This window comes from Elaeis guineensis, chromosome 2, assembly GCF_000442705.2.
Source record: "Elaeis guineensis isolate ETL-2024a chromosome 2, EG11, whole genome shotgun sequence".
NCBI classification, from domain to species: domain Eukaryota; kingdom Viridiplantae; phylum Streptophyta; class Magnoliopsida; order Arecales; family Arecaceae; genus Elaeis; species Elaeis guineensis.
The window spans coordinates 52,721,687-52,793,775 of record NC_025994.2 but is presented as its reverse complement, the minus strand read 5'-3'; the positions used below and the strand labels follow the sequence as shown (position 1 = coordinate 52,793,775).

General features: G+C 41.3%; 1 non-coding gene across 1 annotated transcript; it reads right to left on the bottom strand.

Annotated features, from left to right (window-relative positions):
• Positions 1–29,301: 29,301 nt before the first annotated feature.
• Positions 29,302–29,407, bottom strand: LOC140855970 (small nucleolar RNA R71). The gene has a single exon (XR_012139411.1). It is a non-coding gene; the product is annotated as a small nucleolar RNA R71 (small nucleolar RNA).
• Between the last annotated feature and the right edge of the window lie 42,682 nt (positions 29,408–72,089).

Here is a 72,089-nt window from a genome sequence, read left to right as displayed (position 1 = left end):
CACGACCCAAAGGTATTTCTCTCTGATTTTTGGATGGCACAAAGGTCTCTCAAATCTCTAACTTATCCTCTAATTTTATGAAGAAACTCATCTTATATAGAGAGATATGATAGAGTCCTTGTCTAGGTCAAACACCTAGTCAAGGCTTATCCAAACATGGCAAGTTAAGGGATGCCCAACTCTTGAGCACCTCCTCCATATTTTCATGCATGGATCACAAGAAAAGGGTGCATAATATATACCCTAAAAGCCACGAAAATTCCAAAAAAAATTGGATAAATTTGGTGCAAAATTGAAAGAGTTTTGGATTTCTAAAATTCTATCTCATAGAATTCGAAATCCAAACTTATTCCTTTTAGATTTGATCCAAACCACTTTCCATGTAAGAAAGAAGAGAGGAGACCTTTTGTGAATGTGGGAGAGATCTGAGAGAGGGCTTTTGTCACATAAAATAAGTGGAGATTGGCATTGAATAAGAGAGAGGGCATGGAGAAGGTTTATGTGGCGCAAGGTGGAATCCTAGTCCTACTAGGATTCTGTCTCATAACTTGTTTTAATTTGGTTTTCCAAACCAAATCAAATCAAAATTAGATCAACCCAATTAAAATAGATCTTAACCCAATTAAGAACCTAATTTAATCAGATTAAATTATATTCAAATCTGATTTAATTTTCTAATCAAATTAGAAATTAGATTGACCCAAGTCCTAGTTGAACTAGGACTAGATTTTCCTTGCACTTGGCTTATCCAATAAACCAATTGGACTTGATCCAATCAAGCCCAAAATAAATCTAATTAAATCATATTTAATTAGACTTAATCTCAGCCCATTGGCTTAATCAAATTAAGCCAATTAGCAATCGAATTGCTAATCGATCCTCCTGCAACACTTGCACTGGGTTAAATATCAATCGTATTGATCATCTAACCCTAGAACGATTCTTAATCGTTGATCAACCATCCGATCGGATCATGAACTCTAATGTGTGTGACCTCATAGGTCCGAACTTAAGCCGGTAGCATAGGAACAAATTTCTATACCAATCAAAGTGACCATCTAGCAATGGTACCCGACGATCGGATAGGTCGAATGTGTAGAACAACATCCTTAGAACCCATGCGGATATAGTTTTCATATAATTCATCTCCTTGACCAAAATGATCATAGGACATCCCAGAGTTTAACTGTCAACTCTGATCAGGTTGTCCACATTGTATTTCAAAATATCAAATCCATCTGATGGATTACCCTGGCCAAGGTTTTGCTAAATTGAAATACAGCGACTCATTCTTCTCCAACTCTTGGAGTGGTCAATCCCATCTCGATCACACTCTGACTTCGCAAGTACTTGACTGTGCCCAGAAGCCTTCCGTCTCTGAATTAGAAATTCAGTTAGTCCAGTACCAAAGCACAGTGAGTTGCTTGCAAGTCACTAAGGTGATCTCAAGTCTAAGGGACACTTATACCTATATCCCATCAGAGACATTCTCGACAGCAGAATGCTCTGGAGTTGGTCACATTCAATGATGATGTACTCTTACATCTCACCTGTATGCCATACCAGTGTCTCCACACTCTTTGGTTAAGAGGACAACCAACCCATATGGCCTACAGCGACCTATGCTCGATAGAAGCTATCGTCCTTATTAACAGCCTATCATTTGGTCGTGAACAGTTTTAAGGACTAATCGATAAATCCTCTCTTTATCGAACCTAAATGTCCTAAGGACTTCATCATAACAATGGAGTTCATTAGAAGATGAAAGCTTATGATGAAAATGCCAAATATATTTTATTTATTAACAAATCAATTACAATACTTGGTTGCTCAACCGTCAACAGCTTGACGATTGACTTTTTGGGACACATTTCCCAACAGGGTAGTCTTTGTGAGGAGTCACAGGACTGTTTGAGTTGAGCACGATTCAGATGATCTAATCAGGATTGACAGTTTAACCCTGAGTCGTCCTAAACACAGAGGTCAAAAAGATGAATTATACAGTAACCATATTCACGTAGGTTCTGAGTGTTGTGATTGTGACTATTCGACCTATCCGATCATCAGGTATCATTGCTAGATGGTCACTTCGATTAGTACAGAAATTGGTTCCTGTGCTACCGGCTTAGGTTTGAACCTGTGGGGTCACACACATTAGAGGTTCCTATCTGATCTGATGGCTGATGAAGAGTCCTAATACTCATAGACTATGAGTCCTACGTGTCTGAGACTCTGTGATCAAGAATTAGGATTCTCTGATCATGAGTCCCACACATTTTGGGTATCGAGGTCAAGAGTCCCACTGGTTTGGGACTCTTCAATCAAGGTTACATATCGATGAATTCTGATGCCCGATTATCCATCGAATTTAGACTCAATATTTATGAGAGATTTATTTAGTGATTTGATCACTAATTAACTTAATTTGATTAAGTAATTATTTTTGGATCAAGTCCAATTGAATTGGATTCAGTTGGGTTTGACCTGATTAGGTTAAGAGTTGACCTAAGCGTCGAGATGGTTTGGTCCCTGATTTGATTAGGGGTTGGGCTTAATCAATTCCTGATTTGATTAGGATTTTATTGAGCCTAATTAAGCCTAATTAAGTTGGGTTTAAATTAGTCTAATTGGGCCTAACTTATTTGGTTCAATTAGGTTGGTTTAAATAATGAAACCACCTTGACCCATTCTCCCTGTGCCACCTCACTTCCACTGCGCCCATTTGAATTCACGAGAAGAAAGTTCTCATGAATTTTTCTTCACGCAAAGCCCTCCTCATGCCCTACTTTAATGTGCCAAATGAGTGGATAAGGATGATTGGTTGGTCATTCAAATTCAAAACAAAGTTTGAATTTGAATGAGCAATCAATCTTAGCGCATTGACCTTATCCTCTTTTAGCACCCCATTTATTATATGAGAAAATGTTTCTCATGAAATCACTCACACACAAATTAAGCCATGCCCTCCTCTTCTCATGCCCTTAGTGGATAGGGATAAATTAATTTTCATTTGAATTCAAAATTTGATTTGAATTCAAATGTGTAATTACTCATCTTTATCCTCTCACGTGGATAAGACATTTGACATTGTTTTAAAAGGAGGAGAAGAGTGGGGCATGTAAAATAAAAATTTTGGAGAGAAAGTCTAGGCATGAGGAATCCTTGTGTGCAAGGTGAATGTCTATATCCTTTTAAGAGAAAAAGAAAGAAAAAGTGTGCGCAGGGTTTCAGTGAGTTCTTCAGGGTTTCAGCCTGGAGTTTGGGAAGTGAGAAGGTGAGCTACGAGTGTCGTGAACCCACCAAATTTTAGGGATATCTTCAACATCCTCTCAAGCATGTCTGCTGATGATCCAGAGTATCCAAAGAATCAGTAGATATCGATCGAAGGAGTTCGATCAGCATCGACCATCGAAAGGGCTCTACAATGAGCTAGCACTCATGAGGAGTCGATCAGATCGGGAGCTTCATGTGGATAATCTGCAGAGGTCAGACACACTGTGTGGCTGCATCATGATGATCAGACTCTTTCGACGGTGATCAGATTACGACGATCTACTACCCGCACAAAGGTATTGTGTTCTGAACACATTATAGTAAAGTGTTTACTATTCAAATTCGAATTTCAAATTTAGATGTATGCATGCTATATATCATATTTAGATCCTAGTGTAGGATAAATTATTATTAATTAATTAAATTAATTAATAATTTTTACTGTAAAATAGTAATTTTGAAAAAGTTTTAAAATTACCATTTTACCCCTGCACTAAATTTTCCCCACAAATGGTATCAGAGCGGGTTCTTAGATATGATATATATATTTGCATGCGTAGATTAAGTTATAATCTAAAAGTTTTAAATTTGAAATTTAAAATTCAAAATTTGAGATTTAAATTTTTTTTTTTGAATTTTGAATTTCAAACAACTTTCAAAATTCAAATTTTAAATTTTGAATTTTAAATTTGAAATTTCAACCAAATTTCAAATTTTGAATTTTAAATTTCAAATTTTTGAATTTTGAATTTTGAATTTCAAATTTCAAATTTTTCAAAATTCAAAATTCAAAAATTTGAAATTCAAAAATTTAAAATTTGAAATTTAAAATTTGGTTGAAATTTTAAATTTGAAATTCAAAATTTAAAATTCAAAATTTGAAATTCAAAATTTAAAATTAAAAAATTTGAAATTTAAAATTTATTTAAAATTTAAAATTTAAAATTTAAATTTTGAAATTTAAATTTTGAAATTGGTATATTTAGATATACTTGATCCAAGTAGTAAGTAATCGAATTGGGTTGGTTGCCATGACCATCCGGTCATAAGAGAAAAGTAGGGCTTAAAGGCCCTCTCTTCCCATTCGATGGGGTCTCCTATGGTGGTAGGGGTGCCGATGCAATTATATCCCATGCAGATGATGTAGCGAAAGGAATATTCATGATTTATTTTGATTGAGTTATTTTTTATTATGTAATTAGCAATAGGATTGCTATTTATGAAATGTGCTGATCTATTTATGTAATGAGTCAACATATTTGGTGAACAGAAAATAAAACCTTTCAAATTTAAAAATTATTTTCAAAATACCAAACCCTGACCCATCAGTCCAAATACTTAATTAAAAGAATTAAGTGTTGTCTAGTAGGTCTAGAATTATGAATTAAGACCTAAGATAATTGCATAAACTTGTGGGTCAATGGGTTAGATGGATTAGGTCCATAATTGGGTTAGACCTAAGGTTAGCTTAAAGAAATGGACTAAATTAGAGTAATTGATCAAACCTAATCAAAAGTTGAATTAGATTAGGTCAAGGATACTCTAGACTCAACTCCAATAGTTGTAGTTGAATGGGTCCATGTCTTTAACTAGACCAAGATGGACTTAATTCATGGCTATGCGGTGGAACTCTATTTACTAAGTTGATCAAATTAAAACAAATGAACTGGTTGGTGTCTAAAGTAAGTTTGGCAGTTTGACCAGTGGTTTTTAAGCGGGAGCTACTCGCAGTGATTTGATCTCTGATGAGTTAATGACTTATCCCCACCACTGATCTCACTTACCTGGCCAACCTGGTGAATTAGGTTTTGATTAGATCACTTGGTGATTAGGGCTCACCCATGTCATTAGGTAAATCAGTTTGACTGATTTAGGTGCTCCTAATGCTAGCTTTAAGTAAATCCTTTTTAATCTGACTTGGTGAAGTCAGTGGGAGGATTGAAATTGACTGAATATTTTCTTCTCTTCGATTCTTTAATAAAATCCTCAAAAATTATTAGGTCCTAAAAATAATTAAGTTATATTGATAACTAAGTCATAGCCTCCCATTAAGTGAGTGATAATGAGTCCATTAGTTTAATAATCATTGGAGGCCCAAAGGCCTGATGCTTATTGACTAATGGAATTATCATTCATAGTATGATAATTTGGTTTGAGTCTTTCTGATGGTGGTTAGGTTGGCCGACCAAAGTCGGACTTGATCATCTATTGATTCGATTCATCAAATCAAATCATGTTAATGGTTGGACCTAACCAGATTTTTTCAGTGGAGGCCAAAGCCTACTGATTAGGTTCTGGGGCAAAATTAATTACTAGAAGTTGTTTAGAGAAATAACTGGTTATGAACCTACCCATAGATGCACATAGGTTGACCAACCAAAGTTGGGCTCGTGTGTAGTCTGTGTGGATTCTAGTACCCACTAAGGAATTAAAGTAATTTCTCGAATTGGAGGTTGAGGCTATCAATTCATAAAAATACTGGGAGAAACTTTAGACTAAAGTCCAAGTCTTTAGTATTAATAATTTATGTACTAATATAGGTCTGGTTTTTCTTTATGAAGCTATGGCCACTACCCTGTCGCTCCGGTCATTATTAGATAATGACAAGCTCATGGGACCTAATTTTGATAGCTGGTATCGAAAATTAAAAATCGTCCTTGAGCATGAGCAGATCCTTTATGTAGTAACGGATCCGGCACCTGAGGAGCTAGCCCTGAATGCTAGAGGGACAGTCCGAGACACTTACCAGAAGTGGCTCAACGACCGCACCAACGTCCGATGCATAATGCTGGCAGCAATGAATGATGAGTTCAGTCGCAGGTTCGAGAATGCCCAGCCACAGGAGATGCTTCAAATGTTGAACGACTCTTTTGGCACACCTGACGACGTTGAAAGGCACAAAACTAGTTGTGCCATTTTCAATGCTCGGATGAGGGATGGAGCCTCAGTCACTGATCATGTACTATACATGATCGAAATGATTGAGTGCCTAAGTAAACTGGGTTTTCTTTTGCACGAGCAACTTGATAAGGATGCGATCGTTAATTCTCTGCCCAAGTCCTTCCTTCCCTTCCTTACTCATTTTCGAATGACAAAGCCTGCAGTGAACTACCACGGCTTGTTGGGGTTGCTACAGAACTTTGAGAAGGATCACCTGCTCCATAAGGAGTCGGTGAATGTTGTGGGAGGATCTTCTTCTGATCGTCGACCCTTTAAGAAAGAAAAGAAGAACAAGAAAAAGAAGAATAAGAAGGTACAGCTGCATGCTGGGACGTCTGCATAGGGTCAGACCAAGAAGCGTGAGCCCGACCAGAGCCAGATGAAGTACTTCTTTTGCAAGAAGCAGGGGCACTGGAAGAGGAACTGTCCTCTATACATTGCCTCACTGGATCCGAATAGGCCAAAGAAGAAGCAAGGTACTTATATGATAACACCTTGCAACTTTTCCATTGTGATACTATTGCCTGGGTATTGGATACTGGAAGTCCTTATCATATTTGCAATTCGATGCAGGGTCTACAGGTCATTAGGAGATTTGATGAAGGCGAGAGGTTCCTGAACGTTAGAGATGGAAGCAAAGTTCCAGTTCTAGCATTAGAAATCATGAACCTTGTAATCAATTCTCAAAATATAATTCTGAGTGAATGTCACTATTGTCCAAGCTTTTTATTAAATATTATTTCTGTAGGCCTTTTGGCCATGAACGGTTATCAATTTTTAATAAAAAGAAATGTTTGCAATATCATTTTGAATGGTGTTACAATATTTATTGGATAACTTTATAACGGAATTTACTTTCTATCACAACCTGTTAATATAGTTCAAACTTCCGGTAAATACCCTAGAATAGATAATATGTCAGAAGTCTACCTTTGGCACTGTAGGCTAGGTCATATCAATAAGAACAAGATAAATAGGTTGGCTCAAGAAGGAATTCTAGAAGTAGGTGATTGTGAATCATTTCCAACCTGTGAGTCCTGTCTTCTTGGTAAAATGATCAAGTCATCTTTTACTGAAAAAGGTGAGCGAGCCAGTGAACTTTTGGGTCTGGTACATTCTGATGTATGTGGACCCATGAGCTCAAGTGCAAGAGATGGATATTTCTACTTCATAACCTTCACAGACGACCTATCGAGATATGGGTATGTCTATTTAATGAAGCATAAGTCAGAGTCATTTGAAATGTTCAAACTATTCCGAAATGAGGTAGAAAAATAAACTGGGAAGTGTATTAAAACTCTTCGATCTGATCGAGGAGGTGAATACTTTTTCAATGAGTTTCTGACATATCTTGAAGAATATGGGATTCTCTCTCAATGGACTCCTCCTGGAACACCACAGCATAATGGTGTATCTGAAAGGAGGAATCGGACCTTATTGGACATGGTTCGATCCATGATGGGATTTGCTGGTCTGTCGATCTCCTTTTGGGGATATGCGCTCGAATCGACTTGTTACCTTCTAAATAGAGTTTTGAGTAAGTCTGTAACCAAAACACCATATGAGATATAGATAGGACGTAAGCCAGTACTCTCGTACCTTAAGGTTTGGGGGTGTCCGGCTTATGTTAAACGTTTAATTACGGACAAGCTAGGATCTAGGTCTGACAAGTGTAATTTTATAGGATACCCAAAAGAGATCAAAAAGTATTATTTCTACCTAGCTGATGAGCAAAAGATGTTTGTCAGACTTAAGGCAATCTTTTTGAAAAAAGAGTTCCTTGATGAAGGGACTGTTGCCTTTAAGGTCGAACTTGATGAAGTTCGACAGGTGGAAAAACTGACACAAGTTGCTGAACCTGAACCGGATTTGATTAGATCAGATCCGGAGCCCATTGTTCAAGCATCTTTAAGGCGATCTGGTAGAGTACCACGTCAATCGGACAGATACTATGGTTTCTTGGTCCGGGATGATGATCCTATCAAACTTGATGAAAATGATGAGGATCTGATCACCCACATGGATGCAATGCAGAGATCCAACTCTGAGAAATGGCTAGAGGCCATGAAATCTGAAATAGAGTCCATGAAGGTCAACGATGTGTGGACATTGGTTGACCCACCCGAAGGAGTAAAACCCATAGGGTGTAAGTGGGTCTTCAAGAGGAAGAGGGGTGCAGACGGAAAGGTGAAAACCTATAAAGCCCATCTGGTTGCCAAGGGATATCGTCAACGTTATAGTATAGACTATGACGAGACGTTTTTTTCTGTGGCAATGCTCAAATCTATTCGGATTATGCTTACGATAGCTGCCCATCTGGACTATGAAATCTGACAGATGGATGTGACAGCTTTCCTAAATGGAGAGCTGGATGAAGAGGTGTATATGATACAACCTGAAGGATTCACATCCACTGATGAGTTTAAGGTGTGCAGACTACAGAGGTCCATTTATGGACTTAAGCAGGCATCCCGGAGTTGGAACATACGTTTTGATAGGACGATCAAGACGTATGGCTTCGTTAAGAACGAAAAAGATCCCTGCATTTATAAGTGGGCTAATGGTCCAGTAGTGGTATTTCTTGTATTGTATGTGGATGATATTCTCTTAATCGGGAATGATGTCCCTGCATTACAGGGAATAAAGATTTGGCTGTCGTCACAGTTCTCCATGAAGGATTTGGGAGAAGCTTCCTACATCCTAGGGATGAGGATCTATAGGGATAGATCTAAAAGGTTGCTTGGTTTATCCCAGTCTACGTACATAGATACTATGCTGAGGAGGTTCAGCATGGAGAATTTCAAGAAAGGCTATCTACCGATAGGCCATAGAATTTCTCTCTCGAAGAGGGATTGTCCGACAACACCTCAAGAGAGAGAGCGTATAGGTAGGATTCCATATGCTTCGACAGTGGGATCTATCATGTACGCCATGACATGTACACGATCAGATGTGGCATACTCACTAGGGGTAGTGAGTAGATACCAATCTGATCCAGGGGAGAATCACTAGAAGATCGTTAAAATCATCCTAAAGTATTTAAGAAATACTAAGGACCAGTGGCTTGTTTATGGTGAATCAGACTTGAGACTTATAGGGTTTACAGACTCTAGTTTTCAATCTGATCACGATGATAGCAAAAGTATGTCGGGATTTACTTTTACCCTTAATGGTGGGGCTATCTGCTGGAAGAGTTCCAAGCAACACACAGTGGCTGATTCAGTTTGTGAGGTGGAGTATGTCGCTGCATCAGATGCTGCCAAAGAAGCAGTGTGGCTGAGAAAATTCATCATCGAGCTCGGAGTAGCACCCTCCCTTGTTGGTCCAGTTCTGCTCTACTGTGACAGCTCTGGAGCCATTGCTCAGGCAAAGGAACCCAAGGCACACCAGCAGACGAAGCATATTCTGTGTTGCTACCATCTCATCCGAAAAATTATGGATCGAGGTGACGTCGACCTTCAGAAGATCGACAGAAAGGAGAACCTGACTGACCCATTCACTAAAGCCATTATGATGAAGGAGTTCAACGACTACAAGTCGAAGATGGGTATTAGATACTGCACCGATTGGCTTTAGACCAAGTGGAAGATTATTGGGAATAGTGTCCCAAAGCCAATCATCAGCCTGTTGACGGTTGTGCTCATTTTTATATATGTACATGAATTATAAATTAATAAAAATTATTTTGATATTTTTCATCACAAAATGTTTCATCTTCTAATGAACTCTTATGTTGTGGTGAAGTCCTTAGGACTATTTAGACTCGACAAAGGAGGATTTGTCATTTAGTCCTTAAATCTGTTCGCGACCAAATGATATATTGTTACCAAGGACGACAATGTTTATCAAGCATAGGTCATTATGTGCCATATAGGTTGGTTGTCCTCTTAACCAATGAGTGTGGAGACACTGGTATGGCATACAAGTGAGATATAAGGGTACATCTGCACTGAATGTGACCGACTCCAGAGCTGTTTCTACTATCAAGATTTGCTCCGATGGAATATGGGTATAAATGTCCCTCCGACCTGAGACCGCCACGGTGACTTGCAAGCAACTCACTGCACTTAGGCACTGGACTACCTGAATTTCTAATTCAGTGACGGAAGGCTGCTGGGTGTAGTCAAGTACTTGACTTGTCGGTGCGTGTGTCAAGATGAGATTGACCACTCTAGTTTAAGAGCTGTGTACAGTCATATTTTAATTTAACAAAATCTTAGCCAGGGTAGTCTTTGTGAGGAGTCACAGGACTGTTTGAATTGAGCATGATTCAGATGATCTAATCAGGGTTGACAGTTTAACCCTGAGTCATCCTAAACACAGAGGTCAAAAGCATGAATTACACAGCAACCATATTCACGTAGGTTCTGAGTATTGTGATTGTGACTATTTGACCTATCCGATCATCAGGTACCATTGCTAGTTGGTCACTTCGATTAGTATAGGAATTGGTTCCTGTGCTACCGACTTAGGTTCGAACCTGCGGGGTCACACACATTAGAGGTTCCTATCTGATCTGATGGCTGATGAAGAGTCCTAATGCTTGTGGACTATGAGTCCTACATGTCTGAGACTCTGTGATCGAGAATCAGGATTCTCTGATCACGAGTCCCACACATTTTGGGTACCGAGGTCAAGAGTCCCACTGGTTTGGGACTCTTCGATCAAGGTTACATATCGATGAATTCTGATGCCCGATTACCCATCGAATTTGGACTCAATATTTATGAGAGATTTAATTAGTGATTTGATTGCTAATTAATCTAATTTGATTGAGTAATTATTTTTAGATCAATTCCAATTGAATTGGATTCAGTTGGGTTTGACCCGATTAGGTTAAGAGTTGACCTAATCGTCGAGATGGTTTGGTCCCTGATTTGATCAGGAGTTGGGCTTAATCAATTTCTGATTTGATTAGGATTTTATTGAGCCTAATTAAGCCTAATTAAGTTGGATTTAAATTAGTCTAATTGGGCCTAACTTATTTGGTTCAATTAGGTTAGTTTAAATAATGAAACCACCTTGACCCATTCTCCCTGCGCCACCTCACTTCCACTGTGCCCATTTGAATTCATGAGAAGGAAGATCTCATGAATTTTTCTTTATGCAAAGCCCTCCTCACGCCCTACTTTAATGCACCAAATGAGTGGATAAGGATGATTGGTTGGCCATTCAAATTCAAAACAAAGTTTGAATTTGAATGAGCAACCAATCTTAGCGCCTTGACCTTATCCTATTTTAGCGCCCCATTTATTACATGAGAAAATATTTCTCATAAAATCACTCATGCACAAATTAAGCCATGCCCTCCTCTTCTCACGCCCTTAGTGGATAGGGATAAATTGATTTCCATTTGAATTCAAAATTTGATTTGAATTCAAATGTGCAATTACTCATCTTTATCCTCTCACGTGGATAAGACATTTGACATTGTTTTAAAAGGAGGAGAAGAGTGGGGCGTGTAAAAGAAAAATTTTGGAGAGAAAATCTGGGCGTGAGGAATCCTTGTGTGCAAGGTGAAGGTCTATATCCTTCCGAGAGAAAAAAAAAAAGAAAGAAAAAATTGTGCGCAGGGTTTCAATGAGTTCTTCAGGGTTTCAGCCTGGAGTTTGGAAAGTGAGAAGGTGAGCTACGAGTGTCGTGAGCCCACTAAATTTTAGGAAGATCTTCATCATCCTCTCAAGCATGTCTGCTGATGATCCAAAGCATCCAAAGAATCGACAGACATCGATTGAAGGAGTTCGATCAGCATCGGCTGTCAAAAGGGCTCTACAATGAGCTAGCACTCGTGAGGAGTCGATCAGATTGGGAGCTTTGTGTGGATGATGCACAGAGACCAGATACACTGTATGGCTGCATCGTGATGATTAGACTCTTTCGACGGTGATCAGATTGCGGCGATCTACTACCCACACAAAGATATTGTGTTTTGAACACATTATAGTAAATTGTTTACTATTTAAATTCGAATTTTAAATTTAAATGCATGCATGCTATATATCATATTTAGATCCTAAGATAAATTTTTATTAATTAATTAGATTAATTAATAATTTTTACTGTAAAATAATGATTTTGAAAAAATTTTAAAATTACCATTTTACCCCTGCACTGAATTTTCTCCATAGTGCACAAATGAGCACTAGAACCAAAGTCAAGTACCCAACTGGATGTAGAGGAAACCGTAAGATTAGATTCTATAATGAGCATTCCTCCAGAAGGACCATCCTTCTTATTCTTCAGGGTGGCTAGATACTGAGGACAGTTCCACTTCCAATGGCCATCTGAATTGTAGTGGAAATATTTTTCTTTTTCAGCAGCCTTCTTCTTCGGTTCTGTCTTTTTCTTCTTCCCATCCACCTTCTACTTCTTCATAGATTTTTTCTTCTTTTCAAAAGACTTTCTCTTGGAAGAAGTCCGCTCCACAGTAAAGACTGAGCCTTTTGAACCCTTCAAAGAAAGCTCAGCCATAACCAACATGTTCATTAACTCAGCCAAGGTACACTGCATCTTATGTATATGGAAGTTCATGATGAACTGACCATATGCATCAGACAAGGATTGAAGGATCACATCAATCTGAAAATTTCTGTCTAAGATGACACCGAGCTTCTCAAGCTCCTCAAGGTCTTTGATCATTGACAAATAATGATCTTGGACTGACTGCCCATCATGTATTTTAGCCTTAAAAAGTCTTTGGCAGACTTGATACTTGACTGTGCGACTTTGTTCACCAAACAACTCTTGTAGGTGAGCCAACATTTGGTGGATAGTCATAATGTTCTCATGCTGGCATTGCAAGTCATCAGACATGGCACCCAACATGTAGTATCCGGCTTTGTTATCATCATCCATCCACTTTTTCAGAGACGCTCTCTATTCAGCAGTCAGACGTGCTGGTATGGCAGGTGGGTCCTGGAACAAGACATGAGTAAGTTTCTCGAAATCCAGAATAATTATGTAGTTTCTCAACCAGTCCTTGAAATTAAGTCTAGTCAATCTGTGGGTGTCTAGTATTTTGGTCAGGGGGTTGGACGCAGACATGTTTCCTGTAGAGAGTCAAAAGTTTCTAATTAGATTTTATAATCAGACTTAACTAATTTATTTAGGAATTTTATTTTTAAATAAATTAGGCTCCCGTTATTTTCTCAGATCTCTACACTCCCTAGGTAGAGATGTAAAAATCTTCATGATTAGTGATTCCTAGTGGGTGGTGCGGTCTCACTGACTGGTTCACCACCTCACCTAACAGTTATTGATGATGGATCAACCGATGAGTGGACAACTCTTGTCCAATAATTCTCTAATCATGGTGCACCCAAAATTTGATCTCTAATTCATGAAGCTCACCGTGCCTGAAATATTACTCCAATCCTTAGTTAAGCCAGACCTACTATTTGCATGAATTAGATTCCTGATTGGGTCCCTCACCGTATCTAGAATATTGAGCACAATCCATCCTCTAATCCATAGCATCCAATGCCTAATAGACATGATTGCATCTTTTTGGTACAACTGAGCCACTGTAACCAACCGAGAACAATCAACCCCGGGAAGGGCCCGCACATCCACAATGGTGGAAGATCTTAGACTTAATATTTTTTTAGGGAGATTTGATTTAGGTCTCATTAGACTTAACTTGACATAGTCATAACAATTATGACTAACCTAGTTGTTGGGAAATGTGTCCCAAAAAGCCAATCGTCAAGCTGTTGACGGTTGAGCAACCAAGTATTGTAATTGATTTATTAATAAATAAAATATATTTGGCATCTTCATCATAAGCTTTCATCTTCTAATGAACTCCGTTGTTATGATAAAGTCCTTAGAACTATTTAGATTCGATAAAGAGATTATCGATTAGTCCTTAAAACTGTTCACGACCAAATGATAGGCTGTTAATAAGGACGACAGCTTCTATCGAGCATAGGTCGCTGTAGGCCATATGGGTTGGTTGTCCTCTTAACCAAAGAGTGTGGAGACACTGGTATGGCATAAAGGTGAGATGTAAGGGTACATCATCATTGAACGTGACCAACTCCAGAGCATTCTGCTATCGAAAATGTCTCTGATGGGATATAGGTATAAGTGTCCCTTAGACTTGAGATCGCCTCAGTGACTTGCAAGCAACTCACTGTGCTTTGGTACTGGACTAACTGAATTTCTAATTCAGGGATGGAAGGCTTCTGGGCACAGTCAAGTACTTACGAAGTCAGAGTGTGATCGAGATGGGATTGACCACTCCAAGAGTTGGAGAAGAATGAGTCGCTGTATTTCAATTTAGCAAAACCTTGGCCAGGGTAATCCATCAGATGGATTTGATATTTTGAAATACAATGTGGGCAACCTGATCAGAGTTGACAGTTAAACTCTGGGGTATCCTATGATCATTTTGGTCAAGGGGATGAATTATATGAAAACTATATCCGCATGGGTTCTAAGGATGTTGTTCTACACATTCGACCTATCCGGTCGTCGGGTATCATTGCTAGATGGTCACTTCGATTGGTATAAGAATTTGTTCCTATGCTACCGACTTAGGTTCGGACCTATGAGGTCACACACATTAGAGTTCATGATCCGATTAGATGGTTGATCAACGATTAAGAATCGTTCTAGGGTTAAATGATCAATACGATTGACATTTAACCCAGTGCAAGTGTTGCAGGAGGATCGAATAGCAATTTGATTGCTAATTGGATTAATTTGATTAAGCCAATGAGCTAAGATTAAGTCTAATTAAATATGATTTAATTAGATTTAGTTTGGGCTTGATTGGATCAAGTCCAATTGATTTATTGGATAAGCCAAGTGCAAGGAAAGACTAGTCCTAGTTCAACTAGGACTTGGGTCAATCTAATTTCTAATTTGATTAGAAAATTAAATCAAATTTAAATCTAATTTAATCTGATTAAATTAGGTTCTTAATTGGGTTAAGACCTATTTTAATTGGGTTGATCTAATTTTGATTTGATTTGATTTGAGAAACCAAACTAAAACAAGTCATAAGACAGAATCCTAGTAAGACTAGGATTCCACCTTGCGCCACATAATCCTTCTCCACGCCCTCTCTCTTATTCAACGCCAATCTCCACTTATTTTGTGCGACAAAAGCCCTCTCCCAGATTTCTCCCACGTTCACAAAAGGTCTCTTCTCTTCTTTCTTACATGGAAGGTGGTTTGGATCAAATCTAAAAGGAATAAGTTTGGATTTTGAATTCTATGAGATAGAGTTTTAGAAATCCAAAACTCTTTCAATTTTGCACCGAATTTATCCAAATTTTTTTTGGAATTTTCATGGCCTTTAGGGTTTACATTGTGAACCCTTTTTTGGTGATCCATTTATGAAAATATGGAGGAGATGCTCAAGAGTTGGGCGTCCCTTAACTTGCCATGTTTGGATAAGCCTTGACTAGGTGTTTGACCTAGATAAGGACTCTATCATATCTCTCTATATATGACAAGTTTCTTCGTGAAATTTTAAGGGGAGATAGATATTTGAGAGGCCTTTCTTCCATCCAAAAAATAGAGAGAAATACCTTTGGGTCGTGGAGATATAAAAGATGCAAGTTTGGGTGTCTAGAGAGAAAAATGTGAAGAAGAAGAGGGTCTTCTTCTACAGTTTTTGTTTTCATATCTTTCCTCCCTCCATCTTGAGTTTCCTGAGAGTGTCTCAGATCTAAAACTCCTCCTTCTACTTTTCATCTTTGGAAGAGTCCAAATCAAGAAGAAGGAGGCACCTGATCAACCATCAAAGAAGGATCAGCGCAGTACTAGCATACTGTGCTGATTTCCTGAAGCAGGACTTCTGATCGAGATTCGTGGGCTCGTGTGGACGACTCCTAGAGGCCGGATGTATGTGCGGCTTGCAACATCATCCTTAAGCCCGGATCAGTGAGGTTAGAGCATCTAACTTGCAAGGTAATAGATCGATCTATTATTTAATACATACATTAGATGTAGCTAGTATAGAAACATGTTGATATGATCAACATGTAGTTCATACTATATTCATATATATTTTAATTTTTGATTTAATGCTATATAATAATCATGTAATAGGATCTTAGATCTAGGGATTTTCTGATCTTAGAAAATAAATTTTGATTTATTTTAGTCTTCCGCTGTATGATCTTGAAAAAGTTTCAAGATCTAACCCTGAAACCCTAGATCTGGTTCCTTCAATTGGTATCAGAGCATAGGTTCTTTATTACATGATTATTTATACATTCTTAGATTATTTCTTAGATTAGATCTAATTTATAATCTGATTATTAAATCTAAAATTAAAATTTTAGATCAATCACAAACTGCAAGGTTGTCCTGCTGTAAGGTTTACCCCTTACAGTGCAAAGGTTGTCCTAGTTTGTGTAGATCTATCTTTAATCATAAATTTATTAGATATGATCTAGATTAAATTTATGATTTATTAGATTTAAAAGATGTTTAAATCTGAAATAAAATCTCTTTGTTAATAATTTTTATGCAAAGAAATTATTTAAAGTTGAAATTGTTTCAATTACATGAACCTGTTTAGATTAGATCTAAAGTAGTTTCATGTTTATTTCACTTGTATCTTGATTATAAATCAAACATGCAATATGATTGGTAGAATCATATTGTCAAATTATTTTACAAATATGAAAATTATATTTTGAAAAGCCAAACCCAACCCTCAGCCCAAAACTTAATTAAGAATTAAGAAGTTGTTTGATTAGGTTCTAGGATTGTGAATTGAAGAACCTAAGACACAAATCATAACACATTGGGTTAATGGGTTAGTGGGAATTAGGTCCATTAATTGGGTTAGACCTATGGTTAGATTAAAGATGGACTTAATTAGAGAATTGACTAAATCTAATCAATTATTGTCTTAGATTAGGTCAAGGATTCTCTAGATCAATTACAATAGTTGTAGTTGGTCAAGTCCATGTCTTTAACGAGAACCAAATGGACTTGATTTTTGGCTAAGCGGTCTAGCACGAACTGTTAGGTTGATCTAATCGAAACTAATTAAACCAGTTGGTGTCTAAGGTAAACCAGACCGGTGGTTTTTAATTGGGAGCCCGCTTACCTGGCCATTTCTGATGGTGTCTAAGGCAAGCTTTGGCAGACCCTCCCACTGATCGAACTTACTTGGCCTCTTGGTGAAATTATGTTTTGATCGGATCACTTGACTATTCGAGCTGACCCATGTCAGCTAGGTAAATCAGTGTGACTGATTTAGGTGCTCCTAGACCAGCCCTTTTAATGGTCTCCCTTAAGCTGACTTGGTGAAGCCAGTGGGAGGATCATGATAAGCTAGTTCATCTGACTTCATCCTCTATATTATTTAAATCCTCTAAAAATATTAGGTCCTTAAAATGATAAAGTTATGGAGATAACTGAGTCATAGCCTCCCATTAAGGTGTTTGATAATGAGTCCATGAACTCAATAATCATTGCAGACCCAAAGGCCTGGTGCTTGTTGACTAATGGAATTATCACTCATCATATGACAACTTGGAAGTATCTCTCTAATGGTGGTTAGGTGAGCCAACCAAAGTTGGGCTTAATCATTCGTTGGTTAGATACACCAAGTATGATCATGTTAATGGTTGGACCTAACCGGATCCTTACAGTGGAGGCCAAAGCCTACTGATTAGGTTTCTGGGGCAAAATTAAAATTACTAGAAATTGTTTAGAGAAACAATTGGTTATGAACCTACCCTTAGATGTACATGGGTTGACCAACCAAAGTTGGGCTTGTGTGCAGTCTAAGTGGATTCTAGTACCTGCTAAGGAATTAGGGTAATTCCTCAAGTTGGAGGTAGAGGCTACCAATTCGAATAAAATAGTGGGAGAAATCTTTTGATTAAAGTCCAAATCTTTAGGTTTAATGAATCAATTACTAATTAGGTTATGGTTCTCCTTTGTGCAAATATGGCCACTTCCCTATCGCTCCGATCATTGTTGGACAATGATAAGTTGGTGGGACCCAACTTCGGTAGCTGGTACCGAAAGTTGAAGATAGTCCTGGAGTATGAACGGATCCTATATGTGATAATGGATCCTGCACCTGAGGAGCCAACTGTCAATGCACGTGGAACAGTCAGAGACACTTACCAGAAGTGGCTCAGTGATCGGACCACAGTGCGCTGTATCATGCTGGCTGTCATGAGCGATGAGTTCAGTTGCAGATTCGAGATGGCTCAGCCAAAGGACATGCTTCAAGTGTTGGAGGATGCCTTTGGCACACCCGATGACGTGGAGAGGCACAAGACTAGTTGTGCCATCTTCAACGCCAAAATACGGGATGGTGCCTCTATCACTGATCATGTATTGTACATGATTGAGCTGATGGAATGATTGAGCAAGCTCGACTTTCTCTTGCACGAGCAGCTTGGGAAAGATACAATACTGAACTCGCTGCTCAAGTCTTATCTTCCATTCCTCACTCATTATAGAATAACAAAGTCTGAAGTAAACTACCACGGGTTACTGGGGTTGCTTCAGAACTTTGAGAAGGATCACCAACTCCTCAAGGAGTCGGTGAACTTAGTGGGAGGTTCGTCTTCTGGTTCTCGACCCTTTGAGAAAGGGAAGAAGAACAAGAAGAAGAAAGTGAAGAAGGTGCAAGTTCAGGCTGGGACATCAGTGCAGAGCCAGACCAAAAAGATCAAGCCTGATAAGAGTCTATTCTACTGGCAAGCACCCTAGATTAGATAGTGTGTCAGATATCTACTTATGGCACTGTAGGCTAGGTCATATAAACAAGAACAGAATAAACAGGTAGACTCAAGAGGAAATCCTCGAAGTCAGTGATTGTGAATCACTTCCAACCTATGAGTCCTGTCTTCTTGGTAAAATGACCAAGTCACCTTTTACTGAAAAAGGTGAGAGAGCTACTGAGCTCTTGAGCCTAGTACATACTGATGTATGTGGGCCCATGAGCACCAGTGCTAGAGGTGGATATTTCTACTTCATAACTTTCACGGATGACCTATCCCGATATGGATATGTCTATCTGATGAAACATAAGTCGGATTCATTTGAAATGTTCAAACGATTCTGAAGTGAAGTAGAAAAATAAACTGGGAAGAGTATTAAAACTCTTCGATTTGATCGAGGAGGAGAATATCTTTCTAGTGAGTTTCTCACATATCTAGGAGAGAATGTGATTCTCTCCCAATGGACTCCTCCAGGAACACCGCAGCATAATGGTGTGTTTGAAAGGAGGAATCGGACTTTGTTAGACATGGTCCGATCCATGATGAGTTTTTGCTAGCTTGCCGATATCCTTCTGGGGATATGCACTCAAATCGGCCTGTTATCTATTAAATAGGATTTCAAGTAAGTCTGTAATTAAGACTCCATATGAGATATGGACGGGACGTAAGCCAGCACTTTCACACCTTAGGGTCTGGGGGTGCCCGGCCTATGTCAAACGATTAGTCACAGACAAACTTGGACCTAGGTCTGACAAATGCTCATTCATAGGGTACCCCAAAGAGATAAAAGGATATTTTTTCTACCATGCTGATGAACAAAAGGTGTTCGTCAGCCTTAAGGCAATCTTTTTAGAAAAGGAGTTCCTTGGTGAAGGAATCGTTGCCTCTAAGATTGAACTTGATGAAGTTCAATAGGTAGAAGGACCGACACCAATAGCTGAACCTGAGTCTGATATGATTAGATCATATTCGGAGCCCAATGTACCTGCACCATTAAGGCGATCTGGTAGAGTACCGCGTCAACCGGACAGATACTACGGTTTCTTGGTCCGGGACGGTGATCCCATCGAACTTGATGAGAATAATGAGGATCCGATCACCTATATGGATGCAATGCAGAGACCTGATTCCGAAAAATGGCTTGAAGCCATGAAATCCGAAATGGAGTCCATGAAGGTCAACGATGTATGGACATTGGTTGACCCGCCTGAAGGGGTTAAACCCATTAGGTGTAAATTTATCTTCAAAAGGAAGAGGGGCGCAGATGGAAAGGTGGAGACCTATAAAGCCCATCTGGTTGCCAAGGGGTATCGTCAACGTTATGGTATTGACTATGATGAGATATTTTTCCTTGTGGCAATGCTCAAATCTATTCGGATAATGCTTGCAATAGCTGCCCATCTGGATTATGAGATCTGGCAGATGGATGTAAAGACAGCTTTCCTGAATGGAGAGCTGACTGAAGAGGTGTATATGATACAACCTGAAGGGTTTACATCCACAGATGAGTCCAAGGTGTGCAAGCTTCAGAGATCCATTTATGGATTGAAGCAAGCTTCTCGGAGTTGGAACATGCGTTTTGATAAGGTGATCAAAACGTATGGCTTCATTAAGAATGGAGAAGAGCTCTGCATCTATAAATGGGCAAATGGTCCAGTTGTGGTATTCCTTGTCTTGTACGTGGATGACATTCTCTTAATCGGGAATGACATCCCCGCACTATAGGGAATAAAAGTTTGGTTGTCATCATAGTTCTCCATGAAAGACTTGGGTAAAGCATCCTACATCCTAGGGATGAAGATCTATAGGGATAGATCTAAAAGGATGCTTGGGTTATCCCAGTCCATGTACATAAACACTGTGCTGAAGAGGTTCAGCATGAAGAATTCCAAGAAGGGCTATCTACCGATAGGCCATGGAATTTCTCTCTCTAAGAAGGATTGTCCGACAACTTCTGAAGAGAGAGAGCGTATGAGTAGAGTCCCATATGCTTCAGCCGTGGGATCTATCATGTACGCCATGACATGTACAAGACCAGATGTGGCATACTCACTAGGAGTAGTGAGTAGATACCAATCTGATCCTGGAGAGAATCACTGGAAAGTGTTTAAAGCCATCCTTAAGTATTTGAGAAATACTAAGGACCAATGGTTGGTTTATGGCAAGTCAGATCTGAAACTTGTGGGGTTCACAGACTCCAGCTTCCAATCTGACCATGATGACAGCAGGAGCGTGTCGGGTTATATCTTTACACTGAATGGTGGAGCCATCTGCTGGAAGAGTTCCAAGCAGCATACTGTGGCAGACTCTGTTTGTGAAGCGGAGTATATCGCAGCATCAGATCCGCGAAGGAAGCTGTGTGGCTGAGGAAATTCATCAACGAGCTCGGAGTAGCACCCTCCCTCGATGGTCCAGTCCTGCTCTACTGTGACAGCACTGGTGCCATAGCTCAGGTGAAGGAACCCAAAGCACATCAGCGGACGAAGCACATCTTGTGCCGTTTCCACCTGATCTGAGAGATCGTGGATCAAGGTAACGTCGACCTTCAGAAGATCGACAGAAAAGAGAACCTAGCCGACCCCTTCACTAAAGCCCTGGCAATAAAAGAGTTAGACAACCACAAGTCAAAGATGGGTATTAGATACTGTGCCGAGTGGCTTTAGGACAAGTGGGAGTTGTTGGGAAATGTGTCCCAAAAAGCCAATCGTCAAACTGTTGACGGTTGAGCAACCAAGTATTGTAATTGATTTATTAATAAATAAAATATATTTGGCATCTTCATCATAAGCTTTCATCTTCTAATGAACTCCGTTGTTATGATAAAGTCCTTAGGACTATTTAGATTCGATAAAGAGAAGATTTATCGATTAGTCCTTAAAACTGTTCACGACCAAATGATAGGCTGTTAATAAGGACGACAGCTTCTATCGAGCATAGGTCGCTGTAGGCCATATGGGTTGGTTGTCCTCTTAACCAAAGAGTGTGGAGACACTGGTATGGCATACAGGTGAGATGTAAGGGTACATCATCATTGAACGTGACCAACTCCAGAGCATTTCGCTGTCGAGAATGTCTCTGATGGGATATAGGTATAAGTGTCTCTTAGACTTGAGATCGCCTCAGTGACTTGCAAGCAACTCACTGTGCTTTGGTACTGGACTAACTGAATTTCTAATTCAGGGACGGAAGGCTTCTGGGCACAGTCAGTACTTGCGAAGTCAGAGTGTGATCGAGATGGGATTGACCACTCCAAGAGTTGGAGAAGAATGAGTCGCTGTATTTCAATTTAGCAAAACCTTGGCCAGGGTAATCCATCAGATGGATTTGATATTTTGAAATACAATGTGGACAACCTGATCAGAGTTGACAGTTAAACTCTGGGGTGTCCTGTGATCATTTTGGTCAAGGTGATGAATTATATGAAAACTATGTCCAAATGGGTTCTAAGGATGTTGTTCTACACATTCGACCTATCCGGTCGTCGGGTACCATTGCTAGATGGTCACTTCGATTGGTATAGGAATTTGTTCCTATGCTACCGACTTAGGTTCGGACCTATGAGGTCACACACATTAGAGTTCATGATCTGATCAGATGGTTGATCAACGATTAAGAATCGTTCTAGGGTTAAATGATCAATACGATTGACATTTAACCCAGTGCAAGTGTTGCAGGAGGATCGATTAGCAATTTGATTGCTAATTGGCTTAATTTGATTAAGCCAATAGGCTGAGATTAAGTCTAATTAAATATAATTTAATTAGATTTAGTTTGGGCTTGATTGGATCAAGTTCAATTGGTTTATTGGATAAGCCAAGTGCAAGGAAAGACTAGTCCTAGTTCAACTAGGACTTGGGTCAATCTAATTTCTAATTTGATTAGAAAATTAAATCAGATTTAAATCTAATTTAATTTGATTAAATTAGGTTCTTAATTGGGTTAAGATCTATTTTAATTGGGTTGATCTAATTTTGATTTGATTTGGTTTGGGAAACCAAACTAAAACAAGTCATAAGACAGAATCCTAGTAAGACTAGGATTCCACCTTGCGCCACATAATCCTTCTCCACGCCCTCTCTCTTATTCAACGCCAATCTCCACTTATTTTGTGCGACAAAAGCCCTCTCCCAGATTTCTCCCACGTTCACAAAAGGTCTCTTCTCTTCTTTCTTACATGGAAGGTGGTTTGGATCAAATCTAAAAAGAATAAGTTTGGATTTTGAATTCTATGAGATAGAGTTTTAGAAATCCAAAACTCTTTCAATTTTGCACCGAATTTATCCAAATTTTTTTTGGAATTTTCATGGCCTTTAGGGTTTACATTGTGAACCCTTTTCTGGTGATCCATTCATGAAAATATGGAGGAGATGCTCAAGAGTTGGGCATCCCTTAACTTGCCATGTTTGGATAAGCCTTGACTAGGTGTTTGACCTAGATAAGGACTCTATCATATCTCTTTATATAAGATAAGTTTCTTCATGAAATTTTAAAGGGAGATAGATATTTGAGATACCTTTCTACCATCCAAAAATCAGAGAGAAATACCTTTGGGTCATGGAGATATAAAAGATGTAAGTTTGGGTGTCTAGAGAGAAAAACGTGAAGAAGAAGAGGGTCTTCTTCTAGGGTTTTTGTTTTCATATCTTTCCTCCCTCCATCTTGAGTTTCCTGAGAGTGTCTCAGATTTGAAACTCCTCCTTCTACTTTTCATCTTTGGAAGAGTCCAAATCAAGAAGAAGGAGGCACCTGATCAACCATCAAAGAAGGATCAGCGCAGTACTAGCATACTGTGCTGATTTCCTGAAGCAGGACTTCTGATCGAGATTCGTGGGCTCGTGTGGATGACTCCTAGAGGCCGGACGTGTGTGCGGCTTGCAACATCATTCTTAAGCCCGGATCAGCGAGGTTAGAGCATCTAACTTGCAAGGTAATAGATCTGATCTATTATTTAATACATACATTAGATGTAGCTAGTATAGAAACATGTTGATATGATCAACATGTAGTTCATACTATATTCATATATATTTTAATTTTTGATTTAATGCTATGTAATAATCATGTAATAGGATCTTAGATCTAGGGATTTTCTAATCTTAAAAAATAAATTTTGATTTATTTTAGTCTTCCGCTGTATGATCTTGAAAAAGTTTCAAGATCTAACCCTGAAACCCTAGATCTGGTTCCTTCACTAGTGACATGGGCTAGCTCAAATTGTTAGCCACCTCAAATCAGAACTGGGTCGACACATATGGCCAGGTAAGTGAGATCGGTGGAAGGGATATGCCATTAACTTGATAAGAACGCATTCGAGCCGAGTAGCTCCCAATTAAAAATCAGTCAGTCGCATCTGCCCAACTTACCTTAGACATCAAATGTCGAACCAGAACCAATTGGGTTAGTCTACAATCCAGGCTCTAACCACTGAGCCAAATTAGGTCTTAACTTGATCGAGTCACATCTAAATATGATTCAACTTTGATCTAGACTTAATCCCATTAGGTTGGTCAATTATTAGCTTTCATGATCCCACCTAACCAACTTTTGATTCGGTTTGATCAACCGCTAGACCTAATTGAGCTACCCAAGCCCGAACCCAATTTTATGAAAATGGCTTAGATCTGAAATTCTTAATTTTAGATCTAATTTGATTTCATAAGCTTAATTCATTAATTAAGTCTTGGGTTCATAAACAAAACATGTAAAATAAATCCTAGGGTTTTAGGATCTAGGATTTTGCAGAAAAGTAAATTTTGATTTTTGATTAAGGATGAACATGCAGCACCCCTACACGCCATAAGAACACTCCATTGAATGAGAGAAGAGGGTCTTAAACCCTATTTTGTTCTTATGATCGGACAGCGATGAGGAACACCTTAATCAGAAATATTAATTTAACTACAAAACTAGTTAGATCTAAGTTACATATCACATATATAATTTTAGATCTAACATATACATGCTTTGCATACATCTCATGTATTAAAATCTGATCTAATTAGCATGCTTTCAGACCTGATACATCACATATAATATCTAAAAAATAAGATTTAAATTAAACTATTCAATATAAAATCTATTCTAGACAGTTACTAGAATAATTCTACAACTAGTCTAGGCATGCAACAGATCAATCTTATGTATTAATTAAAATTTTATTTTTTATTTTTTGATCTAAATATAATATTTATAACATCAAAAAAATAAAGAATAATATAGATCTAATTTATACTTTAATCACATTAAAATATAAAACTATAAGACTATTCATAGATCAAACTACTCCTAGTCTAGTCATGCATCTCATACCTGTTAGATCTACTTAAATTTAATTTTAATTTTTTTTTAATTTTATATCCTATCACATCTAATGTGACATCTAAAATCCATTAATATCAGATAAATAAAAATAAAAATTATATCTAAATTAGATCTGAAATAGAGCCATCAACCTGGCTCTGATACCAGTTGAAGGAAAAACTGACTTTTTCCTTATAGGATCTTCCAGATCTAAGAGATCTGGGGCAGAATATTTCAAAAATTATCCTACAATATTTTAGATATAATATCTATTAGATCTAGTTCCTATTATCTGATATTAAATCTAAAATTAAATCTAAAAATATGAGAAATAGAGAAATACCTCTAGGGTAACTAGATTACCCTGTAGATGATCGCAGCAATGCCCGAGGTTCTAAAATAGCCACGCAGTTGCTTGACCTCTGCTGATATCTACTTAAGCAAGATCTGGATCATCTTCTTCTCACAAATCTTTTCTCCAAAAATTAGATCTAGATCTGATCTGAAAGATCTTCAAAAGATCTTCTGAAGCTGGAGCAGCAGCTTCTCGACAAATCTCTGTAGCTTTCTAATTAGGAAGCCACCACGCCTTGGACAAGCACCAGATGAATGCCCAACCTCTTGAACATGAAGAGGGGAGAGAAAGGAGTAGAGAAAGTACAGAGAAGTGGAGAGGATTTAAGCTTTTTCTGGTTATTGAGCAGAGTCTCTAAACCCTAGGCGCAGATAGGGCTTAAATAGACCCTGCTGCGCCATGCAGTGCCACATCATTCGACCAATCAAAAGATTTCAATTAATTTTGAAAAAATTTTGATTGATGGAGTGATATCATTTGATCATATCAGATAAGAATCTCCACAATCTCTCTTACTATTGGTGCCAACACTGGATAAGCACAGTGAGATTTGTGCCCCATAGTCCAAGTTGATCAAGGGATCAGAGTCCTCATCTCATGGGACTATCCTTATCCACTTGGGGCGCATGCCCAATCTAAATATGGCACCCACTTTGAGGTCCAATTTAGTAGGTAGACACTCCACAAAAACTCTCCAATGACCTCTTGCCAAGTGGCTTTCAGTCCAAGGTCCATGGGTCAACGTTTGACCAATGTCCTCAAATGGAAATGGCAAGTGATAGGAATTGGCAGGTGTTGTCTTAAATTCATCTCATGAATTAAGATAAAACTTTTTTGAGCTGGACTGGCTCCAGTCAGACTGAGAGAAACTTTCTTAAGATTCTCTAGGTGAGTCAAATCATATTTGGCTCAGTCGAGATAGAAAAGATTACACGAGGAGAAAGTTAGGCTCAATCGTGTGCTAGCACGATTTCTTTGAATCTAATTGGATCTAATCCAAATCAATCGAACTGGGCTAGCTCAATTGATGACATCCAGACTCAAACTCTTGTTTGTGTGATCCAGTTAGGTTTATTTTTGTATGGTAATGAGACATGTCGTGATCTCATCATCGACATCATCGAAACTCCTTTCGATGGACCCGAACTCTTCTGATTTAGACAATTAGAATGATCGATCATCAAGATCATTCTAATTGCTTCCTGATAAACACTTAATTTAAGTCATTTAAAGTAAAAAATTATATTTAATTTATTTTATTTATTAAGAATTTGATGCTTCTTTTTATGTTTTACAGGAAAGGTAATCGTCGATACAAAGAGTCCGATTCGTAGATCAAAAAGAGTCAAGTTTGAAGAAAATTAGACTTAAAATAAAATTTAAATAAAGGAAGGATGCATACAGTATTATAGAAAATGAAGATACTATGCAAGAAACCCAAAAAGGATATAGACATCATTGTAAAGAAACAAAAGTTTCTTTTTGTAATCAAAAATCAGGCGCGCGGCATCGGGCGCGTGGCACAGCGGGTACATGCGGCATCGGGCACGCGGCACAGCGGGTTCGCACGACATGGTGGGTTTGCACGGCATTGCGGACATGCGGACACAATGGCGAATAGATAGCAGATGGATCTGAAAATTAAAGAAAAAAAATAATACTTGAAAATACTTCAAGAGGAAGAATTTGTATTTTCTTTATCTGCTTGTGATCTTTCCATCTCATCCATCCATCTTTTAATCCTTAGTATTTTCTTTAGTCCCACATCTGAAAACCATGTAAAACTCCTCCCTCCTAACACCTATAAAAAGGCTTTTGTACTCCCATTTGAAGGGAGAGCCCAGAAATTCTTCTAGAGCCTTGCATAGAGGAAGAGAAAGGGATTACTCCATGAGCAGCTGACTAGCAGTCTCAGGAGTGGAGAAGAAATTTTGTAACGACACAGAGTGGGTTTATTGTTCTAAATTTTTTTGTATTTTTTATATGCAATAAAGATTATGCTTTTTATTTAAATCATCATGAGTTCTTTATTTGCTCTCTTTCATATGCTTTTATTTATGTTTTTCTGTTAGATTAATATTAGGAACAACTTTTACTTTCTGGAGACGCACCGTGATCTACGGGTACAAGGTGTGCCGAGGAAAGAAGAGTTGTTTACCTAGTACTTTCTAGAGATGCGTCATGATCTATGGGTATGGGATGTACCAAGAAAAGATAGGTATTTTTTTTAAGATTAATCGCATCTATTTAAATAATAAAAAAAGAGATACTACTCTACTAGTACAAAATTAATTCAAAACTCCTGAGCTCTTTATTTTCTAATTACATCAATTTTAAGATAATTTATTTTCTAAATCAAAACAACGCTTCTTTCTTTTATTTTGCAATCTCAACTTAGCCCAAGGTCCCTAAGGATACGATCTCGACTCATCCTACCTACGTAGTGAGTAGAGTTATTTTTGGTGCTATCAACGACTGTGCATCAAATTTTGGCACCGTTGCCGAGGATCTTGGCACAGTTGAATTAAAAAAAAAAAGTCACTGACATTTCATAACACTTAAATAAAATAGTGTAACCTCAAATATAAAAATTTCTAACTTGATTGGACACCTTGTTTCTTTGCATTGCATCTTCATAATTAACTTTAAGGGCACAACACATTAACTAAGATAAGGTGGAGATTTGATCACCCTTTCTTAGCCCACAAATCACTCCCTTGCATTTGCATAACCTAGACCTTAATCTAAAATTAATTAGATGTTGACCCCTAAAGATTTCGAGCTCATTAGGACAAGTGACCCTGAGAGTTAAACCAGGTTAGACTTGGTCAGCTAGCTGGTGTCTAGGAAAGTGGTTTGCAGGACGACTGGGCCTGAAGGAAGGTGGTTTTTAATTGGTTCTGTTCGCTAACCTGGCCAATTTAATTGGTGTCTAAGGAAAGCAACGGGGGGACTCCCACCGACCTTACACTTATCTGGCCAGTTGGTTGGTCAAGCTCCGACTTGGAGGGCTTGAAGGCTAACTACAGTTAGGAGCTATCTAGAACTAGGATAACTTTAGGATAGAGAGTCCACTGTGTGCTAACTTGATTATAATTAAAATCTAACCACAATTAATTCTTCTATTAGTTTTAGGACTTCTTAGGATCTCTTCTTTAGAACTCTTTTCTCTCTTCTTAAAATAAAATAAAATAAAATAAAATAATTCTTAACAGACTAGGATAGTCCTACATAGACCTTTTAGTTGCATGTTAGGTCGACGATCACTAAAACCCGACTTGCAACCATTAGACGAAGAATTAGAAAAGACTCTTAGGACTATCCAAGTTAGAAACATGGCTGCACCTGGTGAGGCTAATCCTCCACGCCCATTGAGAGAATATTTCACTCCATCCTCGTATACCTACTCTCCAAGCATTCAAGCACCTCCAGTAGAAGCTATCCAATATGAGATTAAGTCTAGCATTATTCAAATGTTGTCATCATTCTATGGACTTAGTAATGAGGACCCATACAAACACTTAGATGAATTTTTTGAAATCTGTTCCACAGTAAAAATCCAAAACTTCTCCGATGATGCCCTTAGGTTGAAACTATTTCCTTTCTCACTTAAGGACAAAGCCAAGCATTGGTTAAACTCCTTAGACTCTATAACCATTTCAACTTGGGATCATCTTCAGAAAGAATTTCTCAAGAAATACTTTCCAATTGGAAAAATAAATCAAATTAAAAAAACTATCACTAGTTTTTCCCAATTGGAGGGTGAACTTTTTCATAAGACATGAGAAAGGTTAAGGGACCTCATTCGTAAATGTCCACACCATGCTGTCCCTAAATGGCAACTTTGTCAGTATTTTTATGATGGTCTATCAGAGAAACACCGACAAATGGTTGATGCATCATGTGGTGGGACATTCATGCTAAAGAGTGAGGATGAAGCCTGGCAGCTCTTTGAAGCACTTAGTGAGAATTTCCTACATCATATATCTGCCACCTCTAGAGAACAACCCATGCTTCAACAAAAAAGAAGTGGAATTTATCAGATTGGAAATGTCATGGATATCCATAGTAAGGTAGATGAACTGTCCCAAAAATTAGACCATCTTCTAAATACTGGACAATCCCCGATTCCACCTAACCCAATCCAAGAAGTTTGTGCATTATGTGCAAGTCCGAACCATTTTGTTAGTGAATGCCCAGCCACACCTCAATTTCCTGAGTTTATGCACGAGCAGGTTCAGCAAGCTCAAGTCCAACAAGCTCGCAGACCAGGAAACAATCCATATTCGAACACTTATAACCCCGGCTAGAGAAACCATCCAAATTTTTTCTGAAGACCACAACCAGTAGTTGGCCCTGCCGCACCTCGACCTCAATATCAGGACCCAACATATAGGCATGGACCATACCATCAATTTCAAAATGCTCCTCAACCATCTACTACTGGTCACAGCTCAGCTTTTGAGAAAAAAAGTTCTGAAAGTACTAGAATGATTAGAAGTCAACACTCAGACCCTTAACTCCCACACACAATCTATTGCTAAGCTAGAGACCCAAATAGGTCAACTAGCGACTGCATTCAGTAGGAGGGAAGGAGGAAAATTACCTAGCCAACCCGAGAGCAACCCAAGAGGACAATTTGTGATTGAGAGCTCTAATACTCCAGAAGCTTTTTCTGAATATGCCAAATCAATCATGACTCTGAGAAGTGGGAAGGTCATTGAACACACTAGTAAAATCAATGAGACCAACCCTAAACCTCTAACCGAAGCCAAATCACCCAAGAACAAGGAGGACCTTAAAATAGAAAATGAACCAACTACACCGAAATCATCTTACTTGCCTAAAGCCCCATTTTCAGATGCCCTGAAAGTCCCTATTCCTGCAGATAAGAAGAGAGAAAGACTTGACGAGATGTTGGAATTGTTTAAGCAAGTCCAAATTAATCTTCCCCTTCTAGACGTAATCAAATAGGTCCCTGCTTATGCCAAATTTTTGAAGGATTTGTGCATCCAAAAACGTAAATCTAGATCACAAATTTCAAAGAAAGTATGCCTCACTGAACAGGCTAGCTCTGTCTTCCAGTATGCCACTCCTCCAAAGCTTAAGGACCCAGGAGCCCCCATCATTTCCTGTGTTATAGGAGATTATCACATTGGAAAAGATCTTCTGGACTTAGGGATAAGTGTGAATCTTTTACCTAGTTCGGTGTATGAACTTTTTGGATTCGAAGAACTAAAACCCACATCAGTCACACTGCAGTTAGCTGACAGATCAATTAAGGAACCACGTGGAATGCTTGAGGATGTCTTGGTCAAGGTAGATGAGTTTTACTTTCCAGTTGATTTTCTGGTTCTCGACATGGAACTAAGTGGTAACCCAAGATAAATTCTCATTATCTTAGGATGACCCTTCCTAGCTACGGCAAATGCATGCATTAATTGTAGGACAGGAGTCATGGACGTATCATTTGGGAATAAGAAACTGAGACTGAATTTGTTTGGTGCTTCCCAAGGACCATCAATGGATAGTTACTTCGAAGTAGATACACTAGAAGACATTATAGAAGATGCAACACCCATAATTCTAGCACCAGACCCCTTAGATACTTATTTAGCTCACTTTGGAGTGTATGACTTTAAGGGATATATGAAAGAAGTTAACACCTTGTTGGATACACCACACGATAAAACCACTGCTCCATGGACAATCAAGTATGAGCCATTGCCCACATTAGCCAGTACACCAATAGTCCATCTTTAGAATCACCACCTACGTTAGAATTGAAACCCCTTCCTGCTACGCTCAAGTATGTATTTCTAGGACCCAATGACACCCTCCCGGCAATCATTGCATCAGACTTGACCCCTAATTAGGAAACACAATTGGTTGGTATTCTGAAGGAACACAAAAAGACTATAGGTTGGTCCATTGCCGATTTAAAAGGAATTGACCCTCCATTTGCATGCACCATATTCATTTTGAGGCAAATGCCAAACCCCATCGAGATATGCAGATGAGATTGAATCCAAACATGCGTGAAGTAGTAAAGAAAGAGGTGGTAAAGTGGTTAGATGCTGGAATCATCTACCCCATATCCGATAGTAAATGGGTCAGTCCCACTCAAGTAGTACCTAAGAAATCAGGTATTACTGTGGTTGAGAATGAAGAAGGTGAACTACTTCCCACTCGCATATCATCTGGATGGCGAGTATGCATAGATTATAGAAAACTAAATGCCGTTACTAGGAAGGATCATTTTTCATTGCCCTTCATCGACCAAATCTTAGAATGGTTAGCAGGACAGTTTCTTCTATTTTCTTGATGGTTATTCAGGGTACAATCAAGTACCTGTATTTTTGGATGATCAAGAAAAGACTACCTTCACCTGCCCCTACGGCAACTTCGCTTTTCGACGTATGCCATTTGGGCTCTGCAATGCACCCGCTACATTTCAACGGTGTATACTAGCCATTTTTTTGGATATGGTGGATAAATGTCTTGAAGTTTTTATAGATGATTTTTCTGTATTTGGAACTACCTTTGAGGATTGTCTCCATAATCTTTTCAAAATTCTTAAATAGTGTATGGAGACAAATCTTGTCCTAAGTTAGGAAAAGAGCCATTTCATGGTGCGAAAGAGAATTATATTAGGACATATTATTTCTGAAAGAGGGATCGAGGTAGATAAAGCCAAAGTTGAGGTCATTTCAAAACTACCACCCCCTACTTCGGTCCGACAAATATGATCCTTCTTAGGTCATGCCGGATTTTATAGACACTTCATCAAAGACTTTAGCAAGATTTTAAGACCCTTGTGCAATCTGTTGACCAAGGACACACCATTTGTCTTTGACGAAGACTGTTTGAAAGCATTCAACATATTACGAACAGTCCTGACAACAGCACCCATAATAAAACCTCCTGACTGGTCCATTCCATTTGAGATTATGTGTGATGCCTCTGACTTTGCAATAGGTGCCGTCTTAGGCCAAAAAATCAATAAGGAGCCACATGTGATCTATTATGCTAGCAAGACTCTTTTCGATGCCCAATTAAACTACACCACAACAGAAAAAGAGCTACTAGCAGTAGTGTTTGTCCTTGAAAAATTTTGCTCATATCTGTTAAGATCTAAGGTTCTAGTTTACTCTGATCATGCGGCTCTGAAACATCTCCTCTCAAACAAAGATACTAAACCGCATTTGATCAGATGGATCTTTCTTTTACAAGAATTCATCTGAAAATCCGAGATAAGAAGGGTTTCGAGAATGTGGTAGCTGATCACATCTCCACGATCTTAGTTGAACACATGATAGGCATAGATGAGGTCAGAAAGAAATTTTCTGACGAACAACTTTTCACAATCTTCTCTAGCCATCCTCCATGGTTTGCCCATATTGTCAATTACTTGTCAACAAGACAAGTACCTTCTCACTGGACAAAACAAGAAAAGGATCGATTTTTCTCGTAAATTAAATATTATTTCTGGGAGGAACCTGAACTATTCAAATACTGTCCTGACCAAATTATTCACCGTTGTATCCCCGAAAGTGAATTCCAAAGCATTCTCAATTTTTGCCATTCTTCGGCATGTCGGGGATATTTTAGTGGAAGAAAAACTACAGCAAAAGTACTGCAAGTGGGTTTTATTGGCCAACGCTTTTCAAGGATGCACATGAATTTGGCCGAAGTTGTCTGCAATGTCAGCAAACAGAAAATTTATCTAAGAAAGATATGATACCGCTGACCCCCATTTTAGTAGTAGAAATCTTCGATGTTTAGGGGATTGATTTCATGGGACCTTTTCCGACCTCGTTTGGATTCAAATATATTCTGGTGGCAATTGATTACATGTCAAAATGGGTGGAGACAATAGCTACATGGATTAATGATAATAAAGTTGTAACTAGTTTTATCCAACGAAACATCATTAGTCGATTTGGCTTCCCAAGGGTGAACATTAGTGATAGGGGGACTCATTTTATGAATAAATATTTTGAAGCACTTATGAAAAAATATAATATTACACACAAAGTGGCCACACCATATCACCCCCAAACTAATGGTCAGGTAGAGGTGTCAAATAGGGAGATTAAACATAACCTAGAAAAGACGGTTAGGCCCGATAGAAAGGATTGGTCTCTTCGCTTAGATGATGCATTATGGGCTTACCGTATAGCTTTTAAAACCCCTATCGGTATGTCATCCTACCGATTAGTTTATGGCAAAGCTTGCCATCTGTCGGTTGAATTAGAACATCGTGCACTCTGGGCCATACGAATGTTTAATTTTAACATGAAGAATGCAGGTTCTAATCGAAGGTTGCAAATCAATGAACTGGAAGAACTTTGCAATGATGCATATGAGAGTTCATGAATTTACAAGGCTCGAACCAAAGTATTTCATGACAAATATATCTCTAAAAAATCATTTGAGCTAAATCAAAAGGTATGGCTTTTCAATTCCAGGTTACACCTTTTTTTCGGTAAACTTCGATCCCGATGGGGTGGACCTTTCATTATCACACAAATATTCCCACATGGAGCAATTGAAATTCATGACCCCTGGAATGGCAATACATTTAAGGTAAATGGCCAACATCTGAAGCCATATGTAGATGAAATTGCACATAAAGAATGAATCGACACCATCTACCCGTGTGATCCACTTTATAATGAATAATAAACTTGACGTCTGACTGAAGATGTAAAACTTAGTGCTTGTTGGGAGACAACCCAATGATTTCATATTTTTTTTTACTTTAATACAGCTGCAGGAATTTAGAACAAGAGCCTATTAATCAATGAAGCTATCTTCAACTTTCGAAGTAAAATTATCCCAGGTGCACCCTCTCCTTTTATTTTCTTTGCTTTCCTACTCCATTGAGAACAATGTAGATTAAGTTGGAGGAGAAAAAAATTAATCAAATCCTCAAGTATAGTCAGAAATAATTAGTTTTGTGTATCCAAATTTTATTTTGATTAAAAGTCAATTAGGCATCCTAATCAATGAATGATTAATGATCAAGATAATTTTAGAGATACTAAGGAATAAATTATTAAGAAAACCCAATGAATGGTAGGGTTTAGACCAAACCAAATTTTAGGAGTGATTCTACAACCCCCTTCTTACTGATCTCAATAAAGAATCTGCTTCATGAGAGATTGGGTGAAAAGGTCGAGGTATGCAAAAATCTCCTTAAAATTTTTATTTAAAATATATATATATATATATATATATAGTGGATAATAAGGGGACTAAATTGTAAAAAGATAATAAACCTCTCTCACATTAAGTTAGAGAATTTAAAGAGTAAAGTAGAGAGTTGGTGAAAGAAAAACTCTTGAAATTTCTTTAGTTAATACTCAGCCACTAATTGGGTCAAATTGATAATCCAATGAAGTATCTCTTTAATGGTCTGACTGTGGGGAGAATTCAGTGCAGGGGTAAAATGATAATTTTAAAACTTTTTCAAAATTATGATTTTACAGTGGAAAGATATTAATTAATCTAATTAATTAACATGAATTTACCCTACACTAGGATCTAAATATGATATATAGCATGCATTCATTTAAATTAGAAATTCAAATTCGAACAGTAAACACTGTAATGTGTTCAGAACACAATACTTTTGTGCGGGTAGTAGATCACCGCAATTTGATCATCATCGGAAGAGTCTGATCATCGCAATGCAGCAACACAGAGTGTCTGATCTCTGTGGATCGTCCACATGAAGCTCCCGATCTGATCGACTCCTCACGAGTGCTAGCTCGTTGTAGAGCCTTTTTGATGGTGGATGCTGATCGAACTCCTTCGATCGATATCTATCGATTCTTCAGATGTTCTAGATCATCAACAGACGTGCTTGAGAGGATGTTGAAGATCTTTCTGAGATTTTGTGGGCTCACGATACTCGTAGCTCACTTTCTCACTTCTCGAACCCCAGGCTAAAACTCTAGGGAACTCACTGGAAACCTTGCACCCACTTTTCTTTCTTTTTTTTTTTTCTTGGAAGGATATGGACTTCCTTCTCATGCACAAGACTTCTCACGTCCCAAAATTTTTCTCCAAAAAACTTCTTCTTTCACGCCCCACTCTTCTCCTCCTTTTATAACAACGTCAAACGTCTTATCCAAATGAAAGGATAAAGATGAGTAATTGCACATTTGAATTCAAATCAAATTTTGAATTCAAATGGATACCAACTCATCCTTTATCCACTAAAGGCGTGAGGCATGGTTTAAATCATGCATGGAGTGATTTCATGAGAAACCTTTTCTCATGTAATAAATAGGGCGTAAAAAAAGGGATAAGGTGCAAAGATTGATTGCCCATTCAAATTCAAACTTTATTTTGAATTTGAATGGCCAACCAATCATCCTTATCCATCCATTTGGCACATTAAAGTGGGGCATGGAGAGGACTTGGCGTGAAGAAAAAATTCATTAGAAGTTCCTTCTCATGAATCCAAATGGGTGCAATGGAAGTGAGATGGCGCATGGAGATTGGGTCAAGGTGGTTTAATTATTTAAACCAACCTAATTGAACCAAATAAGTTAGGTCCAATTAGACTAATTTAAATCCAACTTAATTAGACTTAATTAGAATCAATAAAATCTTAATCAAATCAAAAATTGACTAAGCCCAAACCCTGATCAAATCAGGGACCAAACCATCTCGACGATTAGGTCAACTCTTAACCTAATCGGATCAAACCCATCTGAATCCAATTCAATTAGATTTGATTCAAAAATAATTACTCAATCAAATTGAGTTAATTAGCGATCAAATCACTAATTAAACCTCTCATAAATACTGAGTCCAAATCCGATGGGCAATCAGGCATCAGAATTCATCGATATATAAATCTGATCGAAAAATCCCAACCAGTGGGACTCTTGACCCCGATACCCATAATGTGTGGAACTCATGATTAGAGAATCCTGATTCTCGATCACTGAGTCTTAAACATGTAGGATTCTACATCAGCCATCAGATCAGATAAGAACCTCTAATGTGTGTGACCCCACAGGTTCGAACCTAAGCCGGTAGCACAGGAACCAATTTCTGTACTAATCGAAGTGACCATCTAGCAATGGTACCTGATGATCGAATAGGTCAAATAGTCACAATCGCAATACTCAGAACCTACATGAATATGGTTATTGTATAATTCATCTTTTTGACCTCTGTGTTTAGGATAACTCAGGGTTAAACTGTCAACCCTGATCAGATCATCTGAATCGTGCTCAACTCAAACAGTCCTGTGACTCCTCATAAGGACTACCCTGGCCAAGGTTTTGCTAAATTGAAACATGACTGTATACAGCTCCTAAACTGGAGTGATCAATCCCATCTTGACACACGCACCGACAAGTCAAGTACTTGACTACACCCAGCAGCCTTCCGTCACTGAATTAAAAATTCAGGTAGTCCAGTGCCTAAGTGCAGTGAGTTACTTGCAAGTCACCGTGGCGGTCTCAAGTCAAAGGGATATTTATACCCATATTCCATCAGAGCAAATCTTGATAGCAGAAATAGCTTCGGAGTCGGTCACGTTCAGTGCAGATGTACCCTTACATCTCATTTGTATGCCATACCAATGTCTCCACACTCATTGATTAAGAGGACAACCAACCTATATGGCACACAATAACCTATGCTTGATAAACGTTGTCACCCTTGGTAACAACGTATCATTTGGTCGCGAACAGATTTAAGGACTAAATGATAAATCCTCCTTTGTTGAGTCTAAATAGTCCTAAGGACTTCACCACAACATAGGAGTTCATTAGAAGATGAAACATTTTATGATGAAAAATATCAAAATAATTTTTATTAATTCATAATTCATGTATAAATATAAAAATAAGTACAACCATCAACAGGCTGATGATTGGCTTTGGGACACTATTTCCAACAATCTCCCACTTGGCCTAAAGCCAATCAGTGTAGTATGTAATATCCATCTTCGACTTGTAGTTGTCGAACTCCTTCACCGCAATGGTTTTAGTAAATGGGTCAGCCAGGTTTTCCTTCCCGTCGATCTTCTGAAGATCGACGTCACCTCGATCCATAATTTTCCGGATGAGATGGTAGTGACGCAGAATATGCTTCGTCTGCTGGTGTGCCTTTGGTTCCTTCGCCTGAGCAATGGCTCTAGAGCTGTCACAGTAGAGCAGAACTGGACCAACAAGGGAGGGTGCTACTCCGAGCTCAGTTATGAATTTCCTCAGCCACATCGCTTCTTTGGTAGCATCTGATGCAGCGACATACTTTGCTTCGCAAACTGAATCAGCCACTGTGTGCTGCTTGGAACTTTTCCAGTAGATAGCCCCACCATTAAGGGTAAAAATAAATCCCGACATACTTTTGCTGTCATCATGATCAGACTGGAAACTAGAGTCTGTAAACCCTATAAGTCTCAAGTCCAATTCACTATAAACAAGCCACTGGTCCTTAGTATTTCTTAAATACTTCAGGATGGTTTTAACAACCTTCCAGTGTTCTCCCCTGGATCAGATTGGTATCTACACACTACCCCTAGTGAGTATGCCACATTCGGTCGTGTACATGTCATGGCGTACATGATAGATCCCACTGCCGAAGCATATGGAATCCTATCCATACGCTCTCTCTCTTGAGGTATTGTCGGACAATCCCTCTTCGAGAGAGAAATTCCATGGCCTATCGGAAGATAGCTTTTCTTGGAATTCTCCATGCTGAACCTCTTCAGCATAGTATCAATGTACGTGGACTGAGATAAACCAAGCAACCTTTTAGATCTATCCCTATAAATCCTCATCCCTAGGATGTAGGAAGCTTCTCCCAGATCTTTCATGGAGAACTGTGATGACAGCCAAATCTTTATTCCCTGTAATGCAGGGACATCATTCTCGATTAAAAGAATGTCATCCACATACAATATAAGAAATACTACTACTAGACCATTAGCCCACTTATAAATACATGACTCTTCTCCATTCTTAACGAAGCCATACGTCTTGATCATCTTATCAAAGCGTATGTTCCAACTCTGTGATCCCTGCTTAAGTCCATAAATGGACCTCTGTAGCCTGCACACCTTAGACTCATCTGTGGATGTGAATCTTTCAGGTTGTATCATATACACCTCTTCATCCAGCTCTCCGTTTAGAAAAGCTGTCTTCACATCCATCAGCCAGATTTCATAGTCCAGATGGACAGCTATCGCAAGCATAATCCGAATGGATTTGAGTATTGCCATAGGAGAAAATATCTCGTCATAGTCTATACCATTACATTGATGATATCCCTTGGCAACCAGACGGGCTTTATAGGTTTCCATCTTTCCGTCTGCGCCTCTCTTCCTCTTGAAGACCCACTTACACCCTATGAATTTTACTCCTTCGAGTGGGTCAACCAATGTCCACACATCGTTGACCTTCATGGACTCCATTTCGGATTTCATGGCCTCCAGCCATTTTTCAGAGTCGGATCTCTGCATTGCATCCATGTAGGTGATCAGATCCTCATCATTTTCATCAAGTTCGATAGGATCGCCATCCTGGACCAAGAAACCATAGTATCTATCCGGTTGACATGGTACTCTACCAGATCACCTTAAGGGTGCTTGAACAATGGGCTCCGGATCTGATCTAACCAAATCCGATTTAGGTTCAGCAACTTGTGTCGGTTTTTTCACCTATCGAACTTCGTCAAGTTCGACCTTAGAGGCAACAGTCCCTTCACCAAGGAACTCCTTTTCCAAAAAGATTATCGTAAGGCTGACAAACACTTTTTGCTCATCAGCTAGGTAGAAGTAATACCCTTTGGTCTCTTTTGGGTACCCTATAAAATTACACTTGTCAGACCTAGGTCCAAGCTTGTTCGTAATTAAACGTTTAACATAAGTCGGACACCCCTAAACCCTAAGGTGCGAGAGTACTGGCTTATGTCCTATCCATATCTCATATGGCATTTTGGTTACAGACTTACTCGAAACTCTATTTAGAAGGTAACAAGCTGATTCTAGCGCATATCCCCAGAGGAAGATTGGCAGACCAGCAAACCCCATCATGGATCGAACCATATCCAATAAGGTCCGATTTCTCCTTTCAGATACACCATTATGTTATGGTGTTCCAGGAGGAGTCCACTGAGAGAGAATCCCATTCTCCCCAAGATATGTCAGAAAATCATTGGAAAGGTATTCACCTCCTCGATCAGATCGAAGAGTTTTAATACACTTTTCAGTTTATTTTTCTACCTCATTTCGAAATAGTTTGAACATTTCAAACGACTCTGATTTATGCTTCATTAAATAGACATACCCATACCTCGATAGCTCATCTGTGAAGGTTATGAAGTAGAAATATCCACCTCTTGCACTTGAGCTCATGGGTCCACATACATCAGAATGTACCAAATCCAAGAGTTCACTGGCTCGCTCACCTTTTTCAGTAAAAGGTGATTTGGTCATTTTACCAAGAAGACAGGACTCACAGGTTGGAAGTGATTCACAATCACCTACTTTAAGAATTCCTTCTTGAGCCAACCTATTTATCTTGTTCTTATTGATATGACCTAGCCTATAGTGCCAAAGGTAGACTTCTGACACATTATCTATTCTAGAGCATTTACCGGAGGTTTGAACTACATTAACAGGTTGTGATAGAAAGTAAATTCTATTATTAAGTTGTCCAACAAACATTGTAACACCATTCAAAATGATATTGCAAACATTTTCTTTTATTAAAAATTGATAACTGTTCATGGCCAAAAGGCCTACAAAAATAATATTTAATAAAAAGCTTGGACAATAGTGACATTCACTCAGAATTATATTTCGAGAATTATTTACAAGGTTCATGATTCCTAATGCTAGAACTGAAACTTTGCTTCCATCTCCAACGTTCAAAAATCTATCATCCTCATCAAATCTCCTACTGACCTGCAGACCCGGCATCGAATTGCAAATATGATAAGAGCTTCTGGTATCCAATACCCAGGCAGTAGTATCACAAATGAAAAAGTTGCAAGGTGTTATCATATAAGTACCTTGCTTCTTCTTCGGTCTGTTCGGGTCCAAGGAAGCAATGTATAGATGACAGTTCCTCTTCCAGTGCCCCTGCTTCTTGCAAAAGAAGCACTCCACCTGGCTCTGGTCGGGCTTGCGCTTCTTGGTCTGACCCTGTGCAGATGTCCCAGCATGCAGCTGCACCTTCTTATTCTTCTTCTTCTTGTTCTTCTTCTTTCCTTCCTTAAAGGGTCGATGACCAGAAGAAGACCCTCCCACAATATTCACCGACTCCTTATGGAGCTGGTGATCCTTCTCAAAGTTCTGCAGTAACCCCAACAAACTGTGGTAGTTCACTGCAGGCTTTGTCATCCGAAAATGAGTAAGGAAGGGGAGGAAGGACTTGGGCAATGAATTAAGGATCGCATCCTTATTGAACTGCTCGTGTAGGGGAAAGCCCAGTTTAGTTAGGCGCTCAATCATTTCGATCATGTACAGTACATGATCAGTGACTGAGGCTCCATCCCTCATCCGAGCATTGAAAATGGCACAACTAGTTTTATGCCTTTCAACATCGTCAGGCGTGCCAAAAGAGTCATTCAATATTTGAAGCATCTCCTGTGGCTGGGCGTTCTCGAACCTGCGGCTGAACTCATCATTCATTGCCGCAGCATTATGCACCGGACAGTGGTGCGGTCGTTGAGCCACTTCTGGTAAGTATCTCGGACCGTCCCTCTAGCATTCAGGGCTGGCTCCTCAGGTACCGGATCCGTTACAACATAAAGGATCCGCTCATGCTCAAGGATAATTTTTAATTTTCGATACCAGCTATCGAAATTAGGTCCCATGAGCTTGTCATTATCTAATAATGACCGGAGGGACAGGGTAGTGGCCATAGCTGCATAAAGAAAAATTAGACCTCTATTAGTACATAAATTATAAATACTAAAGACTTGGACTTTAGTCTAAAGTTTCTCCCAGTATTTTAACGAACTGGTAGCCTCAACCTCCAATTCAAAAAATTACTTTAATTTTTTAGTGGGTACTAGAATCCACACAGACTACACACGAGCCCAACTTTGGTTGGTCAACCCATGTGCATCTATGGGTAGGTTCATAACCAGTTGTTTCTCTAAACAACTTCTAGTAATTGATTTTGCCCCAGAACCTAATCAGTAGGCTTTGGCCTCCACTAAAAAGATCTGGTTAGGTCCAACCCAATTATGGACTTAATCCATCTAACCCATTGACCCACAAGTTTATGCAATTGTCTTAGGTCTTAATTCATAATTCTAGACCTACTAGATAACACTTAATTCTTTTAATTAAGTATTTGGGCTGATGGGCCAGGGTTTGGTATTTCGAAAATAATTTTCAAATTTCAAAGGTTTTATTTTCTGTTCACCAAATATGTTGACTTATTACACAAATATATCAGCACATTTTATAAATAGCAATCCTATTGCTAATTACATAATAGAAAATAACTCAATCAAAATAAATCATGAATATTCCTTTCGCTGCTTCATCTGCATGGGATATAATCGCATCGGCACCCCTACCGCCATAGGAGACCCCATCGAATAGGAAGAGAGGGCCTTTAAACCCTACTTTTCTCCTATGACCGGACGGCCATGGCAACCAACCCAATTCGATTACTTGCTACTTGGATCAAGTATATCTAAATATATCAATTTCAAAATTTAAATTTTAAATTTTAAATTTTAAATTTTGAATTTTAAATTTCAAACAAATTTCAAAATTTTGAATTTCAAATTTTGAATTTCAAATTTTGAATTTTAAATTTTGAATTTCAAATTTGAAATTTCAACCAAATTTCAAATTTCAAATTTTAAATTTTAAATTTCAAATTTTTAAATTTTGAATTTTGAATTTTAAATTTTAAAATTCAAATTTTAAATTTTGAATTTCAAATTTTGAATTTTAAATTTTGAATTTCAAATTTAAAATTTCAACCAAATTTTAAATTTCAAATTTTGAATTTCAAATTTTTGAATTTTGAATTTCGAACAACTTTCAAAATTCAAATTTTAAATTTTAAATTTAAACTTTTAGATTACAACTTAATCTACGTATGCAAATATATATATCATATCTAAGAACCCACTCTGATACCATTTATGGGGAGAATTCAGTTCAGGGGTAAAATGATAATTTTAAAACTTTTTCAAAATTATGATTTTACAGTGGAAAGATATTAATTAATCTAATTAATTAATATGAATTTATCCTACACTAGGATCTAAATATGATATATTGCATGCATTCATTTAAATTTAAAATTCAAATTCGAACAGTAAACACTTTATTGTAATGTGTTCAGAACACAATACCTTTGTACGGGTAGTAGATCACCGTAATCTGATCACCGTCGGGAGAGTCTGATCATCATGACACAGCCACACAACATGTCTGACCTCTATGGATCATCCACACGAAGCTCTCGATCTGATCGACTCCTCATGAGTGCTAGCTCGTTGTAGAGCCCTTTTAACGGTGGATGCTGATCGAACTCCTTCGATCGATATCTGTCGATTCTTCGGATGCTTCGGATCATCAACAGACGTACTTGAGAGGGTGTTGAAGATCTCTTTGAGATTTTGTGGGCTCACGACACTGGTAGCTCACTTTCTCACTTCCCGAACCCCAGGCTAAAACTCCAGGAAACTCACCGGAAACCTTGCACCCACTTTTCTTTCTTTTCTTTTTTTTTTCTTGGAAGGATATGGACTTCCTTCTCATGCACAAGACTTCTCACATCCCAAAATTTTTCTCCAAAAAACTTCTTCTTTCACGCCCCACTCTTCTCCTCCTTTTATAACAACATCAAACGTCTTATCCAAAAGAAAGGATAAAGATGAGTAATTACACATTTGAATTCAAATCAAATTTTGAATTCAAATGGACACCAACTCATCCCTTATCCACTAAAGGCATGAGGCATGGCTTAAATTGTGCATGGAGTGATTTCATGAGAAACCTTTTCTCATATAATAAATAGGGCGTAAAAAAAGAGATAAGGTGCAAAGATTGATTGCCCATTCAAATTCAAACTTTATTTTGAATTTGAATGGCCAATCAATCATCCTTATCCATCCATTTGGCACATTAAAGTGGGGCATGGAGAGGGCTTGGCATGAGAAAAAAATTCATGAGAAATTTCTTCTCATGAATCCAAATGGGTGCAATGGAAGTGAGGTGGCGCATGGAGATTGGGTCAAGATGGTTTAATTATTTAAACCAACCTAATTGAACCAAATAAGTTAGGTCCAATTAGACTAATTTAAACCCAACTTAATTAGGCTTAATTAGGCTCAATAAAATCTTAATCAAATCAGAAATTGACTAAGCCCAACCCCTGATCAAATCAGGGACCAAACCATCTCGATGATTAGGTCAACTCTTAACCTAATCGGGTCAAACCCAACTGAATTCAATTCAATTAGACTTGATCCAAAAATAATTACTCAATCAAATTGAGTTAATTAGTGATCAAATCACTAATTAAACCTCTCATAAATACTGAGTCCAAATTCGATGGGCAATCAGGCATCAAAATTCATCGATATGTAAACCTGATCGAAAAATCCCAACCAGTGGGACTCTTGACCCCGGTACCCATAATGTGTGGAACTCGTGATCAGAGAATCCTGATTCTTGTTCATTGAGTCCCAAACATGTAGGATTCTACATCAGCCATCAGATCAGATAAGAACCTCTAATGTGTGTGACCCCGCAGGTTCGAACCTAAGCCGGTAGCACAGGAACCAATTCCTGTACTAATCGAAGTGACCATCTAGCAATGGTACCCGATGATCGGATAGGTCGAATGGTCGCAATCGCAACACTCAGAACCTACATGAATATGGTTACTATATAATTCATCCTTTTGACCTCTGTGTTTAAGACGACTCAGGGTTAAACTGTCAACCCTGATCAGATCATCCGAATCGTGCTCAACTCAAACAGTCCTGTGACTCCTCACAAGGACTACCCTGGCCAAGGTTTTGCAAAATTGAAACATGACTGTACACAGCTCCTAAACTGGAGTGGTCAATCCCATCTTGACACACGCACTGACAAGTCAAGTACTTGACTACACCCAGCAGCCTTCCGTCACTGAATTAAAAATTCAGGTAGTCCAGTGCCTAAGTGCAGTGAGTTGCTTGCAAGTCACCGTGGCAGACTCAGGTCAGAGGGATATTTATATCCATATTCCATCAGAGCAAATTTTGACAGCAGAAATAGCTCCAGAGTTGGTCACGTTCAGTGCAGATGTACCCTTATATCTCACCTGTATGCCATACCAATGTCTCCACACTCATTGGTTAAAAGGACAACCAACTTATATGGCACACAATGACCTATGCTTGATAAACGTTGTCATCCTTGGTAACAACGTGTCATTTGGTCGCGAACAGATTTAAGGACTAAACGATAAATCCTCCTTTGTCGAGTCTAAATAGTCCTAAGGACTTCACCACAACATAGGAGTTCATTAGAAGATGAAATATTTTGTGATAAAAAATATCAAAATAATTTTTATTAATTCATAATTTATGTACAAATACAAAAATAAGCACAACCGTCAACAGACTGACGATTGGCTTTGGGACACTATTCCCAACACTGACCATGTATCATCTACCTTTTGGGATGCCTAACCTAACTTTTTATTCAAGATCAAGTTGGTACACAATTCTGATATATCTATTTTACTCGAGGACGAGTAAAATTCAAGTTGGAGGGTGTGATAAACACTTAATTTAAGTCATTTAAAGCAAAAAATTATATTTAATTTATTTTAGTTATTAAGAATTTGATACTTTTTTTATGTTTTACAGAAAAGGTGATCGCCGATACAAAGAGTCTGATTCGTAGATCAAAAAGACTCAAGTTTGAAAAAAATTAAACTTAAAATAAAATTTAAATAAAAGAAGGATGCATACGGTGTTATAGAAAATGAAGATACTATGCAAGAAACCCAAAAAGGATATAGACATCATTGTAAAGAAACAAAAGTTTCTTTTTGTAATCAAAAATCAGGCACGCGGCATCGGGCGCGTGGCACAGCGGGTTCGCGCGGCATGCGGGTTCGCACGGTATTGCGGACATGCGGACACAGTGGTGAACAGATAGCAGATGGATCTGAAAATTAAAAGAAAAAAATAATACTTGAAAATACTTCAAGAGGAAGAATTTGTATTTTCTTTATCTGCTTGTGATCTTTTCATCTCATCCATCCATCTTTTAATCCTTAGTATTTTTTTTAGTCTCACATCTGAAAACCATGTAAAACTCTTCCCTCCTAACACCTATAAAAAGGCTTTTGTACTCTTTTTTGAAGGGGGAGCCCAGAAATTCTTCTAGAGCCTTGCATAAAGGAAGAGAAAGGGATTACTCCATGAGCAGCTAGACTAGCAATCTCGGGAGTGGAGAAAAAATTTTGTAATGACACAGAGTGGGTTTATTATTCTAAACTTTTTTATATTTCTTTATATGCAATAAAGATTATACTTTTTATTTAAATTGTCTGAGTTCTTTATTTGCTCTCTTTCATATGCTTTTATTTATGCTTTCCTGTTAGATTAATATTAGGAACACTTTTACTTTTCGGAGATGCACCGTGATCTACGGGTATGGGGCATGCCGAGGAAAGAAGAGTTGTTTACCTAGTACTTTCTGGAGATGCACCGTGATTTATGGGTACGGGGTGTGCCGAGGAAAGATAGGTATTTTTTTTAAGATTAAATAACATCTATTTAAATAAAAAAAAAAGAGATACAACTCTACTAGTGCAAAATTAATTCAAAACTCCCGAGCTCTTTATTTTCTAATTACATCAATTTTAAGATAATTTATTTTCTAAATCAAAACAATGCTTCTTTCTTTTATTTTGCAATCTCAACTTAGCCCAAGGTCCCTAAGGATACGATCTCGACTCATCCTACCTACGTAGTGAGTAGAGTTATTTTTGGTGCTATCAATGACTGTGCATCACTTTCAAAATTCATCAGTGATACCTAGCAGTATATGGTGGCAATCCATCAGGAATGAAGACGAACCTCTCAGTGCAGCTACCTGTATGATTGAGTTCCTCTATCGGAGAAGACAAGGCTTCGAACTCGAGGAATAATCACACCAAAATCCAATTGCTTTCGATCTTGCCATTAAATCATGTCAAGAGGACACTATATAGATATCTTACAATCTAAGATTTGATTTTGGGCTACAACATATAGAAAAACCAAACCCTAGGGTACACTAGTAACACTTACTAATTCTCTCACCACTCTTCTTGCAACTTTTTTCTCTCAATTTTTTCTTATCTTTTTCTCATATTTTTTTCTAAATTCTTTTATTTGATTTTACATGCCACTTATCTATGGTTTCCACCCAAAAACCCAACACCAAGGTCATATGGGACATCCCATTTAAATAGGAAACCAAGGGATGTGAGAAGGACCAAGGGGTGCCAACCTTTGGCACTCTACTTTCTCATGCGGTGAATAAATTCACCATGTATCATTTTTAGCACAGGAGAGCTAATAAGTGATATATTTTTATATTAATTATAGATATTTTTGATAATTTATGGTGTTAACATCTTCTTAAAAATCTAATTTCAAGAATTTATTAAATTTTCTTAAAAAATAAGTAATTTTAGAAAAAAATATGAAATTAGATATATTTATAAAAAATAAAATATTAATTTAATTAAGTAATTTAAGCACCAAAATGATGAAAATTTTTTGAAAAATTTAATACATATTTTTTTCAATTTTTCAGGTGAAAATCGGAGCAAAAATAGAGTCAAAATACCTTTAAAAAACTTTAAAAATAGCCTCTGGTGCATGGTGGACCAGTCGGTCGGTCCATGAAATCAGGGCACGGTCCACCAAAGATCGCACTTGGTCCACAGGCGTGGTCTACAGACAGATGGAAGCTCCTTTGCATGATCGAACGGTCAAAATTCAACCCGATCCAGATCTGACGGTCAGCATCCATTGTCGATTTATAAGAGGAGGTTTTGCATGATCGGACGGTCAAAAACTCATCCATCAAGAGATCCAATGGTCCAGATTTGTACCGACTTTGAAAAGAACTCTTCTGTGCAATCCGATGGCCCAGAATCAATCTAAGGCGCGATCCAACGATTGAGAACGAATCCGATTGAAATAAGGAGATTAAAAGCTAGATTTTGATCAGATCTGGGCGGTCCACAACTAATCCGATGGTCAAGAATATTCCCAATCAATATGTTTTCTAAAGATTTTAGGACTCCTTTTGTGATTAGAAAAATATGAAAAAATTATCTATAAATAGGAGGTCCGAGAATAAGCTTTAGGAGAAAAAAAAATCAGATAAAAAGTAAGGAAAAAATAGAAAAAAAATTCAAGAAACTTTAAGAATTAATTATAGGGAGATTAAGGAGCCAGAGAGTTTGATGCATAGCTAAATCCCTTCAATCCAGGAATATGATGAAGCCTGTAAATGGGTTTCTATTTTTTTATATTTAATTTTTATGTAATAAAATTATACTTTTATTTTATATCTTTTTACTTTTTTTTGAGGTATTGATTCAGCCTACACGGCCTATACCCTCGATTGACCTGCCGTGATCCCTGGATACGGTACGTACTTAGGAGAGATAGATCGTGGTATGCTAGATTAAATCTTAGATCTTGTAATTAAATTTAGATAGTTTATACTTCAACAGGACGAGCTGTAATCTACTGATACAGTCCGTATCCCTTAGAGATAAACTATACTAATACCATAATTACAAGAATTAAATATTAAAATATATAAAAAAGAAGAAAGTAAATCTCTTTGCATGGTGGATTCAGAATTCTTGGATTATTTCTCTGAATTATTTTCTTTCATAATTTAATTTATACTTTTAAATTCTTACTATTTTATTTTTGTTAATTCTTCTACAATCAATTCTCTTTTTATTTCTTCTTAAAAAAAAAGATAATCACCCTAGATCTCCATGAAAATGATCCCTACTCACCCTATCTATATAGTTTGAGTTAGTTTTTATTCTTGATCGCCTATGACAGTGATCAAATTTTGGCACCATTATCGGGGATCTAGGCATGATTATTTAAAAAAAATTAATTTCTTTTTAATTACTTTCTAACTTACCTAATTCTTTAGTCAAACTTACTTTCTTTCAAAAAAAAAAAATCTGTACATTGACACCTCATAATCTACTTAAGAAATTAGATACTTAATCACAAAACCTAAAAAATAAAACAAATCAATTTACTCTTAACTAACTATCAAATCAATACGATTAACATTTAACCTAGTGCAAGTGTTACAAGAGGATCGATTAGCAATTTGATTGCTAATTGACTTAATTTGATTAAGCCAATAGACTGAGATTAAGTCTAATTGAATATAATTTAATTAGATTTAGTTTGGGCTTGATTAGATCAAGTCCAATTGGTTTATTGGATAAGCTAAATGCAAGAAAAAAACTAGTCCTAGTTCAATTAGGACTTGGGTCAACCTAATTTCTAATTTGATTAAAAAATTAAATTTAATTTAAATCTAATTTAATCTGATTAAATTAGATTCTTAATTAGGTTAAGACCTATTTTAATTAGGTTGATCTAATTTGAAGAAAAAACCGACTTTTTCCTTGTAGGATCTTCCAGATCTAATGAGATCTGGGGTGAAATATTTTAAAAATTATCTTATGATATTTTAGATCTAAGATCTATTAGATCTAACTCCTATTATCTAATATTAAATCTAAAATTAAATCTAAAAATATAAGGAATAGAGAAATACCTCTAGGATAACTAAATTACCCTGTAGATGATCGCAGCAATGCCCGAGGTTCTAAAATAGCCATGCAGTCGTCTGGCCTCTACCAGTATCCACTCAAGTAGGATCAGGATCATCTTCTCCTTGCAAATCTTTGCTCCAAAAATCAAATTTTGATCTGATCTGAAAAATCTTCAAAAAATCTTCTGAAGCTGGAGCAACAGCTTCTCGATAAATCTCTACAGCCTTCTAATCAGGAAGCCACCATGCCTTGGACAGGCACCAGATGAATTCCCAACCTCTTAGATGTGAAGAGGAGAGGGAAAGGAGTAGAGGGGGTATAGAGAAGTGGAGAGGATTTAGGCTTTTGCTTGTTATTTAGTAGAGTCTCTAAACCCTAGGCGCAGACAGAGTTTAAATAGACCCTGCTACGCCATGCAGTGCCACATCATTCGACCAATCAGAAAACTCTAATTAATTCTAAAAAAATTTTGATTGATGGAGTGATATCTTCTAATCATATCAGATAAGAATTCCCATAATCCCTCCTACTATTAGTGCCAACACTGGATAAGCACAGTGAGATTTGCGCCCCACAGTCCAAGTTGATCAAGGGATCAGAGTCCACATCTCATGGGACTCTATCCTTATCCACTTGGGGCGCACACCCAATCTGAATATGGCACCCACTTTGAGGCCCAATTTAGTAGGTGGACACTCCATAAAAACTCTCCAATGACCTCTTGCCAAGTGGCCTTCAGTCCAAGGTCCATGGGTCAACGTTTGACCAATATCCTAAAATGGAAATGACAGGTGACAGAAATTGGCAGGTGTTATCTTAAATTCATCTCATAAATTAAGACAAAATTTTTCTGAGCTGGACTGGCTCCAGTCAGACTGAGAGAAACCTTCTCAATATTTTTTGAATGAGTCAAATCATATTTGGCTCAGTCGAGATAGAAAAGATTACACGAGGAGAAAGTTAGGCTCAATCATGTGCTAGCATGATTTTCTTGAACCTAATTGGATTTAATCCAAATCAATCGAACTGGGCTAGCTCAATTGATGACATCCAAATTCTAACTCTTATTTGTGTGACCCAGTTAGGTTCATTTCTATATGGTAATGAGATATGTCGTGATCTCATCATCGACATCATCGAAACTCCTTTCGATAGATCAGAACTCTTCTGATTCAGACAATTAGAATGATTGATCATCAAATTTATTCTAATTGCTCCCAAAATTCACCAGTGACACCTAGCAGTATATGGTGGCAACCCATCAGAAATGAAGATGAACCTCTCGATGTAGCTACCTGTGTGATTGAGTTCCTCTATCATGAGTTCCGACTGAATTAGGGTTAAGGTGAACTTGTCAAACCCAACATCAATCATATGAATCAATCGATCGATCCAAATCCGATGTAAAATCTTAATGGAAAACTTTTTTCCATTATTTCACTCTGCCATGGCCAAGGGCTTAAGGACTCGATCTTTCGATCATCATAGGACTACTCCTCTCATCTATCGAGGTTGATAGATCCCATCTTGGTGCGACCTAGTTCCTACAATGAATATGCTACAGCCAACATACACCTCAGGATTTTGAATGACTAGGAGATCGAGTTATGGTATAGTCAAACTACAACACACTCAAGGTGAACTGTCGATGTACCTCAGGTCAAAGAACTAGACACGCAGCTACAGCATCGAGCTAGTCATCGACAAGAAGGTAGACTTCCTTATGACTGCTCGAGGTGGTCACGCTCAGTACTCTCATTCTCAATGAATATCTGTACTCTCACTTTGATGTCTCCACACCGTAGACTCAAGACACATCTACCCTAAGGAAGCGATCGTACACCAACCTTTCGGATCGATCACCATCCTCGTGATGATCCTATGGTCAGGAGCTATTTATGAGTTAGTTATGTAAATTCATGCCTTAAATTTTCAACTCTTGAAAATATGAATTAACATTCCTACAAACTCAAAGGATGTATCACAAACATGATGTACACAATGTGATAGTAGAATAACCCTTTTATTTATTTATAGTCAAAATTATAAATTTACCCTTAGATTTGTACAGAAATGTGTCAGTCAATCAGCATCTAGGGCACACATCTAACAAACTCCCACTTGACCTAATGCCAATTGGCTACATATTTAAGTCTCATCTTCTCAAGGTGGGCTTCAAGCTTCTGCTGGCCTAATGGCTTTGTTAGTGGGTCTACCACATTATCTGTGGAGTTGACTCTCTTAATCTCGACATAACCTTTTTCGAGGTAATCACGAATCAGATGGAATTGCCGCTCGATATGCTTGGACTTCTGGTGAGATCTGGACTCCTTAGCTAGGGCTATGGCACCATTATTATCGCAATAAAGAGGGATGGCATCTGGTGACATCACTTCAAGCTCTGTGGCAAACTTCTTATACCAAAATACCTCCTTCACAGCTTCCAATGCAGCAATATACTCTGCCTCTATGGTGGAAGCAGCAATCATCGTTTGCTTGGAACTCTTCCAACTAACTGCACCACCATTGTAAATGAACAGACTTCTAGATGTCGACTTTCGATCATCTATATCAGATATAAAGTCTGAGTCTATAAATTCTTGAACTTGGAGTTCTCCATTCCCAAAGACTAGAAACATATCCTTAGTCCTTCTCAAGTGCTTAAGGATACATTTCACAGAAGTCCAGTGCTCTTCGCCTGGATTCAACTGATATCTGCTTGTGACGCTCACAGCATGGGCTATATCAGGTCGTGTACATAGCATGGCATATATGAGGCTTCCTATTGCTGAAGCATAAGGGATCTTGCTCATATGTTCAATCTCCTCAGGTGTGCTATGGCACATCTTCTTGGAGAGATGAATGCCATGTCTAAAAGGTACTAAATCTCTTTTGGAGTTTTTCATGCTAAATCTTTTTAGAATCTCCTCTATGTACATCTTCTATGAGAGTTCCAGCATCCTATTTGGTCTATCTCTATAGACCTTAATACCCAGTGTTGGTGCAAAAATCTGCCTGCACCAGAGAAGCTGGAGTCGAGGGAGTCGCGGTCGCCGTCGGGACCTGCAAAAGAAGTCTAAACCAGAGGTGGGGTTGCTCCGACAAGACCCTCCGATGCTCAAGTCAGTTCTCTGCCTCAACAAGAATGGAGTGCTCGAACGAAAATTTTTGCAGAGTTTCTAGGTAAAAAATTGAGAGCTTATAGAGTAACGTATCTGGGGTCCCCCCTTTTATAGGTGGAGGGTGCAACAGACTGATAGTGACGTTCATAACCGTCTGGTAGTGGGCCGCCCACAGTCAGGAGGAATTTATTGCGAGGAGTAGTGGAGTGGACCCGTGGCCCTTACTGTAGCGCACCATGTGGAGTCTGCCGCAGGGAGTGGAACGGTGTCCATTGTCGCGACTTGCCAGAGGGTGGAAGAATCGTGCAGTACCTATAACAGAAGGTGGAGCAGGATCATGGGCATCATAGCGGTCTGCCAAGGAATAGTGGAGCCACGCAGAATCCATCGTGGGAAGTGGAGCAGGGTCGTGGCCGTCATAGCGGTCTGTCAGGGAATAATGGAGCTGTGCGGAATCCATCGCAGGAAGTGGAGCAAGATCGTGGCTGTTGCTGTGTCGCACCAGGGAGTGCAGACCCGTCGGCTGAAGTTCGGCTGGAATGTCTGGTGGTTAGTTATCCACTTGAGGGGAGCCTGAAGTCTGACCCCAGTAAGAGTCCGGACGAGGTCTTCCTCTAGTCGAGGTCAGGGACGAGGCCCGGCTCCCATAGGAGTCCGGACGGAGTTCACCTGCAATCAAAGTCGGGGCGAAGTCTGGCTCCCGTAGGGGTCCGGATGGAGCTTTCCAGCGGTCGGAGTTGGTGACGGAGCCCGACTCCCGTAGGAGTCCGGGCGAAGTCCGCTTGCTGTCGGAGTTGGTGACAGAGCCCGACTCCCGTAGGAGTCCGGGCGGAGTACGCTTGCTGTCGGAGCTGGAGACGAGGCCCGGCTCCCGTAGGAGTCCAGGCAGAGTTTACCTGCAATCAAAGTCGGACGAAGTCCGGCTCCCGTAGGAGTCCGGACGGAGCTTACCGACGGTCGGAGTTGGCGATGGAGCCCGGCTCCCGTAGGAGTCCGGGCGGAGTCCGCTTGCTATCGGAGCTGGAGACGAGGCCCGGCTCCCATAGGAGTCCGGGTGGAGTTTACCTGCAATCAAAGTCGGGCGAAGTTTGGCTCCCGTAGGAGTCCGGACGGAGCTTACCGACGGTCGGAGTTGGTGACGGAGCCCGGCTCCCATAGGAGTCCGGGCGGAGTCCGCTTGCTGTAGGAGCTGGAGATGAGGCCCGGCTCCCGTAGGAGTCCGGGCGGAGTTTACCTTCAATCAAAGTCGGGCGAAGTCCGGCTCCCGTAGGAGTCCGGATGGAGCTTACCAACGGTCGGAGTTGGCGACGGAGCCGAGCTCCCGTAGGAGTCCGGGCGGAGTCTGCTTGCTATCAGAGTTGGAGACGAGGCCCGGCTCCCATAGGAGTCCAGGCGGAGTTTACCTGCAATCAAAGTCGGGCGAAGTCCGGCTCCCGTAGGAGTCCGGACGGAGCTTACCAGCGGTCGGAGTTGGTGACGGAGCCCGGCTCCCGTAGGAGCCCGGGCGGAATCCGCTTGCTGTCGGAGCCGGAGACGAGGCCCGGCTCCCGTAGGAGTCCGGGCGGAGTTTACCTGCAATCAAAGTCGGGCGAAGTCTGGCTCCCGTAGGAGTCCGGACGGAGCTTACCGGCGGTCGGAGTTGGCGACGGAGCCCGGCTCCCGTAGGAGTCCGGGCGGAGTTCGCTTGCTGTCGGAGCTGGAGACGAGGCCCGACTCCCGTAAGAGTCTGGGCGGAGTTTACCTGCAATCAAAGTCGGGCGAAGTCCGACTCCCGTAGGAGTCTGGACGGAGCTTACCGACGATCGGAGTTGGTGACGGAGCCCGACTCCCGTAGGAGTCCGGGCGGAGTCCGCTTGCTATCAGAGCCGGAGATGAGGCCCAGCTCCCGTAGGAGTCCGGGCGGAGTTTACCTGCAATCAAAGTCGGGCGAAGTCCGGCTCCCGTAGGAGTCCGGACGGAGCTTACCAGCGGTCGGAGTTGGCGACGGAGCCCGGCTCCCGTAGGAGTCCGGGCGGAGTTCGCTTGCTGTCGGAGCTGGAGACGAGGCCCGTCTCCCATAGGAGTCCGGGCGGAGTTTACCTGCAATCAAAGTTGGGCGAAGTCCGGCTCCCGTAGGAGTCCGGACGGAGCTTACCGACGATCGGAGTTGGTGACGGAGCCCGACTCCCATCGGAGTCAGGGTGGAGTCCGCTTGCTGTCGGAGCTGGAGACGAGGCCCGACTCCCGTAGGAGTCCGGGCGGAGTTTACCTTCAATCAAAGTCGGGCGAAGTCTGGCTCCCGTAGGAGTCCGGATGGAGCTTACCGACGGTCGGAGTTGGTGACGGAGCCCGACTCCTGTAGGAGTCCGGGCGGAGTCCGCTTGCTGTCGGAGCTGGAGATGAGGCCCGGCTCCCGTAGGAGTTCGGGCGGAGTTTATCTGCAATCAAAGTCGGGCGAAGTCCGGCTCCCGTAGGAGTCCGGACGGAGCTTACCGGCAGTCGGAGTTGGTGACGGAGCCTGGCTCCTGGTCCGGCCAGCTGGAAGAGAGTTCATCCCGGCTCCTGGTCTGGGCTGACGGCGATCGGGAGTGGTCGAAGAAGGTCTCCGCCCTTCAGCAGCAGCTTCAGGACGTCGAGGTGAGCCACGATGTGCATCGGGCCGGTTGGCACAGGCAGGTGGATGAATATAAAGAGAGACTCAGGGTGGCGACCGACGAAGTCGCCCGCCTTCAGAGGTAGCTGGCTGGCAGGGCTCAGCTTACTTCAGCGCGGAATTCTGATGAACTCCAGTCCCTAAGAGGAACCGTCGAAGGGATTTCTGTCGCCCTCGGGGAAAGGATGGCTGAGCTGCAACAACTGAAGATCCAACTGGCATACGAGCAGCGGGCCGTCACGGACACGGAGGCGAAATCTGAGGTCCTGAGAAAGAGGCATCGAGAGGCGGAGGCCGAAAGCCAGCAACTTCATCGGGCGCTCCAGGATGCGCTGCTGAAAAGGAGAGAGCTAGAAGAAGAAGTTGAGAATCTGAGGCAGTCCTGGATGAGGGGTGGAGCAGATAATTCTAGGTCGGAAGGAGCAGAGCTTCCCTAGGGCTCTTCTTGGCCTTCCATCTTTTCATGTATACATTTTCCCTTTTGTTATTTTGTCTCGCTTTTGTCGCTTTGCTTTTCTTCCTTTGGCCTTCTGGGCTTCGTGGTGTATATTTCGTAAATTGAATGAAAAGAAAAAGGAGGTTTTGTGTTACCTCGCCTGCATATTAAATTGTCATCCGCCAGACTTCTCTTGTCGTTCGGCTTGTCCGACGTTGACGTCGCTTGGAGGTGTCCTGTCATCGATGCGCTGGTTTGCTTTCCTAGGTGGTCCGAACTCCACAGTACTTCGGGGGTGCCGCCGTCTCCTCGACATCTTCGGCATAGTTTATCCTTCATCTGTTTTCATCATAGTTCGTCGCTCTTCCTTTTTAATTTCTCTCCTCTTTTCAGAGTGAGGACCCTCCCCCTGCTTTTTGCTGGGTTGCGTAGAAGTGTGGGGGTGCCACTGAGGGGCCTTTCCCCTTCACTCGATCTTGTTGGGCGGCCGGGTTTCATCATCGTCAGGACGAGGTTCTCCTCCTATTCTCAACGGGGACGCGGGGGCATATAAGGACCATCGCAAGGGTCTCTCCCCCCACCCAGTCTAAAAGAATCGGGCCTTCGACTTTGCTCATGTCAGGATGAGGTCTCCTCCTATTCCTGACATGGCCATGGGGGCACATTAGGGCATTGCAAGGCCTCTCCCCCCATCCGGTCTAAAAGAATCAGGCCTTTGACTTTGCTTATGTCAGGACGAGATTCTCCTCCTATTCCTGACATGGCTGTGGGGGCACATCAGGGCGTTGTAAGGCCTCTCCCCCCATCTGGTCTAAAAGAATCGGGCCTTTGACTTTGCTCATGTCAGGATGAGGTTCTCCTCCTGTTCCTGACATGGCTGTGGGGGCACATCAGGACGTTGTAAGGTCTCTCCCCCCATCCGGTCTAAAAGAACCGGGCCTTCGATTTTGCTCATGTCAGGATGAGATTCTCCTCCTGTTCCTGACATGGCTGTGAGGGCACATCAGGGCGTTGTAAGGCCTCTCCCCCCATTTGGTCTAAAAGAACCGGGCCTTCGACTTTGCTCATGTCAGGATGAGGTTCTCCTCCTGTTCCTGACATGACTGTGGGGGCACATCAGGGCATTGTAAGGCCTCTCCCCCAATCTGATCTCAAGATAATCAAACTTTCATTTTAGTTATGTTAGGATGAGGTTCTCCTCTTGTTCCTAACATAACCTTGTTTTAATTGTTTGAAGGGGTTATCCCTAGTCGTGACAAATCCATTTCAAATGGAAGGAGCATGCAAAGTCGAAAGGAATTTAGATTCGGGGCGGAGTTGTAAGCGATACATTTACAGGTTTCTCGAGCTCCATGGTCGCGAAAGGTCTGCTCCTCCTTGAGGCCCTCCGACGATGGAGTCGATGGTCCCAATTGGAGGCTGATCTTCGGACTGCTCCTCCCTCCTTGGCGGTTCAGGTTGCGGCAGGGATCTTGGCCGATCTTCTCTACCTTCAGGCCGGTGTCGAATAAATCTATCGAGTCGACCTCGCCGGATGAGCTCCTCGATCTCATCTCGGAGCTGGATGCATTCCTCCATGTCGTGGCCGTGGTCGCGGTGGTAGAGACAGAACTTGTTGGGGTTGCATTTCTCGGGGTGTGTGTGCATCCTCTCTGGCCTAGGGAGCTGTTCCCTGACCTCCATCAGTACCTGGGCCTTCGAGATATTGAGGGGGGCGTAGTTGTGGAATCTTCCCGGTGGAGAACCCCGTCGAACCCCACGGTTCGAACTTCTCTGCCTGCGTACCTGGGGTGGAGTATGGGCACGCTTGTGCCCAGGAGGGGATCGAGAACGCGGTTGAGCTTCCCTCGACCTTTTTTCGACTGCGGGCTTACTCGAGTCTCCCACCTGCCGCTCTCTCGCGGTCTCCTCATCCTTCATTTTGAAGGCCTCTTTCGCTCGGGCGTACCCCTCAGCCCGAGCCAACAAATCAGCAAAATCTCTGGGGTACTTCTTCTCCAGGAAGAACAAAAGGTCATTCTTCTGAAGGCCGCCCTTCAGAGCGGCCATTGCAACTGATTGGTCCAAATTTCGAACCTCCAGCGCCACGATGTTGAAGCGGTTGATGTAGGCCCGAATGGACTCCCCTTCCCTCTGCTTGATATTGATGAGGGACTCCGAACCCTTCCGGGGGCGTCGGCTGCTGACAAAATGGGCCATGAATTGGTGGCTCATCTGATCGAAGGAAAAGATGGTACCCGACTTCAACACCGAGTACCAGTTTCTCATCCTCCCTTCAAGGTGGATGGGAAGGCTCGGCACAGAATGGCGTCGGGAGCGCCATGAAGCAGCATCATCGTCTGGAAGGCTTCCAGGTGATCGACCGGGTCTGAAGTCCTGTCGTAGCTTTCGAACTGGGGGAGATTGAAGTTTGGCGGGATCGGTTCCTGCATGATCATTTGAGAAAATGGAGGGTCAGTGCAAATATCCTCACCATACGCGGGGGGAGCGTGGCGGAGTTCTTCGATCCATCGGTTCATCTCTTGGAGTCTCCGGTCCAAGAAGTCCTCTCGACTCCGGGTCTCGAGGGTTCTCTGGCAGAATAGGGGCAGGGATCTTCCAGGGGTAGAATCATGATCCGATTGAGGGCTCTCCACCCTCGGATTCATCTTCCCAGGGAAGACGGGATGGCTGATCCAAGTGGCCCGCCCCACCGCCGGATTCTGGTGCTCCGGTGACACCCTTTCCAGGCACGTCGATGTCTGTGGCTACTGCTGCTGCTGTATGGCCCGCACAGCTTCAGTGAGGCCTCTGACCTGCTGCGCCAGCAGGTCAAACTGCTCCGCATCGACCGCCGTCGTGGAAGGAGGAGGAGGAGGTTGGGAGACAGGAGGTGAGGCCGGAGCCTGAGATCTGGCCACGGAGGTCGTGGATCGTTGCGTGGACACCTTGCGGGGAGGCATCGAGCAAAGACCAAGTGGAGGAAAGAGGAGAGGATGCCGGAAACGATGCCCGGGGGCGGTCCCGTTGAGCGCTCCTTTAAGAACAAGGGTACCGCGAAGACACAGGTCCCTTCCTCTAGCGCCAATCCTGTTGGTGCAAAAATCCACCTGCACCGGAGAAGCTGGAGTCGAGGGAGTCGCGGTCGCCGTCGGGACCTGCAAAAGAAGTCTAAACCAGAGGTGGGGTTGCTCCGGCAAGACCCTCCGACGCTCATGTCAGTTCTCTACCTCAACAAGAATGGAGTGCTCGAACGAAAATTTTTGCAGAGTTTCTAGGTAAAAAAATGAGAGCTTATATAGTAACGTATCTGGGGTCTCCCCTTTTATAGACGGAGGATGCAACAGACTGATAGCGACGTTCATAACCGTCTGGTAGTAGGCCGCCCACAGTCAGGAGAAATTTGTTGCAAGGAGTAGTGGAGTGGACCCGTGGCCCTTACTGTAGCACGCCACGTGGAGTCTGCCGCAGGGAGTGGAGCGGCGTCTATTGTCGCGACTTGCCAGAGGATGGAAGAATCGTGCAGTACCCGTCACAGGAGGTGGAGCAGGATCGTGGGCATCATAGCGGTCTGCCAGGGAATAGTGGAGCCGTGCGGAATCCATCGCGGGAAGTGAAGCAGGGTCGTGGCCGTCATAGTGGTCTGTCAGGGAATAATGGAGCTGCACGGAATCCATCACAAAAAGTGGAGCAGGATCGTGGCTATTGCTGTGTCGCGCCAGGGAGTGCAGACCCATCGGCTGAAGTTTGGCTGGAATGTCTGGTGGCTAGTTATCCACTTGACGGGAGCCTGAAGTCCGACCCCAGTAAGAGTCCGGATGAGGACTTCCTCTAGTCGAGGTCGGGGACGAGGCCCGGCTCCCATAGGAGTCCGGGCGGAGTTCACCTGCAATCAAAGTCGGGGCGAAGTTTGGCTCCCGTAGGGGTCCAGATGGAGCTTTCCAGTGGTCGGAGTTGGTGACGGAGCCCGGCTCCCGTAGGAGTCCGGGCGAAGTCTGCTTGCTGTCGGAGTTGGTGACAGAGCCCGACTCCCGTAGGAGTCCGGGCGGAGTTTGCTTGCTGTCAGAGCTGGAGATGAGGCCCGGCTCCCGTAGGAGTCCGGACGGAGTTTACCTGCAATCAAAGTCGGGTGAAGTCCGGCTCCCGTAGGAGTCCGGACGGAGCTTACCGACGGTCGGAGTTGGCGACGGAGCCCGGCTCCCGCAGGAGTCCGGGCGGAGTCTGCTTGCTGTCGGAGCTGGAGACAAGGCCCGGCTCCCATAGGAGTCCGAGCGGAGTTTACCTGCAATCAAGGTCGGGCGAAGTCCGGCTCCCGTAGGAGTCCGAACGGAGCTTACCGGTGGTCAGAGTTGGTGATGGAGCCCTGCTCCCGTAGGAGTACAGGCATAGTCCGCTTGCTGTCGGAGCTAGAGACGAGGCCCGACTCCCGTAGGAGTTCGAACGGAGTTTACCTTCAATCAAAGTCGTGCGAAGTCCGGCTCCCATAGGAGTTCGGATGGAGCTTACCGACGGTCGGAGTTGGCGACGGAGCCCGGCTCCCGGAGGAGTTCGGGCGGAGTCCGCTTGCTGTCGGAGCTGGAGACGAGGCCCGGCTCCCGTAGGAGTCCGGGCGGAGTTTACCTGCAATCAAAGTCAGGCGATGTCCGGCTCCCGTAGGAGTCCGGACAGAGCTTACCGGTGGTCAGAGTTGGTGACGGAGCCCGGCTCCCGTAGGAGTCCGGGCGAAGTCCGCTTGCTGTCGGAGCCGGAGACGAGGCCCGGCTCCCGTAGGAGTCCGGGCGGAGTTTACCTGCAATCAAAGTAAGGCGAAGTCCGGCCCCCGTAGGAGTCCGGACAGAGCTTATCGACGGTCGGAGTTGGCAACGGAGCCCGACTCCCGTAGGAGTCCGGGCGGAGTCCGCTTGCTGTCGGAGCTGGAGACGAGGCCTGGCTCCCGTAGGAGTCCGGGCGAAGTTTACCTGCAATCAAAGTCGGGCGAAGTCCGGCTCCCGTAGGAGTCCGAACGGAGCTTACCGGCGATCGGAGTTGGTGACGGAGCCCGGCTCCCGTAGGAGTCCGGGCGGAGTCCGCTTGCTGTCGGAGCCGGAGACGAGGCCCGGCTCCCGTAGGAGTCCGGGCAGAGTTTACCTGCAATCAAAGTCGAGCGAAGTCTGGCTCCCGTAGGAGTTCGGACGGAGCTTACCGGCGGTCGGAGTTGGCGATGGAGCCCGGCTCCCGTAGGAGTCCGGGCGGAGTCCGCTTGCTGTCGGAGCTGGAGACGAGGCCCGGCTCCCGTAGGAGTCTGGGCGGAGTTTACCTGCAATCAAAGTCGGGCGAAGTCCGGCTCCCGTAGGAGTCCGGACAGAGCTTACCGACGGTCAGAGTTGGTGATGGAGCCCGGCTCCCGTAGGAGTCCGGGCGGAGTCCACTTGCTTTCGGAGCTGGAGATGAGGCCCGGCTCCCGTAGGAGTCCAGGCGGAATTTACTTTCAATCAAAGTCGGGCGACGTCCGGCTCCCGTAGGAGTCCGGACGGAGCTTACCGGCGGTCGGAGTTGGTGACGGAGCCTGGATCCCGTAGGAGTCCGGGTGGAGTCCGCTTGCTGTCGGAGCCGGAGACGAGGCCCGGCTCCCGTAGGAGTCCGGGCGGAGTTTACCTTCAATCAAAGTCGGGTGAAGTCCGACTCCCGTAGGAGTCCGGACGGAGCTTACCGACGGTCGGAGTTGGTGACGGAGCCCGGCTCCCGTAGGAGTCCGGGCAAAGTCCGCTTGCTGTCGGAGCCGGAGACGAGGCCCGGCTCCCGTAGGAGTCCGGGCGGAGTTTATCTGCAATCAAAGTCGGGCGAAGTCTGACTCCCGTAGGAGTCCGGACGGAGCTTACCGACGGTCGGAGTTGGCGACGGAGCCCGGCTCCCGTAGGAGTTCGGGCGGAGTCCGCTTGCTGTCGGAGTCGGAGACGAGGCCCGGCTCCCGTAGGAGTCCGGGCGGAGTTTGTCTGCAGCCCGAGTCGGGGATGAGGCCCGGCTTCTGTAGGATTCCGGGCGGAGCCTTCCTTGCCATCGGAGTTGTGGGCGGAGTCCGGCTCCCGTGGGAGCCCGGGAGGATCAATCCTGTTGAGAACTTCGACTGAGGGTATTTTATACCCAACACCCAGTATAAAGGATGTCTCTCCTAGATCTTTCATAGAGAACTCCTTAAACAACCATATTTTGACTGAAGTCAACATGAAAATATCATTCTCAATCAGGAGGATGTCATCTATGTACAGTACGAGGAAGACAACTGCGCTCCCACTGACTTTCTTCAACACACATGGTTCCTCCTCTTTCTTGATGAAACCAAATATTTTGATCACATCATTGAAACGAGTATTTCAGCTCCGAGATGCTTGCTTAAGTCCATAAATGGACCTTTGCATCTTGCAGATCTTGTGATCATCATCACTGGATGTGAAACCAAGCGACTGTTCTATATAGATATCTTTCTCAAGATATCCATTTAAGAACGCCGTTTTCATATCCATCTACCATATTTCATAATCGAAATAGGCTACAATAGCAAGCAATGTACGGATGGATTTTAGCATGGCTACGGGTGAAAGGGTATCCTGATAGTCAATGCCTTCGCGCTGACTATAACCTTTCGCTACGAGCCTAGCCTTGAATGTCTCCATATTTCCATCTGCACCTATCTTTCTCTTGATGATCCATTTATACCTAATAGGTACAATACCTTTAGGTGGATCTACCAAGGTCCAGACTTGGTTTGAGTGCATTGAGTCAATTTCTGATCTCATTGCCTCTAACCATTTTTCGGAGTCGATATCTGATATCGCCTCGTCATAGGTCTTGGGGTCATCACCATGAGTCATATTTTCCACGAGGAACATTTTCTCTACTTCCTCTTGTATAGTACTTAAGTACCTTTCAGGAGGACGGGAAACCCTTATCGATCTATGAGGTGGAAGAGGTTGTGTTAGGACTGATTCTAATTAATTGGGTTCCTCAGGTTCTTTAGCTCGTTGCTTTTGGGAGACATTCTCCTTGAGCTTAGTTATTCTTCTGATGCCACCATCTTCAATAAACTATTTTTCAAGAAAAATAGCATGTCGATTCACAATCACATTGTGATCTTTCAGAATATAGAAATAGTATCCTAATGACTCTTTAGGATATCCTATGAACCGAGCTCTAAAAGACCTGAACTCTAACTTGTCCGCCTGTAGTCTCTTGACATGAGCCGGACAACCCCAAATTTTGAGATGATTCAGACTTGGCTTCTTACCATGTCATATCTCATACAATGTGGTAGGAACGGTTTTAGAGAAAACCCTATTCAATACATATATTACTGTCATGAGACAATGTCTCCAAAAAAACTCAGGGAGGTCCATGAAGCTCATCATGGAACGGACCATATCTAATAGGGTCCGGTTCTCCATTCTAAAACCCCATTGAGTTGTGGTGTTTCAGGTGGAGTCCATTGAGAGACTATGCCATTGTCCTTAAGATAGTCTAGGAACTCCTGACTAAGGTATTCACCTCCTCATCTGATCGAAGAACCTTAATGGGCTTTCCTGTTTGTTTTTCTACCTCATGTCTGAATTCTTTGAACTTTTCAAAGACTTCAGACTTGTGTTTGTAGGAACCAGATCTAGGGTTTCAGGGTTATATCTTGAAACTTTTTCAAGATCATACAGCGGAAGACTAAAATAAATCAAAATTTATTTTCTAAGATCAGAAGATCCCTAGATCTAAGATCCTATTACATGATTATTACATAGCATTAAATCAAAAATTAAAATATATATAAATATAGTATGAACTACATGTTGATCATATCAACATGTTTCTATACTAGCTACATCTAATGTATGTATTAAATAATAGATCAGATCTATTACCTTGCAAGTTAGATGCTCTAACCTTGCTGATCCAGGCTTAAGGATGATGTTGCAAGCCGCACACGCGTCCGGCCTCTAGGAGTCGTCCACACGAGCCCACGAATCTCGATCAGAAGTCCTGCTTCAGGAAATCAGCACAGTATGCTAGTACTGCACTGATCCTTCTTTGATGGTTGATCAGGTGCCTCCTTCTTCTTGATTTGGACTCTTCCAAAGATGAAAAGTAGAAGGAGGAGTTTCAGATCTGAGATGCTCTCAGGAAACTCAAGATGGAAGGAGGAAAGATATGAAAATAAAAACCCTAGAAGAAGACCCTCTTCTTCTTCACGTTTTTCTCTCTAGACACCCAAACTTGTGTCTTTTATATCTCCACGACCCAAAGGTATTTCTCTCTGATTTTTGGATGACAGAAATGCCTCTCAAATATCTATCTCTCCTTAAAATTTCATGAAGAAACTCCTCTTATATAGAGAGATATGATAGAGTCCTTGTCTAGGTCAAACACCTAGTCAAGGCTTATCCAAACATGGCAAGTAAAGGGACGCCCAACTCTTGAGCACCTCCTCCATATTTTTATGCATGGATTACTAGAAAAGGGTGTGAAATGTAAACCCTAAAAGCCACGAAAATTTCAAAAAAAAATTGGATAAATTCGGTGCAAAATTGAAAGAGTTTTGGATTTCTAAAACTCTATCTCATAGAATTCGAAATCCAAATTTATTCCTTTTAGATTTCATCCAAATCACCTTCCATGTAAGAAAGAAGAGAGGAGACCTTTTGTGAACGTGGGAGAGATCTGGGAGAGGGCTTTTGTCACACAAAATAAGTGGAGATTGGCGTTGAATAAGAGAGAGGGCATGGAGAAGGTTTATGTGGCGCAAGGTGGAATCCTAGTCCTACTAGGATTCTGTCTCATAACTTGTTTTAATTTGGTTTCCCAAACCAAATCAAATCAAAATTAGATCAACCCAATTAAAATAGGTCTTAACCTAATTAAAAACCTAATTTAATCAGATTAAATTAGATTTAAATCTGATTTAATTTTCTAATCAAATTAGAAATTAGATTGACCCAAGTCCTAGTTGAACTAGGACTAGTCTTTCCTTGCACTTGGCTTATCCAATAAACCAATTGGACTTGATCCAATCAAGCCCAAACCAAATCTAATCCAATCAAGCCCAAACCAAATCTAATTAAATCATATTTAATTAGACTTAATCTCAGCCCATTGGCTTAATCAAATTAAGCCAATTAGCAATCAAATTGCTAATCGATCCTCCTGCAACACTTGCACTGGGTTAAATGTCAATCGTATTGATTATTTAACCCTATAATGATTCTTAATCGTTGATCAACCATCCGATCGGATCATGAACTCTAATGTGTGTGACCTCATAGGTCCGAACCTAAGCCGGTAGCATAGAAACAAATTTCTATACCAATCGAAGTGACCATCTAGCAATGGTACCCGACGTCCGGATAGGTCGAATGTGTAGAACAACATCCTTAGAACCCATGCGGATATAGTTTTCATATAATTCATCCCCTTGACCAAAATGATCATAGGACACCCCAGAGCTCAACTGTCAACTCTGATCAGGTTGTCCACATTGTATTTCAAAATATCAAATCCATCTGATGGATTACCCTGGCCAAGGTTTTGCTAAATTGAAATACAGCGACTCATTCTTCTCCAACTCTTGGAGTGGTCAATCCCATCTCGATCACACTCTGACTTCGCAAGTACTTGACTGTGCCCAGAAGCCTTCCGTCCCTGAATTAAAAATTTAGTTAGTCCAGTACCAAAGCACAGTGAGTTGCTTGCAAGTTAATGAGACGATCTCAAGTCTAAGGGACATTTATACCTATATCCCATCAGAGACATTCTCGACAGCAGAATGCTCTGGAGTTGGTCACGTTCCATGACGATGTACCCTTACATCTCACCTGTATGCCATACCAGTGTCTCCACACTCCTTGGTTAAGAGGACAACCAACCCATATGGCCTACAGCGACCTATGCTTGATAGAAGCTGTCGTCCTTATTAACAGCCTATCATTTGGTCGTGAACAGTTTTAAGGACTAATCGATAAATCCTCTCTTTATCGAACTTAAATAGTCCTAAGGACTTCATCATAACAACGGAGTTCATTAGAAGATGAAAGCTTATGATGAAGATGCCAAATATATTTTATTTATTAACAAATCAATTACAATACTTGGTTGCTCAACCGTCAACAGCTTGACGATTGGCTTTTTGGGACACATTTCCCAACAGTGTTTCATTAGAAACACATACCCGTACTTAGACATATCATTGGTGAAGGTAATGAAGTAGATATAGTTGCCTCTAGCCGGCATATCAAATGGATCGCACACATCTGTATGTACTAGGGCAAGTAGGTCTGGGGCCCTTTCCCTATGTCCTGTAAAAGGGAGCTTGATCATTTTGCCTTGAAGGTATGATTCACAAACTAGATATGACTCAGAAGTCAACGGACTCAATAGTCCGGATTTCTCTAATTTGTTAACCCTGTCTTCCGCTATATGACCTAGTCTTAGGTGCCACAGATACCTATCATTTAGACTATCTCTAGGCCTTTTAATTTTCATGGCATTCACATTTTGCTCGATATGAAATACAGATACATCAATATGTAGCTGATAGAGACCATTAATAAGAAAACCATTTGTAACTTCATTATTTTTATAAAATATGTTACAATAGTTCTTATGAAAGCTAATCACATAGCCTTCTTGTGCTAAACATGAAACAAAAATCAAATTCCTGCTTGCTGCAGGCATATAATAACAATCTCTAAGAACTAAATCTAATCCTAATGGTAATCGCAGAGGGTAGGTTCTCACGGCCATAGAAATAACTCTTGCTCTGTTTCCTACGCGTAGGATCATATCCCCATCCCTCAGCCTCCTGCTCTCCTCAAGACCCTGCATAGAAGTGCCCAAATGAGCACTAGAACTAGAGTCAAGTACCCAATTGGATGCTGAGGAAACCAAAAGATTAGATTCTATAACGAGCATTCCTCCAGAAAAACCATCCTTCTTGTTCTTCAGGGTGGCCAGGTACTGAGGACAGTTTCGGTTCCAATGGCCGTCTGAATTGCAGTAGAAATATTTTTTCTTTTCAGCAGCCTTCTTCTTTGGTTCCGTCTTCTTCTTCTTCCCATCCACCTTCTGCTTCTTCATAGACTTCTTCTTCTTTTCAAAAGACTCTCTCTTGGAAGAAGTCCACTCCATAGTAAGGACTGAGCCTTTTGAACCCTTCAAAGAAAGCTCAGTCGTAACCAACATGTTCATTAACTCAGCCAAGGTACACTACATCTTATGCATATGGAAGTTCATGATGAACTGACCATATGCATCAGACAAGGATTGAAAGATCACATCAATCTAAAAATTCCTATCTAAGATGACACCGAGCTTCTCAAGCTCCTCAAGGTCCTTGATCATTGACAAACAATGATTTTGGACTGACTGCCCATCATGCATTTTAGCCTTAAAAAGTCTCTGGCAGACTTGATACTTGGCTGCGCGACTTTGTTCACCAAACAACTCTTGTAGGTGAGTCAACATTTGGTGGGTAGTCATAATATTCTCATGCTGGCATTGCAAGTCATCAGACATGGCACCCAACATGTAGTATCTGGCTTTGTTATCGTCATCCGTCCACTTTTTCAGAGACGCTCTCTGTTCAGCAGTCAGACGTGCTGGTATGGCAGGTGGGTCCTAGACCAAGACATGAGTCAGTTTCTCAAAATCTAAAATAATTCTGTAGTTTCTCAACCAATCCTTGAAATTAGGACCAGTCAATCTGTGGGTGTCTAGTATTCTGGTCAGGGGGTTGAATGCAGACATGTTTCTTGTAGAGAGTCAAAAGTTTCTAGTTAGATTTTGTAATCAGACTTAACCAATTTGTTTAGAGGTTTCATTTTTAAACAAATTAGGCTCCCACTATATTCTCAGATCCCTACACTCCCTAGGTAGAGATATGAAAATCTCCGTAATTAGTGATTCCTAGTGGGTGGTGCAGTCTCACTGACTGGCTCACCACCTCACCTAACAGTTATTGATGATGGATCAACCGATGAGTGGACAACTCTTATCCAATGATTCTCTAATCATGGTGCACCCAAAATTTGATCTCTAATTCATGAAGCTCACCGTGCCCAGAATATTGCTCCAATCTTTAGTTAAGCCAGACCCACCATTTGCACGAATTAGATTCCTGATTGGGTCCTTCACCGTATCCAGAATATTGAGCACAATCCATCCTCTAATCCATAGCATCCAATGCCTAATAGACATGGTTGCATCTTCTCGGTGCAACTGAGCCACTATAACCAGCCGAGAACAATCAACCTCGGGAAGGGCCCGCACATCCACAATGATGGAAGATCTTAGACTTAATATTTTCTTAGAGAGATTTGATTTAGGTCTCATTAAACTTGACTTGATATAGTCATAACAATTATGACTAACCTAGTGACATGGGCTAGCTTGAATTGTTAGCCACCTCAAATCAGAACTGGATCAACACATATGGCCAGGTAAGTGAGACCGGTGGAAGGGATATGCCATTAACTTGATAAGAATGCATTCGAGTCGAGTAGCTCCCAATTAAAAACCAGTCGGTCACATCTGCCCAACTTACCTTAGACACCAAATTATCGAAGCAGAACCAATTGGGTTAGTCTACAATCCAGGCTCTAACCACTGAGCCAAATTAGGTCTTAACTTGATCAAGTCACATCTAAATGTGATTCGACCTTGACCTAGACTTAATCCCATTAGGCTGTTCAATTATTAGCTTTCATGATCCCACCTAACCAACTTTTGATTCGATTTGATCAACCGCTAGATCTAATTGAGTTACCCAAGTCCGAACCCAATTTTATGAAAATTGCTTAGATCTAAAATTCTTAATTTTAGACCTAATTTGATTTCATAAGATTAATTCATTAATTAAGTCTTGGGTTCATAAACAAAACATGTAAAATAAATCCTAGGGTTTTAGGGTTTTGCAGAAAAGTAAATTTTGATTTCTGATTAAGGATGAACGCGCAGCACCCCTACACGCCATTGAATGAGGGAAGAGGGTCTTAAACTCTACTTTGTTCTTATGATCGGACGGCCATGAGGAACACCTTAATCAGAAATATTAATTTAACTACAAAACTAGTTAGATCTAAGTTATATATCACATATATAATTTCAGATCTAACTTGTACATGCTTTGCATACATCTCATGTATTAAAATCTAATCTAATTAGTATACTTTCAGATCTGATACATCACATATAACATCTAAAAAATAAGATTTAAATTGAACTATTCAATATAAAATCTATTCTAGACAGTTACTAGAATAATTCTACAACTAGTCTAGGCATGTAACAGATCAATCTTATGTATTAATTAAAATTTTATTTTTTATTTTTTGATTTGAATATAATATTTATAATATCAAAAAAATAGAGAATAATATAGATCTAATTTATATTTTAATTACATTAAAATATAAAACTATAAGACTATTCATAGATCAAACTACTCCTAGTCTAGTCATGCATCTCATACATGTTAGATCTACTTAGATTTAATTTTAAATTTTTTTGATTTCAGATTCTATCATATCTGATGTGATATCTGAAATCCATTAATATTAAATAAATAAAAATAAAAATTAGATCTAAATTAGATCAAAAATAGAGCCATCAACCTGGCTCTGATACCAGTTGAAAGAAAAATCAGTTTTTTTCTTGTAGGATCTTCCAGATCTAATGAGATCTGGGGTGGAATATTTTAAAAATTATCCTATGATATTTTAGATCTAAGATCTATTAGATCTAATTCCTATTATTTAATATTAAATCTAAAATTAAATCTAAAAATATGAGGAATAGAGAAATACCTCTAGGATAACTAGATTATCCTATAGATGATCGCAGTGTTGGGTGGATGTCTGGCCAGGACACCACCTCCCAAGATCTTTTCAGTACCACGCGATGCAGCAAGATGAAAGAAGAAACAAAAGAAAAGAAAAACAATCAAAATACGTGGATCAGCCACAAAAGGGCTCACCTCCACGGGGCATGCAAACTTCACTATGAAAAAAAAAATTTACAAGAGGAGACCTCACCCTCAACCCTTGTACACCCAATTCTCTCCCACCTGAAGTTTCCCTCATAAAAGCTCTCTCTCTCTCTTCGAAGACCCCCTGAACCCCTGAAGTGCCTGGCGATCGCTGTCCAGGAGCCCTGCTCCTTCTCTCACAGCAACGCTTCCACCTCTCTCTTTCTTCTCGAGTTTGTACGGTGCGAGAAAACCAACCACACCCTTTACTGTTCCACGCACAGACTTCTAAAGGGTTAAAACTAGGTTTAAACTTGATTAGAGAGAGATTAGGAGTCCTAAATAAAGCCAAAAAACCCCCTGGACCGTCGGATCAAGACTGCAATCTCTCTGGGCCGTCCGATCATGCTCCGGTCCATGGAATAGTGCCATAGACCGCGAGAAATACATGGAAAACACCCACGCGGTCCACAGGCCCAGCCGTGGACCGTCCGGTCCACGGTGGATCGGGGCAAAGGGGCCAGCATGTCGCGCCTGGGCCGGCCCACTCCCGCGCGCGGGCCTCCGCGCGCCCGCTTGGGCCGCACGCCAGGCTGGGCCGCGCGCCCGCCTGGGCCGCCTGCCCACGTGGGTCGTGCATCCCGCACGGGCCTAGGTCACGTGTCCCGCGCACCGCCGCCTGCGGCCACGCCGCTGCCGCCCGCCGCCAGTCGCCGGCGGTCCTCCATTGCCTCAAATCTCGTGCCGACTTCAAAAGCTCGTACCTCCTCCATCCGAGCTACATTTCAGGTGATCTTGGTCTCGTTGGACTCCATTTTTCGCCGCAAACCTCATTGTGGACTCAATGTGGACTGAATCTTGAGGCATCAAATCCTAACAATCTCCACTTCGACTCGATATTCGGCCTCCTCCAAACTCTGAGAGCTTTTGGATCTCCTCACCCCCATGCCCTGGGGCAATCGCCTGCTGATCATGGATGGGCAAATATGAGAGTCGAGCTAGGCTGCTCGATCCCATCTCCATCGTATGCTGTGCTCCTCCTGACCTGAGACCTGCTCGGGGCATCATCCTGCGGTAATAGGAACCTCACCTTGCGACATCGCCTCTCATCCTCCCGAGTCTCTTGCCTCGTGCCCGATCCACCTCCTGGAGCTCCACCTCACTCTGGGCTCCACCTGGCTCCCGAAGCTCTACCTCGCACTGGACTCCCTGCCAGGTAATAATGTCCTCTGCTCTCCTTCTTCCCCTCCAGTACAATCCTATCACCGCATAGCACCCTGAGGATTCCTCCACCAGCTACCGTCCTGTAGCCTCTTGAATCCAGTCTGCTAAGTGAGATAAGATTCCATCTAAAATCGGGTATGTATCGGACCTCTCCCAATCTCCTCACTGCACCGTCATGTGTCCTCCAACTGACCGTCCCAATGCCTCTGATCGCACAGCTCGATCCATCGGGCAGATATACAGTGCCCTCACTATTTTTCAGGGAGTCAAACTGCTCCTCTCTGCAACATACATGATAGGGGCATGCAGAATCTAATATCCACTACTGGGAAGAAGTAGATACCTCATCAGATATCTCCAGGACATCTCCATCTGAATCACTGTTGGCTGTCGCTACAGTAGCCACCGTCCGATTTTTAAGTTGAGGGCAATCTCTGGCTAGATGCCCCAACTCCTCACATCGGTAACACCTGATTTTGCTCAAGTCCCTCCTGGACTTGGATCGCCCTCGTTGCGATCTCTTGTCACTCTGTCTACCACCTCCTGCACTTCCAGAAGCCACCAAAGCTGAGCTACCGCCACCTGAGCTCGAAGTTGGGTTCTCCCTTCTGAGAACCTCATTCTGGAGTATCACCACGATGACCTCGTCCATCTTGATAGTGCTCTTCCTCACTAGAAGAGCAGTCACCAAGGACTCGTACAAAGGGAGAAGCGATGCCAACAAAACCAGCGCCCTAGTCTTCTCCTCAACGTTCTCGCCAATGCTGAGAAGGTCGGTGAGGATCTTCTAGAAGTGACTCAGATGCTCCTGCACGCTCTGTCCCTCAGTCATCCATAGTTGGTAGAACTGCCTCCAGAGGAAAAGTATGTTGGTGAGAGACTTCGCCATATACAACTCTTCGAGCTTCGATCACAGCACCGTCGGAGAAGTCTCGCTCAGCACATGGATCACCACCTCATCCGCCAGGTATATGCGGATGGTACTCACCGTCTGCATCTGTAGCCATTTTCAATCCCACACCTCCATGATGGTTGGCTTCTCATCGCACAAGAGAGCTTCGATCAACCCCTGTTGGATGAGCACGTCCTTTACCCTTGTCTGCCACAAGGAGAAATTGCTCTTACTATCGAACTTGTTGATCTCCATCTTGATTGTTCCTGTCTTTTCCATCTTCAGTCTTGCTCACCACCACTACAATCTGCATCCTTGTACAACCTGGCTCTGATACCACTTGTTGGGTGGATGTCTGGCTAGGACACCACCTCCCAAGATCTTTTCAATACCACGCAATGTAGCAGGAAGAAAGAAGAAACA